This window comes from Sapajus apella, unplaced genomic scaffold (assembly GCF_009761245.1).
Source record: "Sapajus apella isolate SASKATOON/1434 unplaced genomic scaffold, GSC_monkey_1.0 scaffold2, whole genome shotgun sequence".
In the NCBI taxonomy this organism is placed as follows: domain Eukaryota; kingdom Metazoa; phylum Chordata; class Mammalia; order Primates; family Cebidae; genus Sapajus; species Sapajus apella.
The window spans coordinates 1,269,080-1,334,344 of record NW_022436942.1 but is presented as its reverse complement, the minus strand read 5'-3'; the positions used below and the strand labels follow the sequence as shown (position 1 = coordinate 1,334,344).

General features: G+C 39.8%; 1 protein-coding gene across 6 annotated transcripts; it reads right to left on the bottom strand.

The window, feature by feature from the left end:
• Positions 1-8,485: 8,485 nt before the first annotated feature.
• On the bottom strand, positions 8,486-22,927 carry PTHLH (parathyroid hormone like hormone). 6 transcript variants are annotated; one of them, XM_032286982.1, is made up of 7 exons: positions 22,696-22,927; positions 20,226-20,468; positions 19,888-19,920; positions 19,613-19,734; positions 13,495-13,917; positions 10,150-10,193; positions 8,486-8,969 (listed from the first exon to the last, which is right to left on the bottom strand). In XM_032286982.1, exons 4-6 carry the CDS (start codon positions 19,711-19,713, stop codon positions 10,178-10,180), a joined length of 540 nt encoding a protein of 179 aa, XP_032142873.1. In that variant the 5' UTR covers positions 19,714-19,734; positions 19,888-19,920; positions 20,226-20,468; positions 22,696-22,927; the 3' UTR covers positions 8,486-8,969; positions 10,150-10,177. The 6 variants fall into 6 exon arrangements, with proteins under 6 accessions (XP_032142873.1, XP_032142865.1, XP_032142853.1 ...); XM_032286974.1 differs by having other exon boundaries at positions 19,888-20,468; XM_032286962.1 differs by lacking the exon at positions 19,888-19,920 and having other exon boundaries at positions 22,696-22,926.
• Positions 22,928-65,265: the final 42,338 nt, after the last annotated feature.

The window sequence follows — 65,265 nt, the reverse complement described above, 5'->3', positions numbered from 1 at the left end:
GTGTGTGTGTGTGTGTGAGAGAGAGAGAGAGAGAGAGAGAGAGTGTAAGAAAGCATTTTAGAGCTTTGTGGACTCTAAGGTGGCAGTCAGCCTTACAAGAGGCTGGAAGGACAGAAGCTGGTAAAATGATGCCTCCACCAGGAAACAGAGGACTGAAGCAAAACAGGATTGTCTCAGACCTGTGATTGCCTTCAACTTGCTGACAGCAGGACAAAGATAGTTTTGTCTAGAAGATGTTTATTCTAAAGCAAGATTTCCTGCAATATTTGCAAGCTATGGTGTACAAGTGCAAACTCTGAAGTCAGATGGAACTTACTGTGAATCCCATCTCAGCCACTTACAAACTGCCTGGTGTTGGGCAAGCTGTCTAATCTGTCTCTGGCAAGGTTCCATCATCTGTAAAACGTAGACAAAGAATATCTTTCTCACAGGATGCTTGGAAGAATTAAATGAGATAGAGTATAGCATAAATCAGGTTAGAAAACAATAAGTCTTTGCTATATCATTTGTTGGCTAGGCATTATAGTGACTTATTCTTTCTGTCATAATAGTTATTCTCATGTTGTTAAAAGATGTTGTTCTAAAACACAATTTATAATTCTTGAGGAAGATGGCAATGAAGAATTTCTTACTATGTCATACTATGTCATATGAAGAAAATACTATTCTCCCTAAGAAAACCAGCTGGCTCTCAGCTTCTTCCACTCATGAAGAACCATGATACATGGTTTAATATATTCTTTGAATTCTACATTGACTCAAGGGTTCTACTAAAACCCCTGATGAATGGAAGAAAGAGTAATGTGAATATGGGGTTATTAAATTTAATGTGGCCTGGCTTGTTACTGTTTTGCGTTTATTTTGTAGAACATAGAACACATCAGAGCCACTTCCCAGCAGCTTTTCAATGACAACCCAGGGAGCTGTGACCATCAATTACCTTACTCAAATGAAGGATGGGTGGACTATTTTACTTTCAGACCCCAAAGCAATGTAGATTTGGCAGGGAGTAGTCACCATTAAAACAATCCGTTTTTTAAGACGTGACACATTTTGTATTTGTCCCAATTTGTAAATGTCTTCAAGTTTGGAGGAAAATGTAAGGAAACTCTTTGAAAGATGTCTTGAAGCTTAATCAAAATGCAATTTGAAAATGTATCCCTTATGTTTTGCATTTGTAAATATGAGCACATTAGGAACTTACATAGAGATGTGAATGTTCTCATCCTGATGTTGGGTTGGGAACTGTGTACATTAATCTTCTGTCAAAATTGCAGTGTGCCTCTTTTGCACAACTGAGCCCTGTGGGTAACTTCTGTGCTGTGTATTCACAGGAAGAAAACCTGATATTTTAAATTCTCCTCCCTTCCTCTGGGAGGTTGCTGTATACTCAACACAAACCCTTACTTCTTGTAGTTACAGAGCTGGAAAAGTTCCCACTCAACCAGAGGCTGAAAAACAAAGCCACTCTGGTGAACAGTGGATAACTTACAGCAGTTATTCTCTAAGCTTCTTGTTATTGGAGTAAGAGAAGGGCAAAGGGCGTGCCATGGGAATCTGAAATACTCAAAACTTGGATTCATCTTCTATTTCCAGGACTTTTTATGGTATATGTCTACCTTTCAGTTGATTATACAGAAACTGAAAGAACTTTTAAATTTTGTTCAACAAATATTTATTGAGCACCTGCTATGTATTGATGTTGTTAATTCGTTTTGGATGCCATATGTGGAATAAAACAAGGCTCCTGCCCTTAAAAGTTCACAAGATCATTAGGTAATAACATCGACAACTTGGAAAGAATAGCTCTTCTCTTAAAGAGTTAATCCCATGACACATGATAGTATAATTGAAGCAATACCTTTAGTCTTTGTACTGTTAGTAGCTACTGGTGTTTAATACTTTACCTAAAATGTTTAACTGAATCTTTAGGAGTAACTCACCATATGGCAGCATTTTGCTAACTATATATAGAAACTTTCATAATAGTCTAGTACGTAACACCTTCTGGGTTGCGACATGAAGGGAAATGGCAAAGATTTGTGCTTGGAATGTCTTTTGCTCTTTATTTGAGGAAAGTGTGATGGCTCTGCTCTGCTAGGAGCATTTCCTACCTGAAACTCTCAACAAAAGCAAATGCTTTACAGAAAGATGAACACTCTGTGGATGTTGTTTCTGTCTACAACTGTTTCTGTTTTCCGTGGGCTTTGTGGCCAAAGGGGGGCAAATTGCAGTTAAACTGAAAAATACTCTAACATTCAGTTCTAGATTATCCTAAGGTTAATACCCTGTGATGGTGTAAGTATTCCAGAATTTCTTACAAAAGGCCATAACTTGAGTTCTTTAAATACATGGAGGTTATCTATTAAGCCATATTTCAGCATTTATTTGACGAATTGATCATACAATAAAATTTAAGTAATACTTTTTTGTTCTTGTTGGGTTCATTACACAGTATATTAAAGAGAAGATTTTGAATTTTAAAAGATTGATTTGACTCATTTGTCCTTGTACTAACAATAGATGATGAAAAATTAAAACTAAATTGTTAGCCATCATGGTTACGGTTATGGTTATACTTTCTCCCAAGAAAATCTTCAGTTTCTCCATCTTTCTCAGACTGACACTGCCTGCTTTCCAAACTAATTTTTGTAACAAGGAAGAGAGATATCAATATTGACTTTCAATATTTTCAGGACCAATAATGTCAACACTGATTTTGTTTCACAACTTAATGTAGCTCTGAGTATGTTGTATTATAAGCACATGCTTTAAAATGCACTTGTTTGACAATGATGGCTATGAAAATGCAGAGGAAAGAAACAAGACTTTTATGCTTAAGTGTCACTGCCAATCTTTTGGGGGTGACCTCCATAATACCCATAAATACCAAATCTTTATCTGAATAGAATATGAGGAAGATAATGCTATGTTAGCAGATTAAGTTTTGTTTTCTTAATGCCAGAATGCTTAGTCCATTTTGCTTTTGTGTAAATTGTCACTGTTTCATAAACAGTATCTAAGTCAAAGATAAGCTATATTTACCAAAAGTGTAATTTGCTAGGAGTTTCTTTACATTAAAATGCTTATTATCTTAGACTACATATTTCAGTTTTTCTTTCATATAAAATGACTCTTTTCCCCAAATATTTTTGCTTACTTTATCTCCTGACTCCATCCCTTATCCTATGATTTTACTCTTTATTTTTACTACCAGAGGACCTAGGGTATGACTAAGGACAATAATGACATTAATAATCCTTCAGTAATAATTGATAACTATAAATCCCCAAGTTCTCTCTTCCTTCTTTCCTTTTCAGTAACAGGCTACTTGTGAAGTAAAACTTAAAGATGGTAAACACTTAAAGGCAAAGCTGATGCTTTTTTGCCTTAATAACTAATTATTTGCCAAGCTAGTATTTGAAAAACTTATTTTTCATGTACAGTGTCACTTAAGATGTAGTTTCAAAACTGCTTCATAGAGTTTTGCAAAATGTGGTTATGTCTGTTTTTAAGGCACTGCAAACCACTTGCTTTATGGCAGCCTTAGTGTATTGACCTTAAACCTGTAAAGAGTCCTTAGTTGTTAAACCATTTCTAACAAATTTTTAAGTGAAGCTAAGCACAAGTTTCCTTATTTGCCTACTAATGTAGGCTTACATTTTGTTTTTCAATAGCCAAATAAGACCGATTTTGAAGACTATGGGACCTAAGTGAAAGTGTAAATTCAATCTTAGAACAGTCTTCCCAGAAACATAATTCTACTTACACTCAGTTTATCCTAATCTCTCCCTATGTGTTTTTTCCCCTTTTCTAGGTATCCATAGGATTTTTGATCATTTCAGCATTTAGTTGTTTCATTTATATGTGTGGCACAATCTACCCACTGGAGTAAAAGGCTCTTAAAGGCATTTTACTTCTTGTGCACTCCCCAAACACCTAATAGACATCCATCAGGATACTGGGCATTAATAGAATACTTCCTCAATATGCACTTGGTTGATTCATAGTTTTTTTGTTTTGTTTTTCACTGATGTGTCCTAAGCTGCAGACAGTAAAAAAAACAGATCTGTAGAAGGAAATGTGTTCATGTTTTCATCTGAACATAACGGTAGGAACCACTAGGAGGATATTCAAACATCAAAAAATACACATCAATGAGACAGAAAATTAACAAGAATATTCAGAACTTGAACTCAGCTCTGGACCAAGTGGACCTAACTGACATTTACAGAACTCTCTACCCCAAATCAACAGAATATACATTCTTCTTTGCAGCACATCACACTTATTCTAAAATTGATCATATAATTGGAAGTAAAACACTCCTCAGCAAATGCAAAAGAACAGAGATTATAACAGTCTCTCATACCACAGTATAATCGATTGAAACTCAGGATTAAGAAACTCATTCAAAACCACACAACTACATGGAAATTGAACAACCTGCTCCTGAATGACTATTGGGTAAAAAACAAAATTAAGGCAGAAATAAATAAGTTATTTGAAACCAGTGGAACAAAGACACAATGTACCAGAATCTCTGGGACACAGCTAAAACAGTGTTTGCAGGGAAATTTATAGCACTAAATGCCCAAAGGAGAAAGCATGAAGGATCTAAAATCCACACTCTAACATCGCAATTAAAAGAACTAGAGAAGCAAGAGCAAGAAAATTCAAAAGCTAGCAGAAGACAAGAAATAACTAAGATCAGAGCAGAACTGAAGAAGATAGAGACACAAAAAAAAACTCTTCAAAAAAAATCAGTGAATCCAAAAGCTGGTGTTTTGAAAAGATTAACAAAATAGATAGAACTCTAGCCAGACTAATAAAGAAGAAAAGAGAGAAGAATCAAATAGACACAATAAAAAATGATAAAGGGGATATCACCACTGATCCCACAGAAATACAAACTACCATCAGAGAATACTATTAACACCTATACACAAATAAACTAGAAAATCTAGAAGAAATTGATAAATTCCTGGACACATACGCCCCCTCCCCAGACTAAATCAGGAAGAAGTTAAATCCCTGACTAGACCAATAACAAGTTCTGAAATTGAGGCAGTAATTAATAGCCTACCAACCAAAAAAAGCCCAGGACCAGATGGATTTACAACCAAATTCTACCAGAGGTACAAAGATGAGCTGGTACTATGCCTTCTGAAACTATTCCAAAGAATAGAAAAAGAGGTACTCCTCCCTAACTCATTTTATGAGGTCAGCATCATCCAGATGACCAAAATCTGACAGAGACACAACAGAAAAAGAAAATTTCAGGCCAACATCCCTGATGAACATCAATACAAAAATCCTCAATAAAATACTGGCAAACTGAATCCAGCAGTACCTCAAAAACCTATCTGCCACAATCAAATCAGCTTAATCCCTGGGATGCAAAGCTGGTTCAGCACATACAAATCAATAAACATAATCCATTACATAAACAACCAATGAAAAGAACCACATGATTATCTCAATAGATGCAGAAAAGACCTTTGATAAAATTCAACACCCCTTCAGGCTAAAAACTCTCAATAAACTAGGTATTGATGGAACATGTCTCAAAATAATAAGAGCTATTTATGACAAACACTTACAGCCAATATCTTACTGAATGGGCAAAAGCTGGAAGCATTCCTTTTGAAAACCAGCACAAGACAAGGATGCTCTCTCTCACCACTCCTATTCAACATAGTATTGGAAGTTCTAGCCGGGGCAATCAGGTAAGAGAAAGAAATAAAAGGTATTCAAATAGGAAGAGAGGAAGTCAGATTGTTTCTGTTTGCAGATGACATAAATGTATATTTAGAAAACTTCCTTGTCTCAGCCCAAAATTTTCTTAAGCTGATAAACAGCTTCAGCAAAGTCTCAAGATATAAAATCAATGTTCAAAAATCACAAGCATTCCTATATACAACAAAAACAGACAAACAGAGAGCCAAATCATGAGTGATTGGCTCACAATTGCTACAAAGAGCATAAAATACCTAGGAATACAACTTACAAGGGATGTGAAGGACTTCTTCAAGGAGAACTACAAACACTGCTCAAGAAAATAAAAGAGGACACAAAAAAATGGAAAAACATTCCATGTTCATGGATAGGAAGAATCCATATTGTGAAAATGGCCATACCACCCAAAGTAATTTATAGATTCAGTGCTATCCTTTTGTCAGTGCTATCCACCATTGACTTTCTTCACAGAATTAGCAAAAACTTTAAATATCATATGGAACCAAAAAAGAGCCTGTATAGCCAAGACAATCCTAAGCAAAAAGAACAAAGCTGGAGGCATCACGCTACCTGACTTGAAACTATACTATAAGGCTAGAGTAATGAAAACAGCATGATACTGGTACCAAAACAGAGATATAGACCAATGGAACAGAACAGAGGCCTTAGAAATAATGCCACACATCTGCAACCCTTCAATCTTTGATAAACCTGACAAAAACAAGCAATGCAGAAAGGATTCCCTATTTAATAAGTGGTGTTGGGAAAACTGGCTAGCAGAAAACTGAAACTAGACCCCTTCCTTACATCTTATACAAAAAATTAACTCAAGATGGATTAAAGACTTAAACATAAGATCTAAAACCATAAAAACCCTAGAAGAAAACCTAGGCAATACCTTTCAGGACATAGGCACGGGCAAATATTTATGACTAAAACACCAAAAGGAATGACAACAAAAGCCAAAATTGACAAATGGGATCTCATTAAACTTAAGAGCTTCTGCACAGCAAAATAAACTATCATCAGAGTGAACAGGCAACCTACAGAATGGGAGAAAATTTTTACAAGCTATCCATCTGACAAAGGGCTAATATCCAGAATCTACAAAGAACTTTTAAAAAAAGAACCCCATCAAAAAGTGGGTGAAGTATATGAACAGGATATGAAAGGATGAGCTCATGTCCTTTGCTGGGACATGGATGAAGCTAGAAACCGTCATTCTTAGCAAACTAACACAGGAACAGAAAACCAAATGCTGCATGTTCTCACTCATAAATGGGAGTTGAACAGTGAGAACACATGGACACAGGGAGTGGAACATCACACACTGGGGCCCAAGGGGCAGGGGAGCCAGGGAGGGATAACATTAGGAGAAATACAGATGACGTGTTGACAGGTGCAGCAAACCACCATGGCACCTGTAACCCATGTCACAAACCTGCACGTTCTGCCCATGTATCCCAGAACTTAAAGTATAAGAATAAAAAAAAGTAAACAAAAAATAACAGATGCTGGTGAGGTTGTGGAGAAAAAGGATCGCTTATACACTGTTGGTGGGGGTGTAAATTAAATCAGCCATTGTAGAAGACAGTGTGGCAATTCCTTGAAGACCTAAAGATTGAAATACCATTCAACCCAGCAATCCCATTACTGGGTATATACTCAAAGGAATATAAATTGTTCAGTTATAAAGACACATGCAGGCATATGTTCATTGAAGCACTATTGACAATAGCAAAGACATGGAATCAGCCTAAATGCCCACCAACAATAGACAGGATAAAGAAAATGTACACCATAGTATTCCATGGTGTACATATACACCATGGAATACTATGCAGCCATAAAAAAGAATGAGATCATGTCCTTTGCAGGAACATGGATGGGGCTGGAGGCCATTATCCTTAGCAAACTAATAGAGGAACCAAATACCACATGTTCTCACTTACAAGTGGAAGCTAAATGATGAGAACACATGAACACATAAAGGGGAACAACACACACTGAAGCTTATTGGAGAGTGGAGAGTATAACTAATGGATACTAGGCTTAATACCTGGGTGATGAAATACTTGGTACAACAACCCCCGATGACATGTTTACCTCTGTAACATGTTTTCTTGAACTTAAAAGTTAAAAAAAATATACAAAGAGACTTCACATGGCATCACACTCAAGGTGCTTGCAACTAGAATTCCAGCACCTGTGATACCACAGGAAAGCAATGCTCACCTTTGGGAGCTTTTCGAGCAGTTACTTATCTCCCAAATTTGAGCCTTTCTAGAGAGTATTCTCAAGTAGCTATTTTATGCTTAGTATTATTGTTACTAGTAGGAGCAAAATCTCTTAAATTACCCTTTACATTGGCTAAAATTACCCATGATCTTATAGTCCCCGACTGGCTTCTTTCCCTTTTTTCTAGCTCTAGCCAACCTTCTGGACTCAATTTCTTTAATCCTTTCTCTTGATTTCTTCCTGCTTCTTTTCTGCCCACTCCTGTCTGAACTTCAAATTGAATGTACTTTATAAAATTACATGTAGGTAGTTCAGCCATGCTGTTGACTTGAACTGAAATATTGGACAAAATACATTTTAAGTTGTTTTTAACTAAAAGCTAATGTAGAATTATTGGAATGTGGAATGTAAACATATTATGTTAAGACTGTATTCCAATAGCTTTACAAAAAAACCCTATCATGTTCCTTCTACTAGAAATCTTAAAGGATATAATTCACTCTCCGAGTCATGATGCAATTAGATTATATTTTATTAGACATTCTTTACAAATTTAAAATACTGCTATTTTTACATGCACAGAGGAAAATCAATTTGGATAATTATATTTAGGCATTAATTAAAATCAACCACAAAATAGAGACACTTTATTGTGTCATTTATCAACATACTTGATATGTATATCTAAAGTGCATTATGTTACAAAAAATATAGAAATTCAGCAGCACCAAGATACATTTACAAAATAAATACATCAATTGACAAAATAAATTATGGTAAATGTGATAATAATATTGGATTAGCCTTGGCAAAAAAAAAAAATTCACAATGACCAATGTGCAGTTTCATAGAGCAACGGGGGAGACAGTTTTATTCCAATGCATTTACAGTATTTACAGACAATAAATATTTCTAATACTTTCCATATGTTCACTATTACAGAATCCTGCAATATGTCCTTGGAAGGTCTCTGCTGAAAATTTCAATGCCTCCTGCAAAAATAAGGAAGAGAAATAAAAGGGGAAAGGTTAACTTCCTTCACAAATGAAAACATAAAATATAAAGGTTATAAGCTAAGCAACACGGAATCACAATGGAAAAAGATTCAGGGAACTTCTTGTAAATATTTCCTACAGGAGGTGCTTGTAAGATCCACCTGGATCCCTGTAACCTCTGTTACAGGCAGGGTCTTCAACCCAACTTAGTCCATGTGTGCAAAAAGGAAAAGGGCCTGCATTTCCAATCATGCTATCAGAAAAAGGGAACCCTGGAAGAATTTTCCAAGGCTGCCAGATGGCAAGTTTGGGAAGAGAAGGGACAAATTTGAGAACTTGGAAATAAGGTTAGGTTGGACCATCAGATACAATTCACTTGGAAGTTTATTCCCCAGTGACACCTGACTTAGGCAATGCAAAGCTTGTTTATTTGGTTCAGGTGCTCAATTGGTCAGTCTCTCACAACATAGTGGACTGTGGTGAGGGTAGTGGAAGTGTGGGACATTGGTAACGACTGGAAGAATGTGTAGTTAAATAGAATTGTGATGGTGTGATGATACCTGTTTTAGTCGATGAGATGATGATATCTGGCATTTCTTTCATTGTCTTTAAACACTAATGAATTTTATAAACACTAACTGGATTTTATAATAGTTTTCAAAGCCAAAACTGAAATAGAATCATCTGTCTCTCACTCTGTTGGTTTTTTGAATGGATTTTTTGTTAGCATTGGGAAAGTCTACTGTAAATGAGAGAATAAGAATAAATTAATTTAAAAGCATAAAATAGCAGTATTTCATATCACCATGTCTCTTTTATTATTCTGAAGTTACTACCTGAGACTGACACCTTTTCTAATCTATCTAAATACTGTAATGACAGTATTTTAAGATGGGTTAGCAGAGTTTTCTCTACTTTTTTCTCTCTCTTTCCCTCCTCTTTTTATGGTCTGTTCAAGTGACTTTGTATTCATTCCCAAGGAAACAACTATAGAATGGAATTTGATTGGCTATGTCATTGAATTGACAGCCAGAGTTGTGGTAGAGTTTTACATGGCAGACGTGTGGGTGTGAGACCTACACAACAGCATAGTCTTAACCGTCTTGGAGTTTTCTGTGCAGCTTACAAAAAAAGCAAATTGAGCATTTAGAGTGTTTTAATGTCTGAAGTTACTGACCTCTTCACCAATGGTTTTGGTGGGAATGTTAGAGTTGCTCCCAGCTGCAGAGAAAAGAGGGTTTAAGATTAAAAGTCTAATTGGTGGATGGATGCGGATAGATGATATGAATAAAGCCAAAACGATGACCTCAAAGCTCAATAATTGCCATACTCTGCTGATTTTTAAATGTATTTGTGCTAAATGGTATTTTGTGAGTTGGATTTAAGAATAACACAAAGAGGGAATGAAGAGGATTTTGAATAATTATTTCTTCAGAAAGAAAGAAAAAAGAAATAAGTTAAAGGACCAATGAAAAATCTATGTACATCTCACCAGCCCAGATGTTTGTTCCTTTTCCTTCCTTTAGATTTCTCCTTTAACAAAGGCATGTATTGGAATAGCCAAGTAAAACATCTAATATGACCTAAAAGTATATGTGTGTGTTTACTCTATGTGTGTGCATATGACAACATTCTACAGTCTTAGCCCTTTTGACTATGGACTTCCAATATTTTTCTAAATCAGTATTTTCCAAGGCAAAATGATATGATTTCTAACAAATGAGTCCTACTGTATTGGGATATCTTGTTTTTAACAGCGAAAATTCTGAAATAAAATTCCCCCAATTTCAAGCTATGTATTTTCCACTGAATGGTCATGTGAGAGGAAAACAGACAATTTTATCTCAGCAGTTTTTTTCTAAAAAGATACTGTATTATTGGCCGGGTGTGGTGGCACATGTCTGTAATCCCAGCACTTTGGGGAGGGCGGATCTCCTGAGGTCAGGAGTTCAGGACCAGCCTGGACAACATGGTGAAAACCCACCTCTACTAAAAATACAAAACTTAGCCAGGCATGGTGGTGGGTGCCTGTAATCCCAGGTACTCAGGAGGCTGAGGCAGGAGAATCTCTTTAACTTGGGAGGCACAGTTTGTGCTGAGCCGAGATTGCGCCATTGCACTCCAGTCTGGGCAACAGAGTGAGACTCTGTCTCAAAAAAAAAAAAAAAAAAAAAAAAATACTCTATTTTTTTTCAAAATACTGTATGTATTATAATTAACTTCATGCTTGCCATCTCATCAGACCTCTTGGTTCATCATGTAATGCAAAAAAACTAAGGAGGGAGGGGTTGTTAATAAAAGACTTGTCACTTATAATACTTTAAAATAGTTATTCTGAAACTATTTTATTTGGATTATAAAATTTGCATGGCCCCAGACATCCTCATCAATGCACTCCTAAACTTCCTCACTCTTCCCTGCACCTCTGTTGGATTGTGTTGGGGGAGTGCCAACATTTGGCTGCTGAACAGTTCTTTCCATGAATGTCCCTCACAGGGAAGAGAAAGGAAAAGCAGAAACCTCCTATTTCTTTCAGCCCTAAGTCTGGATTTGATTAGGCCACTGCCTAATTTTTACTAGACCTACTTTAACTTAGGGGTAGGTTCAGGCATAAGAATTGATGAGTATTAATTTTCATCAATTCTCCAGATACTTAAAGAGCATTGCAAATTTGAAATGAACAAAATCCATTGAAAGTTATTTATACCTCTGTTTTTATAGCTCATGTGTATAATAAGACAATGGATAAAAATAGGATTTGGCAATAAAGTAGGGTCCTTGCATTAGTTATAAATATATACAGTTAGGATCCTGTCTTAAAATACACTAACTATGTGAAGTAAGCCAGAATTTATAGGGTGTGTTACCCTTTATAGAACCATTAGATGTTTGAGGATAGGTCATTCACTGTGCTGAAGATTTTTCTAGTGCCACTGCCCATTGATTACTGAAGCTGTACTACTTATCCCATATGATTGCTATTTTATGTGCTATTTAATGACGGGTTTGCCAACTTAAAGAGAGAAATAATGGTGAATAGGTTCAAGCTCCCCTTTGAAACATCATCCTATAATTCTATCTGTAGCAGAGTTAAAGGAAATGACTAAAGAAGTAACGGGGAACCCTTTAGATGATGAGATCATTAGTTGCATATGATGTGTTCTGTTGTTTTCCCCCTTTTTTTTCCAAACCCCAAAAAAGTGCTGTACTGAAATAAAAAGGAAAAAAAAAGATCCTGTCAATGGAAATGCATGGATAAAGAAGCAGGGCTAACACGGCAATGGTCTAAGTGTCAGAAAATAGGGAGATCAATCCAGCTCTGGGCCTACCTATTTCAATTCCAAGGATTACACTTTTAGTGGTGGAATGCCTTGGCTTTCTATTTTATATAATGAGATTAATATTTGCCTCAAAGAAATATACCCACCTAGATAGATAGTTGGATAGATATAAATAGATGATAGATAGATAGATGGTACAATCAGAACTAGGTCTAAAAACACCAAAATAATATGTTGTAATTTATTGAGTGTTTACTATATGACAGATAATTAATCCATATATAATTTCATTTAGTCGACACCAAACTCTATGAGGTTGGTACAATTATTATCTTCATTTCATGGAAGTTGTAAGTGAATCTTAGAAACTAGACAGAGTAACTCTCTCTAGGTTGTGAACTTAAATAAATTCAGACCCAAGACTTGAGCCTAAGTTATTTGATCCCAAAGTCTAGGAGTGTCATTATTACCTAGATCTGTGAGCTAAAAATAAACAAGCCACATAAATGTGAAGTTTTATTTTTCCTACTGCATTACCCTAGGAAAACTATTTCATCTTGCCACTGGACAGAGACATACATGAGCAAAACCTATATCCTTGTAAGTTAAACATTTTCAGAAATCATTTAATTGTTCATGAGCTGGTATAAACCAGAGTTAAATTTAATTAAACAAATTTAAAGCATGTGTTTAAAACATAATTTAAGTTCTTTACATTAAAATAAATTTGAGATTTAATTAAATACACTTAAATAAAAAGTGTGAATGGCTCAGAATCGTTTATGACAAGATACTGTTCTGCAGTGTTTGTAGATAATATAAAAAAGCCTTCTGTGTTCTCCCTTGAAGTGAAAGACAAAGAAATGAAAAACACTGAAGAAAGTTTGCCAAGGTGTGAGAGTAAGGGGAAGAAACACACCTCTCCAGCAAATTATGAAGATGGTCACTAGCTTCTGAAGCTTGAATATGAAATTATTTGGTGGAACGGTAAAGGATGGATGTTGGGTGATGATGGAGAAAGAGGAATGGGCTCTAAAGCCTCTCCATGGTGCTGGGGGACAGGAGTGTGTGTGTTGTAGGGGGTACTGCTTTAAGGCAGACAATATTCTGGCTTATTCTCTATCAATTGCTACAAAATTGATAGAGACACAGAAAGGGAGAAAAGTCTAGATTTGTCCGAGCCAAGGCAGAAGGGAGGCTCCAAAACCCAGCTGAGGCTACGGGCCAGAGAAGCCTGTTACCGTGAATGGAGCTCCAGCGACGCTGCGGAGGTGTCAGACACTGGGTCCCCTTCTAGCCTACTCCCAGCCACTCCAGAGTCTAACCGGGCAGAGCGAGTTCGCCGTTTTTTCTTTTCCTGCTCCTTGCGTTTCCCGGGCTTGCTTTTCTTTTTCTTCCCGGGTGTCTTGAGCGGCTGCTCTTTGTACGTCTCCACCTTGTTGGTTTCCTGAGTTAGGTATCTGCCCTCATCGTCAGACCCAAATCGGACGGGGTGGTTCTTTGTGCTGGGAGAGGGCTTGGAGTTAGGGGACACCTCCGAGGTAGCTCTGATTTCAGCTGTGTGGATTTCGGCGATCAGATGGTGGAGGAAGAACCGTCGCCGTAAATCTTGGATGGACTTCCCCTTGTCATGGAGGAGCTGATGTTCAGACACAGCTCTTTTGCTTTGAGAGAAAATATTGGAGGGGAAGAAAACAGTGAAATTTTAGTTGTTGATAGAGACAACAAAGACATGAGTAAGTCTCTAGTTTTCTAGTTGGTCCACCGCAAGACACAAGCTGATGGGTAGCTTATTGTGCAGGGAAGGGTAACCAGTGGGAAGGAAGGAGCTGGCACTTAGGAGGCTCCAGCTCCGGGTCCCAGTTCTGCCACTCACTAGGTTGTGACCTTGGTGGGAACATGAACATTCTTGGGCCTCATGGGCCTCAATTGCATAAAGGGAAGGGGTCAGAGACAGTGATTTCTATTCTCCCTTCCCAATTTAAAATACTATGATTCAGTTATGATCAGAAATAGAAACCATGGAGCATCTCTTCACATTTTTCAGAGTTCTTCTGGGAAAATAAATCTAGAAGTCTCAGCCTGGGAAATAAAAGGCAACAGCTTTTACCTGAGCATTCTCTTTCGTTCTCTCTCTCTCTCTCTCTCTCTCTCTCACACACACACACACACACACTTGCCCCATTAAGAAAATAGTAATATTGAAACTCAAAGAACAGCAACCCATAAGAGTAAAAGCAAACAAACGCTGAAGGATGAAGTGAGCAGTGAAGCTTGTCTAGGAAACCATCTGATTCACAGACTGAACTTGAACATTTTAGACTACCAGCTACCAAGAAGATACATTTGAAGGCCAATAGTCAAAGAGCAAGAGACAGAGAGAGAGAGAGAGAGAGAGAGAGAGAGAGAGAGAGAGAGAGAGAGACAGAGGAGAGAATGTGTATTTTTCTGTAAAGTAGTAGGTGGTCTCCTTAAAATGGGTTTCTTTGTGTGCTTAAATGAGATCATTCTATTTCTTCTGTGCTTCAAGTTTTGTTTTTTTTTTTTTTCCAGTTTAGAACTTCAGAGAGTATGATCCTTACTACTTAATTGAGAAGCTCACTTTTCTACTTGCTCTCTTTGTCTTAAAATTCTCTAGGAAAAAATATAAAGGATTTTTCTATTTAAACGACACTCTAATGAAAGTACTGTGAAAAAGAATAAACTAATTCTCTATCAATCCTTTTAGATAATACCCAAACTCTTGCTTAAATGTTCATCATGTATTCTTTTATTATTTTGTGTATATTATTAACCATATTTAAGGACTGCATCCATTAATCAGTCACATCATGCCTACTTCAACTCTGCATTAACTCCAATTCCTGCCATTGGAATAGTCCTCCAATCTGGCCCATCCTCAAAAGCATCAGAAAGTGTTTCCCAGGGCTATATCCCATGTATTCTTACTTCCTTGACACAGTGGTGTCTGAGTCCTTTGTTGCCTTGGTTGGTGCAATGTCTTTAACTCCTCAGAGAAATATGGCAATAATAAATAGCATTATTACTGCCCCCACTGTATTCATGAGGAAAGTGAGGAGCAGAGAGGTTAAATGACTTGCCCTAGTCTACACAATGGTAAGTGGCAGAGCCAGGGATCCAGAAACTAGGTCTTCTGATTCTGAAGCCAAGATTGCTTTTTTCAATTTCTGCAACCCTTTCTCCTGTCAAAGAGGAAGCTGAAGTTCCTGCCTGTCCCTGTGTTGAGGGAACAAGGTCAGGGGAGTACAGGGTATATGCTTGGGGCATACAGTAACAAGCCACCACAATGATGTGCAGATTGGACAGAAATTTATCAGTTTCCTTGAAGACCAAGCCTACTGCCCCAAAAGCTCATTTTCATCATCAAAATTAGGAACTACAAGTTTGGACTATCACTAGATGAATGTGTCAAAGAAGAGAGTAAGAGATGAAAATATAGTCATCATTTCTCTGGCCCTTCTACCGCCAGCTTCCTTCCAGTATTTTAGTGTGTGGACTAACTTTAAGCCATGTAGCTCATTCAAAAAAGACATGACTTAATGGAAGGAATTTAACAGGAGCCTGGTTTAAATGAGGCATGAAGGAGTCTCTCTTTAGAAAGAGAGAAGGTGCCACATGTGACTAGATTAAAATTCACTTACTGTGTGGCAGTAGTTAGTATTCTGGAAACTTTTAAGAATCTACAAGTTTGAGGCTTTGGAACAAGGTATTTATATCCTTTAATAACATTTTAAAAATAATAGGACAGATATAATTGCATAGTTCATAAGCATTTCAGTTTAATAAGTATCTTTTAGCAAAATGTCACATTAAAAAGTTCTTAACCACTGATAATTTATAGTATTGGGGACTTTTATTTCTTTCTCAGTTCCTGGCAGAAGCACTCCTCTCCTGTATTGCTCTCCAAATGGATAAAGTGTAGCCTATTTTAGTTTCACTTGAGGCCAAAACTTTTAATGGTTGGTCTATTCTAATTGAGCCACCATTGCTCATGCCCCTTCTCATGGGCATATGTGCTTGTCATCTTGGCCAGCCTTTCAAATGTGAGTCACAGTGCCTTTCTAACTCAAGCTGCATTTTCCCAGGATAGTTCTCATGGGAAATGCAGTGATCATTCTATCCTTCTATTTTATAAAAAGCCTACAATATGGCACAACTTTGTCCAATTTAAAATAGTACATCTCTTATGAGGCACAAAGCTTTCCATCTGCCTTTTGGGGGAAACTGTTAGTATTCTAGAAAACACAAATTTTCTTAAATGCTAAATTGGAAAGGCTGTTAGACATTTTACTTAGTATTTCAAACACTTCTGCAATGAAAATATTGTGAAGAATGAATCTCTCACTAGGCAGTTGCATTAGAGGATCAGGAATCTAACAGCATCAGTACAAACTAGATATACATAGGTAGTGAGTAATAAATTCAAATTGAGGAAGTTTTCAATTTCAATAACTCTGAAATATTAAGTTGTAAATATGGCCTCAATAATAGTCTTTTACTCAGTTTCTCTGTAAACATTACATAGCACAATGGTTCACATGGCACTTACATACATAGGCTCCAAAATGGAAAAAACAAGTATGTTATACATCATGATCTCCTTTGATTATTGTAAAAACAATGCAAAAATGTGGGGGAAATGCTTATCATAAATAACTCTAAATTCAGCCCAAATATAGTCCTTCTCCTTAAAAACAAAAAATCACTCTCAAGGGAATTTTTAGAGAAGAAGCTTAAATTTCTAAGGAACTATCAAGGAACAGAGGGCATAAAAACAGTGATGGAAATTCCCTTTCCAGCGCAGGAAGAAACAGCATGCTTGTACCGATGCTAGGCTCCTAAGTAAGGACTCTGTATTTGAGAAGAAAAGTTCTGTGGTACATGCAAGAGACAGGGTTAGGGTGTTAGAGTTAAGATGACTCACCAGAAGGTCCTTCCAACCCAAATGACTCAGTAGAAAGTTATGCTTTTCATTAAGTGGAATAGACCCAGTCTGGCTCCCAAGCAAATCAGCCAATAATGTTTTAGTTTTCTGAATCTGCTGGAGTTCCCTCTCTAACTTAAACATGGAGATAGCCACCTGCCAAAAGCCTTGTTCATCTGCACAAGAACATCTATACACCTCACTTTCTAATATCCAGCTTGATCATGCTCTAGCTCCATTAATTAAAATCCTTGAGATGAACCTGTCCAAAGGACTCACAATTTATTAACTGCCATATTACAATAATAGTAATAACAACAATAATAATAACTACCTCCTTTGCATGGCTTAGGAAGTCTTATTGTTATAGTAATTTCCTCCTCCTTAAAAGTTAGCGTCTAGTTAAAAACAAATGTATACTTCTAAAGCAGTTTCCCTAACACTGGGTGTGAAAACTGGAGAGTAATATGGTTTGATTATATGTTAAAATTTCTTTCAAGAAACTAGCTTGATTTAGCATAATGATATACTTATGTTTTGTCTAGCACACAAAATTTACTGTTACTTGGCAGCAAGGCAAAAATAATGACTTGTTTTTAAAAACTCCATTTGGCTATAATAATTTGATGAAACATCTTCATCTACTGATGATTTCAGCCTCCATGAAAAACCATGCCTGTAATGTGATGATCTATTACCCATTAACTATGAGAATGTTTTGTGGTAGTTTTATAACCATCTGCTGAATGTGAGTGTTTAACTACAATATTTTATTTCACCCACAAACAAAACTATAACAGTTGCTGGCTGCTAAATGGTTTCTGATGTGTGTTTTGTAAGGTGTAACAAAGAAAGAGTTAAAAATAGCCTTTAGGACAACTTAGCAGTATTTTTATGCCATAGTTGTGGATATAATCATGGCTCATTTGCTGTTTCTCAAAAGAGAAAACAGGTATTAAGCAACTTTATAGAAAAAACTGGCTCCATTCCAAGGTAGTATTACTGAGCCAAATAAATACAGTATTTAAGTGTGTTTTTAAAAATTCAGTCTTCATTTCTATTTATATATGAATTGTAAATTATTAAATTTAACACAAGTCTCAAAGTAGGCAAAAAGTCTGAAGACAGTTTTCAGAAATACATTGGTAAAACGTTGATCTGAAGAATACAATGCAGCTTTATCTTCAGTATAATGTTCTACACAATTTGCCTTAGGAGATTCATAATAGATTTTCATTTTGGTGCCAAGGTTCAGACATGTCTAAAGTAATTTCATTTAAGGATTTTCTCCTCTAATAATAATAGACCACGAGCACATATAAAACAGTTGCCTTTTTGTACACCCTCGGGAATTTACAAGGACGCACCATAAACCTGACTGTAAATATTAGATACTGCTATTTTTATTGTTAGGGTAAAAATTCTCCTTAATTCCTTCTCCAGAGTCAAACTCTTCTCAGTTCTCGAACTTTATAGTTTTCCCATTCTGAACACTGAGTCTGCAGTTTAAACATCACCCAAAGATGGTGTTATACATATTAGTGAACTGCTAGGTCCAACAGATGATTAAGATCATGTTACTGTATCACTCTTCCAAGTTTTCAGTCACACGACATAGTGATATTTCTCTGGTGTGCTTGGATGTATGATTATTTCGAAGTCGAAGTTATCATTAAAACAATCACCAAGTGAGAACGCCAAAATACAAGTTTTTAGTCTACAGTGCAAATATTTGACTCCAGAATAAAGAACTGTTAGCAATAATTCTAAGAAAAAAAAGTTTCCACACCTAAAATTCATTTTGGAATCAAGCACTCCAGCGTTCCTGAACTGTATCAATACGAACATTGGAGTCTTGCCACTGCAAAGTTGTTACTACTTTATTATATAATATGCTTCATTATGTAATATGGTCCTATTTTATATGCTTAAAATTATGTCATTCATAGTAAAATTAGGTGTACGGCTTTTGCTTTTTCACACGCAAACCGCCACCCACATTCAGTCTGTATGCAAGCATGCATACCACAGGTCCCCAGGACCGCTCAGCTTCCTCCGAGTTTCAGAAGCTTCCTGGGTCCTGAAAGTACACCTACCCCCCTCCCCGCAACTTTTTTTCCACTAGAGGCAGAGGATCTTTCCCTAGATCCTAGAGGAGATTCTGTGAAACGCTCCCTCTTATGGAAACACACATAAAAATCTGTCTCTTGTCTGTCTCCCCCTGAAGATCAACCAGTTTCCCCGCCGGGTTTGAGGACCGGGCTCAGGCCCCTGCAGGTATCCGGGACGGCCCCTCTCCCTAACCCGTGCGAGGAGCATCGGTGACCGCTGCAAGCCCTCGGCAGCGTCCCAGCTTGGCAGCTTCTCCCCCTGGCCTCCCCAACCTGGCGCCTTGGGGAGGATGGGGCACTTACAGGCGGCGGCTGAGCCCCTCCACCGAGCGCCCGCAGGAGGGCACCGCGTAGCTGAGCAGGAACACCGCGACGCTCCACTGCTGAACCAGTCTCCGCTGCATCGTCTCTCTCGCGCTCGGGATCTGCAAAAGAAGGGAAAGCGACCCGAGTGTCAGTACGGACTCTCCATCTCCCTGTACTACTCCGCTCCCCTTTTTAGCCCGCTCTCAAACAGCCTCTTCAAGGGCATCCCCCAAGTTGCAAAGAAAAATTCTCTGGAGCCTCTCAGCACTTACTTATTTAGCAACCGGCTACTCCAACTGTGCTTTCTCCAAACCACACAGGCAGAAAGAGCAAAAACGGGGAAAAAATAAATTAGAGGCGCCTCCTCTGAAATAATAGCGAAAATGAAATGGTTTTATATATGCATCAATGATAAGTAGTGTGTTTACGCGTCTCCCATAGCAATGTCTAATTAATCTGGCCAGCAGTTCTCCTGGGTTCGTGGAACAGGGCTAACCGCCTCCTAAAAGAATAAAGTTTCCCCCTCTGAAGTCAGCTTCTTTGCGAACCAGGCCCTTGTGTTCCAGGACCATTTGTAGCGAAACCCACATATATATACATAGCTGTCTACCTCCTCTGGTGGGCTGGTTGCTTCCGGAAAGTTGATTCCACACACCCTGAGAACAAGTTTCAAGTGCGTGTGTCGTCGATCAGGAGGGCCAGGTGGCGGCGAGGGCGGGTCGTTAGCGGCAGCCGGAGTGGCAGGGCGGCGGCAGCCCCGCTTCACGGGCGGGGAGACATGCTGGCCGGGCGGCGCAGGTTGGAGGCGAGTTGAAAGCCGAGTGGAGGAATGTTCACACGCTCCGAGACAAACCTGCCGGAGAAGTGAGCGAGTCGCAAAGAGGTGGCGCCCTAGGAACGCGCGCGGGGCGAGCGAGGGCGCGGGCGGGCGCGCCGGGGGCGGGGGCGGCGACGGGCGGCCCGAGCGGGCCCCGCGCAGCCCGAGCGCGTGGAGGGGAGCCCCGAGCCGGGAACGCGCGGCGAGTGGCGGAGCTCCCCCCTCCCGCGCTGCCGCCCCGGAGCGGTCCGGAGCTCTGCCGAGCCACACCCCGGAGCCCGGGCCCCGCTGCGCCATCCCCGGGCCGGGGGCGTGGGCGGATCCGCTTGCTCCCTCCTGGCCCTGCCGGCTCCAGCCCGCGCGCGGATCCGGGAGCCGAGGTCCTTGAGGGCGTGCGGACGGCCCTGGGCAGCCAGCGGTGCCAGGCGCGCAGGGCTGGACGAGCGAGCGCCAAGACCTCCAGGGGCGGACGGACGAGGAGGAGGCCAAGGAGCGGGGCCGGGGACCGCGGGAGCCCAGGAGCCTGGGCGGAGAGGACGCGGGCTGTTGGCCTGTGAATTTAAGGAGCCCGAAGCTCGCCTGGCAGCTCGGGGCGCTGCAAGAGAACCCTCCTCCCTGGCCCATTCCCGGGATGAACTGAGTGGGGAGCGTCGGCTAGAGAGAGGGAGATCTTTTGCTTAGAAGAGCCAAAACGGTTCCAGACTTCAGATCTAAATTGCACTTTTTGCTGTTTCAGAACTGCTGGGGGACATCTGGAGTTGGTCCAAAAAACCCGCACACAGGAGAGATCCCCCTTTTGAATTGCAGAGGAGGACCCACACTCCTGGGGCGCGCACACAGCCCTTTTTACCCACAGTCGGGAGTCTAATCCATCCTTTCTCTAATACCCTAATTGGTTGTCCCCTCCCCCTCAAAAGTCCCAGGTTAAGATACTAGGAAGATTGTATCCGAGTCGCTGCAGACAGCGGACAGATGGAGCGGAACTATCGTTGTGTGCTGCTTTGCCTCGGAGAAGCGACAGGAAAGCGAGGTTCTTTCCAAAGCTAATGGGCGGGGAAGGAAGACTGCTCGGAACTACTGGGTAGTATCATCTAGGAAGGGATTGCAGCGGGAGTGGATACCCGCCCCAGAGCGCCTCTATCTTTCTGAAATGAGCGCTAGTGGCTGGGAACCGCTCAAGGGATGTTTGTCTTCTAGACAATCCTGCTGGTAGGGTTTATTAGTTTCTAGAAGGCTAGTACGATTTAGAGACTTAAGATGATTCAAGGAATGTGACCTTTAGAAAGCCTGGCTTTCCGGGTGATGCTCTACGTGTTTTACCCAGGGTGGGAGAAATAGCGCCCTCTCACCGAGACCCTTGCTCGTCGGGGCTCCCCACTGGTTCATTGCAGCTAGCTAGCAGTCAACGTTTGCTGTTGAGGTTGGGTGGGGGGCACGTTTTCTCAGACTCTCCTGTCTTCCTCAGTTGATTAAGCCTCATACCTTAAAATACTTGGCTGCCTCTCACTAAGAAAACACACACACACACACACACACACACACACACAATCTCTGGGAATTTCCACAAGTTCCCTTGAATGTGTAAGGATTTCTAAATGTTAGACCTGTTTGCATACTATGAAAGGACAAATTATCAGCACTCAGAAATATCAACCTTTGAACCTAGAGCACTTTCTGATTTATAAAAAAAAAAATCCTTCCAAAATGATGCAGGAGCCCTAAAGTAATCGTTAGATCTGAAGGGGAAAATCTGTAAAAAAAAAAAAAAAAAAAAAGAAAAGAAAAAAAAAGTAAATCACAAATGAGCCATTTAATATTTGCAAGTTGTTTAACATTGAAATGATAATATTTGCTTCCACAATAAAAAGTCCAAGGTACCTAGCCAAGTTTCAAACTACTCAGGCTTTAAAAAGTCAACCCTTCTCCCAATAGAAGGTTAAAACAAAAATCAGATTGAAAACATCCAATCACTTATGTTGTAAATAAATACATTTTACTCTCAGAACATTATAAATTAAGGACTGGCATACAGAGACTGCTTTGATTTATATTGTTTTTCTACTAACTAAACAAAATTAACCCCCCCCCACTCCTTCCCTCCTTTCTTTTTCCCCCACACACTTTTCTGGTGTTAATGGCAAAACATCTATCAAATATTTTTAGAATTTCCTCTCCTCCACAAAAAGAGAAAATATAGACAGAGGAAAAATAAATAGTCTTTATATACTCAGAAGACCAGTTCCCTCCTTATTTATTACTTCACCTTTTCCTTGATTTACAATCTTCTTTCTGCTTTTCTGGCTGACAGAGGGAAATCTTCTCAGCAGTCTTTTCCAGAAATACTTTTTTGGTGTTCTTCAAAAAACATAAAATTAAGTCTTAAAATGAATTAAAAGCTTCTTGTAAGGAGACTTCTGTTCCCACTAAAGGCAATTATTAGAAAGCAGGTACCTCTTCCAGGCAGGTACCTCTTCCAAGCTGCCCCGTTTATTACTTTCAGTAGAAATTCTCCTCAGTATATATACCAGGGACCCTGACTTTTTGCCTGTTTTGGAAAGGATATTTTCTGACATCATAATCTAGCTCCTAACATAACTGAGTAATCTCCATCATAATAATGTAGAGGTTGCATGACGGCAAATGAGACACTGTGGGAGCACCCTCTAACCCCTCCTCCTGCCACACACACCTTTTTTCTAAGGCTTAGAAATAGAAAAACTGCCAATAGAAGCTAAACGTTTGCTTGGGCCTTGCTGTCCTGTAAGTGCACCTTAGCAAATGGGAAGGCCTGCCTCTAATCTGAAGCATTTCCATGTTTAGCATGTAAGATCTACACCTACACAAATGCCTAGCCCATGAGCTCCAGGCTTCCATCTTCCCATCCCCAGTGGCAGTTTATTACAGTATATCCAATTTTAAAAGAGGTTTAAAAAATGTTTAATGTATTACTCTTAAATTCAGTTGAATATCCAGTAATATGTCTCTCCAGGGATATTTCCTATCATAGCTTAGAAAAAAATAAACTAGCATGTACACTTAGCTTTTTCATCCTTCTTTTTTCTTTCCTCCTTAGCCCAAATGACAAACAGATAAACATTATAAACCACATATGAATCTATAGCTCTTTAAACTATTGCTTGGGAATGCTCTTATTACCAATAAGCATCAAGATTTAACATTTAGATAACATTTAACAAACAGATAAATATTAAAATCCAAATATGAATCTATAGCTTTTTAAATCTATAGCTTGGGAATGCTCTTATTACCATTCAGCATCAAGATTTAACATTTGCCAATTTGTAGCTCCAAGCTATATCTCTAAAATCCCCTGAAGCCGAGCAACTAAACTCATCTCTTCTCATCTCCAAACTTTTTCAATGTTTACAAAGAGAAGTTGCATAATCAGCTCAAGTAATGTTGTTATTTGATTCCATTAGAATGTGGAATTCCATCACTTGCCTGGACCGGGACTTGAGAGGAGGCTGTTGCCAGCTGACCTCAAGGTAGCAAAAAAGAAAAAGAGATGTAATGCCTTTAAACCCCAAGTAACAATAGGAAAGGGTGTGTTTCTTTATTAAATCTTTTTGTAGTTAGATGAGGATAAGACTCAAACAGGGGCTGTCTGATCCAGGAACTGGGCTGGCTGCGGCCATCTGGAGGAACTGCCCCAGGAAGGAGCGTGTAGATATGCATCAGGCTGATGGGATCCTCCCATGGGAAAAGTGGGCCTCACACCATTTCTCATCCTTTCCTACTTGTTGGGCAGTGTTCAGCTTCCCCCCAAACTAGAGTAGAAGTCCCAGAGGAGAGGCAGTTTCCCAGGAGGAGCCCAAACCAACGTGAGAAGAGAAGGTCTCTAGGAAATGGGCATCCCAGAGGACCTGTTCTTCAAGGTCAAGTACTTGAGCACCTCACAAACTCATGACAATCGAAACATATCTGAAGAGTTTTCTTCAGAGATGTGTGTGTGTGGGGGGGGAGAGAAACAGAGAGAGGAGAGAGAGAAAGAAGAGAAAAGAGAGAGAGAGGGGGAGAGAGAGGGGGGGAGAGAGAGAAGAGGGGGAGAGAGAGAGAGAGAAATGAGAATATGAATGTGCAGTGTCGGAGTCCTGATCTCCTGGACTAGTGCCAGCCAGCCAGATGCCTGCCCTTGGCTGACCAAATTTCTGGCTCCTGAAAATAGGCAGCTCTGGACTTGTGCGAGACCAAAGAGAGAGTTCCAAGCCCCACCTGGCTCAAGCGACAACCTCTCAACCTGAAGCCAATCTCCGGTGGTGCCACAGAGCCCTCCTGGCGGCAGCCCAGCTCCCCACTTGAACCGAATGGTCCTTTCTTAAATTTTGAGACGGGGTTGCCTAAAAGGCGCTGTCCCCGGGAGCATTTTACCTCCCTGACACCATTCTCTGCCCGTGCCACGCTGGCCAGTTCGAAGTCCCTCCCCAGGACAGCACCCGGACTGAGATGACTAAAGTCTTGGGCAGGAAGGATACCTACCCAGACACCCACACTGGATGTCCTATTTGGCTTTGAGCTGGACATTACGGCGTCTCTGGACTGGCCTACCTTTTCAGTATTTTTTTTTAAAATCAGAAATAAGACTTCAGGAGAGCAAACGTTGAGGGTTATGCTCTCCTTCTCAGGAGTCTCCTGGCCTCGTCTTTGCGCTCCCACTGGAGCAAGGCGAGGCCTGAGTCTCTTAGGGCAGGGTCTTGGAAGAGGCCTTAGGGCAACGGGATTATCTTTTTCAGCCTCCCCTTCCCATCTCCCACCCAGCGTCCTCATCTCCACCGCCTGCGATAGACTTGGGTCTCCCATTTCAAAGCTGATCCACAGGGACGGGGCGGGCTTGGCTCCCGGGGATCTTAGGCTCGATGGGAACTTCAGGGTCCTCGGATCCCGTCGGCGGGTCTAGCTACCACTTTCCCTAGGTTCTCCTCGGGCTTCTGTCCTTAAGAAGCTGGACTACAGATTGTCGCACAGAATCCTTCTTGCCCGGAGCGATGTTAGTGTGCCCTTTGCGTTCTGCCCCGCCCTGTCCCGCCGACTTGAGTGCTTGGTTTCTAACCCGAGTATACTTGGAGCCTCCTGTCCTGCGAGCCCCCCTCCCCCTGGGAGAGCCCCGCATCTGGCTGCGGGGAGGGAAAGCTTCGGGAGCCGCGACACCCAAGGACAGGGTTGGAGGGCGCGCGCGAACTTCCTCTGAGTGGGGCTCTCCCTCCCCTCTCTTCTCCCTCCAGGTCAATTTATGACTCAAACATGAGATAAGCCCTAGGCAGACGGTGACGCTGATTTCCCGATGGGGATGCGGGGAGAGAAGGGTGAGGCAGACGTACCCCCTCCCTGGCCGGGCCACGTCCGGGGCCGCGTCGGGGTGTGGAGGGGCGACTCCCTTCCTCCGGGAGCCTGGACTCGCCCTCCCCCAGCGCGCCTCCCCTGCGCCGGGAAAGCTCGGCGCAGCCGGAGCCCCGGGACCCAACTGTTTTATTTCATTTAACACGATCTGCAAAGCCAAGGCCGGGTTAGGGGCGGCGCGGGAGAGGAGATGACATGAAGGAACGTGGAACCAAGTTCTGTCTGCCAACTCTCTCCGATTCTTGGAATCCGGTGGCACCTTTAAAGGACGGAATTGAGGGCAAGGAGGAGGTTATTAATCCCCGGAGCCTGCTCTATGTATAACTGCTCAGTGATTACAGTTGGCGATCGCGGGGCGGGGGGCGGGGGTGTAGACCGTGGGCGGTGGAACACATGGCATCCCTCCAGGGCATAAAAATCAACCTAGCTGTTGGCTCCTATGGCGTTTGCAAATCGCGCGGAGCCGGCTGGGGGAAGCCAGTGAGCTGTCCATGGTGGTTAAGGCTAGTTGATGTGCTTGCGCTGTCCGGGCGATGCACAGACCCCCCCACTCCAGGGGCCGCAACGCCCAGAAGCCCAAGCCTGCCCGCGACCCCGCGGATGTGCGCCCGGCCCGAGGCTGGACGTGTCCGTTTGCACAGCTTCGGGACGCGCTCTTGCACAGAGGCCGAATTCCAGAGATAGGCAGAAAAACCTCCCGAGCCCAAATTGTGGGTTTCCTTTTAATTCCTTCTTGAACGTGTCTGTCCCCACTCAGGCAACGTTTCACATGCTTGAAGAAACGCCCATCCATTTTATTAGCCTCTCTCCTTTTCCCTTTCTAAGGCTCTGTTCTCTAAAGAGAGTGAAACAAGTTGATGATCTTGTTAGGCTTCTCCTGCTTGTTAAAAGCATCCACCTGCTGAAGGCTGCATTTGCACCATGTGGTACGTCCCCAACACCTGCTTTTATTTAATGAGGAAACTGCTGCCAGGAGATTGGCCGGTATCTCAGGAAAATTGGGCAGTTCTTTCCCTAGAGGAGGTGAAGCCCTTAGTAGCATACTGTTCAGAAGGGGCGACTCCTTCATTAATCACCATTGTACTGAGCAGCGTGTCTGATTGCCACTCTTACCAAAGGAGAAAACAAATTGCCACAGGAGTTTCCTTGTAGGTACAGTTTTGTCCAGTTCTTGTGACATATTCTTATGAAAAACGTTTGCAAAAGTAAGTTTCTATACATGTTTAAGGCAAAGGATACTTTGCCTTTTAAATTATCACCATATTTTACCTTTTTGTCTTTTAATTTATCCTGGCAATTTTCTCCTTACTTAACTCGGTTAGTGATCTCATCTTCATCTGAATAACGAATTACCTCATATACTACAAAAGACTGCAAAATATTATACACATTTATAACTCATTTGTATTACATGCCTTTAATTATTGGAATATATTTAATTAACATCCAGTACATAAGAGAATCTTTCACTTATTTCTGTACAAGATATCAGATTGCTGCTTTTACTCTTCTTTCTAATTATGGTGTGGCAAATTAACAAAAGGGTGTGTGTGGGCATACTTATAAACAACTCTTAGAATATTTGATATTCAATAGAAAGTATTATGATTCAATAATTTTTAATAGCTTTTTTCTCTCTTAGTTTTTGGGGCTAACTATAAACATAGCCAGTAGGAAAAATGAAATATTTCAATAAATTCTTCTGAATATTTTCCCAAGTCAATAAAATTGATATAAAGTATTTTACTTTTCTTCTAGTTACAAAAATTAAGGAAATAAGGCTTGAATGTGTACCCAGTTTTTGAAAAGAAATAAACCATCATCATCATATTTTATTATTATTATCATTTTGAAATGTGGAAGTTCAGTTTTGTTCTGTAAATCTTTGGTAGCCTTCTCCTCTGCATCTCTTCAACCTCCTTTCTATGAAAGAAAAAATATATAATAATATAAATAGATTTCATTCTCTTATACTTTATCTGCTTATACAAGTTAGGGTGCTTTTCATTTTGTTTTTACCCTCTCTGTAGCTTCATATTTTCCTGTCCCCCATAGTGATACTGATTGAGAGTTTCCCTTTAAAGTTCAATCTAAGTTTCTTTAGTTTTCTTATTTTTCTAAAGAAAGTTTTCTCCAACCGCTTCTTATTAGATTTTAAAGATCTCATTATTTGATCCATTAAATTAATCACATTGTTAGGGAGAATGTATTCTACCAGTAACTCTGTTAAAGCTGCTAGACCTTTTCTTCCCCTTGCTTTTAAGAGGAAAGCATTCAATTGGTAGAATTGATCATGAGCTAAAAAACAAACAAATAAGCACCTTATTAGTCTCTTGCTTGTGTTTTGATCACTTTCTCAATGTGCCCAACACTGTTGTGAGCCCAGAGTAGGTCCTGTGAAGAGATCTGTAGAATCAAATTGAATTGCAGTTCTCCTCACTTTTGAGAGATAAAAGTATATTTTTAATTATTTTGGACGTCTTTTCCAAAATCCATATACAAAGCTTTTTGATCTGTTGCTGGAAAACTTTTCTAAAGCATACTTAAAAAAAAAAAAAAAAAAAAACCATGGTAGATGTGGGGGGGCATCCTGGGTCCCTTTCAGCCTCAAAAATGTCTCCCTGTGCTGAATGCATGGTATTATAAGCTCTCCTGAAGCTATTTCTCCCTTCACTTCATTTGTGCTTCTCTTCCCAGGGACTGGTAAATAAGGGGGTGGGGGGAATGAATGTGGACTCTTGCTGCATCATGATATATTGAGATCAGTTATTCTGTGGGAGTACTTATGCTTTAAAAAATTTGAACTGACCTTAACACAATCCTGTTGCACTTTGCTCTTTTACTTTCCATTCTGCTAAGCTGTTAATTACACAGAGAATTGCCAAGGTACTTTTAATAGTTAAAAAAAGGAATCCGCTTTTTGTGGAAAGGATAAAAAAAGGTTTTTGTCCTGTAAACACAGGTCACATTCTTTGTAAAGCTGTTCTTAATAGGCAAAAATGTACATGTCTGTAACAGTTAAATTACTCTTAAAAAGTGCCTTAAATGGAGCAGGAACTCCAGTGTGGTTGATATGGTTCCAAAAAACCCACGTCTTAAAAAGAGTTTCATTGTCGAGGTGCACCAGGGTGTACTTTCAGGTCTATAATACACAGTCTGCCCATCACAACCGCATTATTTCCCTCATCTCATTCCAACCCTGGTGTGGTAAAACCAGAGAGACACAGGATCAAGGAAAGTTTGAGGATTTTCAGGGAAAGGGCTGTGTAAGTACAGTGAGTACAAATTTTTAAGATCTTCTCCAGACTTCTAAACAGTTGAGAAGGTAGCTTGTTTGCTAAGTAATGCAAAGTGTCTCCAGGTCTATCGCTGGAACTGCTGACATAATTAATGATTTCATTCGGAGCCTGAAAGAAGGTACTTGTATTCCCTCTGGCATGGGCAGGCCAAGTTCATGTCCAAACTGTAATGCCTTGGGTTGATTTTAGCTAACAAGACTGTTGGTCCTCTTGTTGCACACCCAGAACATGAAAGCCAAATATTATATTAGGTCTTGATACTTCCCAGCCTTGAGGAGGCTGACACATCCTAAATATACAAACAGCCACCATTATCTAAAGATGGATTATGTTTGGCTGGGAGAGTCATTACTCCTAGGTCAAACTGGGAAAACTAAAAACCATAGAACACCCTACCCCACCAAACACATAGCAAACTACTTAAAAGTCATTATTTTCCACTCAAACCTTACATGCAAACACTTTCTTGTCCCATCTCATATTATGAAGTTAATGGCAATCCTTGAAAATTAATTATGTACTGAAAAGACTTCAATAACATTTCTGCTAAAAATAAACTGGAGGCAGAGTAGTGCCCTGGATTCATGAGTGCTTACATCTGGTTTCTATTTCTGTGAGTTTCATCTGGTTCTCAGAGAGTTCATTCACAGTCATCACAGGTCAAGTTTCCTGTTCTCCAATGGGAGAGCTTGTCTTGATGATCCACATATTTTTTCATCTGAATGCTGCACTTTTTTACATTAGGAGATGTGGAAAGGGAGAATGAAAAATACATCAGGTCTAATCCAACCTAACTAAAACCTGAACAACATTCCAGCACCTGGCTTATCTATAATCCAGCGGCAAATAACAATGAAGAAATCACTCCATGTTAGACCCTTATAAAATGAGGTAGGAAAGAAAAGAGAAAATAGGAAGAAGTAGAGGAAGGGAAGATGGAAGGAAGGGAGGGAAGGGAAAGAATGGAAGAAGGAATGAATTAAAGGAAGGGCTTCTTGCTGAGAAGAACCCCCAAATGTGCCCCATCATATTTCCTATTATCCAGAAGACATGGGCAAGTGTTCTTTCTTACCATGATAACATTAAGACTTTTCTCAAAAAAGAAATTGAGTTATATTGGCTGCTGGTTGAAAACAATCTCTTGAACTTCTTCAGACACTTAGGGTTGAAGGGGCAGAATGTCATACAAGCCTCACTTAGTCCCTGCTGATCTGGGCTTATATAGACCAGTGTGACTGGCTTATAAGCCATCCTATGTAACATCATTTTTCACCATCTAGAACTTCTCAATTGTTCTCCTCTGTGTAAGTAACACCTTACCCGCTTTTGAGATAACCAGTCTATCTAGATGGTACTTCAAATCTCATGTAGCCTGTTTTTTACCTCATCATATGATTTACCTATATTTCCTTCCTGCTGATAGCTCAGAAACCAAGTCTCCAAGTTATCCCAGATGTTATCTACATTCAATAGCAATAGTTCCAAATATTATTGAGCTCATGTACCTGGCACTGTGATGACTTAAAAATAGTATTATTTCATTTACAACATACTGCTGCCTTGATCATTTCTAACCAGGTTAAATAATTACTAGAACTGAGACTGGGATTCAGTTTTGTCTGACACTACACTGCCTCTTTAAGTATGATGCACATCCATGGATCTGTTAACCTTGATTTGGCTGATGTGACTGGCTAGGCAACTGGTATCTTCTCTCACCCACCCGTGTGGATTCCTGAAAGCTATCCACTCAGCCGAAGAGATTGAGAAGGGCCATTATTTCATCAAGGGCTATTGAAATGCTGAACTCCTCTGCTGGAAAGCACATCATGGAATGCTTTAACTCTACAGAGCAAAATAAAAACTACATCCTTTCTTCTGCTAATTACATGGTCTTACTACCATGCTATAGAAATAGTCTAAGAATCAACTTTATCTGAGGGTATTATGTCAACATTTATTCAGAGTCTACTTTATACTAAGTTCTATTCTTGGAACTTTAAAGAAAGCCACATCCATTGGACCATTATTACTCTAGTGCCCATAGAAGTACTTTATTGGGTCAGTTTTTTTTTTTTTTTTTTTTTTTTTTTTTACTTTTCTTTTAAAATCACATTTGGAACTGCCCACTTCAGCAACAGCTGAGGGATATGGTTAAGGGATATAGCATACTTGTTAAAAAGTCATGTGAAAATATATACACATCTTTTGATAAACTGTTATCAAATCAACTTTCACTTAAGCTATTGATTACCTACTATGTTTAAGTCCTGCATTAAAATACAAAAGAAAAGCCATAGGCCAGGACTATATTTCTTCTTTTATTTCTTGGGCCACATTCTTTACCTTTTATTTGTAAATTACTTCAAATCTGTTTTGAAAGTAAGCAAGTACAAAAAGAAAACGTGGCATGGAATTTAGATACACTATCAGGACTGTTTATAGAGACCATAATCTGTGTTCATTAGTTCATTCAGTCATTCAATAAATATTTTTTTGAAATATTTGAATGAATATGAGCCCAGCACTGTATTAGGTTCTGGGGTTACAATGATACAAAATTTGTGTGCGGTCTATTCAGAACTGTGAATTTTAAAATTCTTATTTACTAAATATGTGACCATTTTTTTATTAGAAATCTTGGACTTTTGTCATACTAAGTATTTCACTTTGTTGTCTGTCTCTTCCCATTGGAATAAATACTAATTTTATGCAGGTTAAGACTTTTCTCTGTTTTATCTCCAGCACTTAGAACAATGCTTGGCACATGGTAGGATATATTTCAAAGAATAAAAGAATGAATGAAGGTTAAAAGGTACAAATATTTTTCCTCTATATACATATCTTGGCGCATTAACATATATACATATTTCTTTGATAAGACAGATTTCTACCCTGGATTGGCAATTTTCTTCATGATTACTACATTCTTGTTTTATATCAATACACTACAGGATTACTGGTATATGAAACTGGTAATGTCGGGTCAAACATGACTACCTTTTAAAAATCCCATGTGATAAGCTAGACTTGCCCAGAAATAAATTGTTTTTAACCATAATAATATTTTTACTATAAAGGCAAGTCTTATTTTCATTCCTGTGTTCATTTGTTTTACCTCCCAAACTATAACACAATTAAAATAGTCTCTAAGATCAGATTATGTAGCCAAAGTGAAGAATGTTATTTTACCACACCCAAGTAAAGATTGCTGCTAATAGGAAAGAGTGGTTATTGTCCTGTAGGTGGTATCATCATAGCTGAATCATTAATCAACAAAAGTTTTTGTATGTTGAATTTGTATTTTTTTCCTACATTAAGTGAAATACATTTTCTTGTCATGGCAGATGAGTTGGGCAGAATAGTATCTTACCTGAGTCAGTTCCCCACTCCCTTTCCTGACTGCCACATTCAACTCTATAATAAAGCCTAATAATGCCCATTGACCAACAAGTGAATAAAGAAAACGTGGTATACATAAAACATGGAATACTACTCAGCCATAAAAAAGATGAAATCATGTCTTTTGTAGCAACTTGGTTGGAGCTGGAGGCCATTATTCTAAGTGAAGTAACTGAGGAAGGCAAAACCAAATATCGTAGGTTTTCACTTATAAGTGGGAGCTAAGCTATGAGGACATAAAGGCAAAGAATGATATAATGGACTTTGGGGACTTGGGAGGAAAGGATGGAAGAGGGATGAGGGAAAAAAGACTACATGTTGGGTACAGTATACCCTGCTTGGGTGATAGGTGCACTCAAATCTGAGAAATTGCTGGTAAGGAACATATGGAAGTAACAAAAAACCACCTATACCCCCACATTATGGAAATTTAAGAAATTACTCACTTTTTTTTTTTTTTTGAGACGGAGTTTCACTCACGTTACCCAGGCTGGAGTGCAATGGCGCGATCTCGGCTCACCGCAACCTCCGCCTCCTGGGTTCAGGCAATTCTCCTGCCTCAGCCTCCTGAGTAGCTGGGATTACAGGCACGCACCACCATGCCCAGCTAATTTTTTGTAGTTTTAGTAGAGACGGGGTTTCACCATGTTGACCAGGATGGTCTCGATCTCTTGACCTCGTGATCCACCCGCCTCAGCCTCCCAAAGTGCTGGGATTACAGGCTTGAGCCACCGCGCCCGGCGAAATTACTCACTTTTTAGACATTCAGATTAGCATTTCATAACACATTGGGACAATTAGACAATGCAAATGACCTTAAGACTGAAGATTTTTGTCTGGTTTTTACTCTCAATATTTTCCTTCTTTTACCTGAAAAATGTTGGTATTGTGTAAGTCGGTTCAGGAAATACCATCCCACCTGATTCCCAGTATGAGAACCATATTGAATATCTTTTAATAAAGGGTAGCTAATTGATTTGTAATACGGTTTTGAAAATAGCTGCTATTATCTAGGCATCTTTGTTTGAACAGCAATTTTAGCTGTGGCTATTACAATCCCTGTGGCATCCCATGAGTCAGCAATGTTCAGTTTTGGGGCGAGTCAGTTTGACCCTTTGGGTAATCATGGTATCTAAGGACTTCTCAGACATAACAACAAACTTCGAGGGTGGGATCAGAATAGAGAGAGAAGAATTAGCAGTGGAGGAATCAGAACCAAAGGGCATGAGTCAGGATATTCAGCAAATACACTGTGTCATAGGAAACGGGGAAAATCCAAAGCTCTTAACTGGGGAGATTAAGGTATCAGGATAGCAAAAAGAAAGAGGAGAAATATGAAATCATATAGAGACTTTCATTTAAAGTAACTATTTGTGTACATCTGTCTGAACATATCGAAGTTTTTACATACCCTACCAAGGGATTTTTCAACCACTAACTAATTCTTAGAAATGAGGTCCCGTTTAGATGGGAAAAGCTGAAAGGACATGGACTGGTAAGATCTGATCAAGGTCTGAATTTTTCCAAATAATGTTTGTTTGACTTAGGGACTGTAATTTTTTTTCCCACTCTAGCCAACTGCATGGCCATAAACAGCATAAATTCCATCCTGAAAGTCCCTGCATCTGGGTGACATTTGGAATTAGAATTGTGGAGAGGGGAGTATCTTAAAGGCTAAGAATCTTCGCTAATGCATGCAGGCTGAATGTGAGCTGCACTTAGCTTGGAGCCTTAATTCTCACTGTTGTGAAGATTTATGTTAGGCTTGGAAAGAATTAATGAGACTAATAATTTAGCTTATCATTTATTTATTGAAATGAATTCTATAGATTATATAAATATGAAAAAGACTTTCTTTCCCTTGAGGGGTTTACAGACTTGTGCGTGTGGGGATTAGGCTTATAGAAAATAATGATGCCCTCCATTTTTACTCCTCAGAGTGAAATGAAATATTTATGGGAGGACTAAACTGAATACAAAATGCAATCATATTCATTGTTGTATCTCCAATAAGAAAGAGAAGACATGTAAAACCTTCAGCTCCTTTTAATGGCACAGGGCTTCCAAAAGAGAAGCAAAGAGCCAATGTGCCACAGCACACTAATGCTTATTTCTACAGAGGGGCATAACTATGTTAATATGAGTATTCTTTTATCAATAATGATTAGAATGTACCATTCCTAAGAGAGGTTCATGTTTTAGAGGAATTATTACTTAGCAGATACCATTGGTTACCGCACATCTTTTCTCGCATATCTTTCATCTTTCGTAATAGGACCCTGATTTTGCTCAGGCATTCCCCACTTCTCCAAATGACCATATTCTTCGGGTTGGGCAGGCCCCAGCTCCAACTTTCAGCCCTGGCAATTTCCAAGTCCTGGCTTGTCCAATCCAATTATGGTGGTCTATCCGCTTACCAGTGATTGGTTAAGCATGGGTAAGTGATCCCATTCTGTTCAATAAAGTCTTGCCAGGAGACATGCTGGGAGATTCTGGGAAGAGTTTCTTTGCTACTGAGAGAGAGATGGAGCATCCTTTCTTCCTCCTGTAATCACTGTTGTACCAGATATGATCCCTGGATCTGTGGCTGCCATCTTGCTCTCTGCCTGAGTATGAAACTCACATTCAGAGGAGGGATGACCCTGGAAGGTCTTAGAGAAGCAGAGTTTTGACTTCACTTGCATGACACCTGGTGATTGACCTACCTATGAAATTTTGTCATGAGAGATAATAAATGTTATGACTACTAAGCCACTTTGAGTTGAGTTTTGTTATTTGTGGCTAAAAAGTTTCTAACAGATAGTTACTAGTGAGGGAACTAGAGAATCCGTAGCTGTCACTGGTGTTCTGTAGTTGGAGTTCAGTTGAAGAACCCATCTTCATCCTTGCTCATACCTGAAGCCCATCTTTCACCCAGAGGTCATGAGATTGGGCAGAGGTAAATGTCAAAGGTGATCTAATTGAAATCTAGGATATGCCTTGAGTTGGAGAATTTCAACTATCATACTTTATCCAAATATCACACTTTATCCCATAGAAGTAGTGACATTTTCTTGGCGAAAGACTTGGAGTTGGTTGGTCTGGGAGGCTTGAGAAGGTTGATGTATGCAGAAATCCACATTTTAAAATTCCTTCCTTACTGTGATACAGTGAAAGTCCAAATTGGCCAAAATTTTGTTTTTTAATCCTCCTCTTTGATAATGCTTGTTATAATGCCTAAGTAAAGTACTTTGAATATATATTCTAGTCTTGTGTGTTAGGCTGGTAAAAATTGTAGGACAGTGGGCTAGGAGTCGATGTTTTTTCTCAGTTTCATAGTCTTTTAGGCACTACTAACCATTTTTTTCATGGGATGGACTATGCCATATCATAGCAATGAAAGTGACCCACAACCTTGGAGTCACCAGGGAAGACAGAGCATATTTCATTTTTTTCTAGGATGCCTTCCCCCCCTAGTATATTTAGCTTTTTAAAATTAGGCCTCATCTCACAATTGCTGTTGGCCAAGTGGCAGTCACAAGGGAGCTATAATTGCCTATTCACATGCACCAAAACTCATCAAATTGGCTCTAGTGGCTTGGAAGAAATTCCTAAAGATTACAGTGGAGCACTTGTAAGAAATGCTGTATCACTAACTGTCTCTATGGCCCAATGGATGATATTGCATGTGGAGACATGGACATGGTTGATTCTGAATCTGAAAGTCATTCAGAAAAGCCAGACTCTGAATGTGAATAACTTAACTAATACATTTTATGATGAAAACTTATGTCTATATGTTTAATAGCGTTTTTCCATAAGTAAAAAAATAAAAATTCTAAGTTATAAGAACACACTGGGCCAGGCGTGGTTGCTCATGCCTATAATCTCAGACTTTGGGAGGCTGAGGCAGGAGGACTGCTTGGGCCCAAAAGTTTGAGACCATCCTGGGAAACACAGCAGGACTCCACATCTACAAAAAACTTTAAACTTAGCCAAGTGTGGTGGCGCATGCCTGTAGTCTCAGCTGCTTAAGAGGCTGAGGCCAGAGGATCCCTTGAGTCTAAGAGGTCGAGGCTGCAATGAGCTATGATTGTGTCACTGCACTCCAGCCTAGGTGTTAGAGCAAGACTTTGTCTCAAACAAAACAAACAAAACAACCAACCAAATGAAAAAAATCCACATTGCATCATAGCTCTATTGGCTTCATTAAAAAATTATTTTAGAGGTATGTGAAATAATGGTGCTTCTAGGCCGGGCACAGTGGCTCATGTCTGTAATCCCAGTATTTTGGGAGGCCAAGGCAGGAAGGTCATGAGGTCAAGAGATTGAGATCATCCTGGCCAACATGGTGAAACCTCATCTCTACTAAAAATACAAAAAATAGCTGGGTGTGGTGGTGGGCGCCTGTAGTCCAGATACTCGGGAAGCTGAGGCAGGAGAATTGCTTGAATCCAGGAGGTAGAGGTTGCAGTGAGCCGAGATTGTGCCACTGCACTCCAGCCTGGTGACAGAGTGAGACTCCATCTCAAAATAAATAAATAAATAAATAAAATAATAATAATGATGCATCTATAGTTGCTAACATCTTAGATTCAATGAAGGATGGTGACTAGAAGCTCAGACCCCATTGTCAAGCAAGAACTAGATTCTTCTTTTTTTTTTGAGAGTGAGTTTTGCCCTTGTCGACCAGCTAGAGTGCAATGGCATGGTCTCGGCTCACCATAACCTCTGCTTCCTAGGTTCAAGCAATTCTCCTGCCTGAGCTTCCCAAGTAGCTGGGATTACAGGTGCCTGCCATCATGCCTGGCTAATTTTTTGTATTTTTGGTACAGACAGGGTTTCACCATGTTGGCCAGGCTGGTCTCGAACTCCTGACCTCAAGTGATCCACCTGCCTCAGTCTCCCAAAGTGCTGGGATTACAGGCATGAGCCACCATGGCTGGCAACCAGATGCTTCTTATGCCATCCTTACCAGGAGATTCTTTCCTCTGAGCATAGTTAACTCTCTGTCCCTCTTTTTTGAATCAGTATCTTAAGTGGCTACTCCTGACTGACTAGACTCAGTCACATGACTGCTTCCTAGCTATAAAGGAATCTGGGGATGTGATTTGTAATTTCTGTGGTGGGGAGATGAGATTCATGACATGAGACTATCTCAAATTGTAGAAAACTAGGCATGCTTGAATAAAGAAATAACATGTGACATGGGTTTCAAAAGTTAGGTGCCATTTTTAATAGTAGAGATGAGTAGGGAAGAACAGCATGAAGTCAGGAAAATATTCCCTATGTTTGAGGATAAGAAAGGAGTGTGACATGCTAATGGGAATTGTAGGAAAGGTTTGCTGGAGCCAGATGATGGCAGGGTTTCAGGCTTAGCAATTTGTGTATTTCAGGGGCCATATGGAACCATTAGGCATGGGGAGTAGAAGATTTTGTGGTTGCTTTAGTCTTAGATAATCCATGGACTCCAGCATACAATTGACAGGATTGGTTCAATGATACTCTTGGAACTTAGAAGGGATCTGCCTTTAAAATGAGTTTTTCTTTGCAAATATTTCTTTTTTTTTTATTCTAACAATACTTTCACATACTTTAATTCAATCTCCACATTAAAGGTAGGCTGGGCGGGAAATACTGTCTTCATCCTAAACATACAGAAACTCATGCTCAGTGGTGGCAGCTGACTTGCTTTGAATCTATCAAGTGGGCCTGGAGAGTGCTTTGACTTCTCCTGGCCCAGGTTCTCTTCATGGTCCCTGCCACCTTACTTATCTGTAATCAGGATCACCAGGAACAGCTGGGCAGGTTTTGCCAGGTAGAGGTCCCAAAAATCTCAGCGAATGCTGTATGGACCAAGCCCCATCAGAAGTGGCTGTGGGTTTGCGGGCCCCTGCCACATGTGCTCTGTTTGCAGGCTGAGGAGGACCTCAAGAATACCCTCAGGCTCCAGGACCTGGTGGACAAGCTGTAATCCCAGCACTTTGGAAGGCCAAGGTGAGCAGATCACTTGAGCCCAGGAGTTCAAAACCAGCCTGGGCAACACATTGAAACCCCATCTCTTTCTACTCTTCCATTCTCAGTGTTTTGGCTTTTCTTCCACATGCTTGCAGCATCATCGTCACAGGGTGACTGCTGTACCTTTAGACGTCACTCTGCATTCCCAATGTGGAACAGGAGGGATGCAAATATATTTTCTGAGGTACTAAAAATTATATACTTAATTAGATACCTCAGCTCCTTTTTAATGAAATGCTCACACTGTGTGATTATTTTCTAAAACAGTCATTGTAGGATTTGGTATGGATGTGGGCTGTATCCTTTATGCATTTCCCTACCCTTTTTTCCACCTTCTAGCAAGAGAATTTGAGGTGGTTTGAGGTTTGGAAGAAAGGTTGGAAGGCACATGCTCAAGCATGTCAGTCTTCACTAATTGAGTGAGTGATGATACAACAGTTTCTTCCTTTTCCCTTTGTTCTTTCCTCCTCTTTGCCTTCAAACCATAATTCTTATTTTATAAGTGTAAAATCTGTAAGTGAAGTTCCACTGTGATGGGAAATGGATATAGGCAAGGGGTTATATCTAAACTTGAAAGAGCTAAATCCAGTTACTTCAATAAGGCAGAAGAGCTGCCTCCTCTACTCATTACCAGCTTAGCTCTCTACAAAGGCTGCACCAGGAGAGGGAGTGAATCACAAGGTTTTTGTTATCAATAAATCAAGTGGTTGATGTTGCTATAGCTTTGAGATCTTTTTTTCTGTTAGTACTTTCAAAACACAAGCCACTGTACATAAAATTTATTATGTGCATTTTCTTCTTCTTTTTTTTTTTTTTTGAGACGTAGTTTCGCTCTTGTTACCCAGGCTGGAGTGCAATGGCGCAATCTCGGCTCACCGCAACCTCCACCTCCTGGGTTCAGGCAATTCTCCTGCCTCAGCCTCCTGAGTAGCTGGGACTACAGACACGCGCCACCATGCCCAGCTAATTTTTTGTAGTTTTAGTAGAGACGGGGTTTCACCATGTTGACCAGGATGGTCTCGATCTCTTGACCTCATGATCCACCCGCCTCAGCCTCCCAAAGTGCTGGGATTACAGGCTTGAGCCACCGCGCCCGGCCGCATTTTCTTCTTTTTAAAGCATACTGTTGATAGCAACTACCAACTCTGAGCCTATGACATAAAAAACTGGTGTGATTAGCAGTCTCTAGCCACGCACAGTGTCTTTTCGTTCGTTAGTGTTGCTGCAACTTGCAGTGGCTGTTGCTATTTGTAAATTGCATCCTAGCTTTATGATCTACCCGATTCTTTTGCTTCCAAAGTCACTTATTGCATCAGTTAGCTTTCTCAGTAGACAAAGCGTCCAAAAAACAGGAGTTTAATACTGCAACCACTTATGATTGCTCATGAACTACAAGTCAGTTTGGCACTTCTGCTGATCTAAGGCAGACACACAAGTAGCTAGGCTCACTCACGTGCCTGTGGTCAGCTGGTGACTTAGCTGTGGACTGTGTGTGACCGAGGATGTCTGGGGGTTGTCTTACTGTTCACTGAGAAGATGGAGGTGACTGGGCCACATGTCTCTTGCCATCCAACAGTTTGAAAGCTATCAGGCTCGTGAAGGCCCAGGTGCAGAACTCTCACGCTGCAACCTTCTCTACATGCTGTTGGTCTCTGTAAGTCATATGACCAGCCCACATTCAAGAGGGAAGGAAATAGACTCCACCTCTTGATGGAGGAGCTGCAAAGTATCGTGGCTGTTTTCTCAATCAATCACAATCACTTTCTCTCAAGGCAGAGTGACTGACTGGTATGCTTTTCTCTATAGTTTCCCAGTTGCAAAAATCTATGCTATGCAAAGTTGTTTCTCCTCAGTTCACTTTGTTTATGCCAGATTCTCTCTGGTTATAGATGGAAAATTTTGTTCTCTTTCTCTTTAAATGCTCAGTGGCCCAGCTAGTTTGGGTAGTTAAAAGAGCACTAAAGTTTTGGTTTTATTTTGACATATAAAGAAGCACTGAGAGAGTTCAAATTTCATAGACTGAAAATTGAAAGGAAAAAAATCTTTTAATTTAAATCTTTTCGTGAAGATTTTCGTGAAGATGATAAAAATTTTCAGCCAGGCACAGTGGTTCACGCCTGTAATCCCAGCACTTTGGGAGGCAGAGGCGGGCAGATCACTTGAGGTCAGAAGTTCAAGACCAGCCTGGCCAACATGGTGAAACCCCGTTTCTACTAAAAATACAGAAAAATTGCCCAAGTGTGGTGGTGTGCACCTGTAATCCCAGCTACTCAGGAGACTGAGGCAAGAGATTTGCTTGAATCCAGGAGGCAGTGAGCAGAGATTGCTCCACTGCACTCCAGCCTGGGTGACAGAGGGAGATGCTGTCTCAAAAAAAAAAAAATATTCTTTTTCAACAAACTAAGTATAGAAGAAATTTAACTCAACATCATAAAGGCCATAGGTGAAAACTCACAGCTAGCATTATACTCAAGGATGAAAAACTGAAAGCTTTTCTGCTAAGATCAGGAGCTAGGCAAGGATGCCCATTTTTGCAACTTCTATTCAACATGCAACTGGAACTCCTAGCCAGAGCATTTAGGCTGGAAAAATAAATGAAAGGCATCCAAATCAGAACAAAAGATGTAAAATTGTATGTTTGCAGACGACATGATCTTACAAGTAGAAAAAGACTCCACAAAACAACCCTTTTAGAACTAATAAACACATTTAGCAAAGCTGCAGGATACAAAACCAACATACAAAAATCAGTTGTGTTTCTACACACTAACAACAAACTGAAAAGAAAAATTTTAAAAATCTCATTTGCAATAGCTTCAAAAATAGTAAAATATTTAACAATAAACTTAACCAAGGAGGTAAAAGACTTGTATGCTGAACTAGAAGATACTGATGAAAGAAATTGAAGACAACACAAATAAACGGAAAGACATCTCATGTGCATGAATTGGAAGGCTTAATGTAGTTTAAATGTTCATACCCAAAGTGATCTGTAGATCCAGTACAATCCCTATCAAAAATTCCAATGGCACCTTTTTACAGAAATAGAAAAAACAACGCTACAATTCATATAAAACCACAAAAGATCCTGAGTAGCCAAAGCAATCTTAAGAAAGGAGAACAAAGATGGAGGCATCACAATTCCTGATTTTAAAATATATTATATCACAAAGCTATGGTAATTAAAACATTTTGGTACCAGCATAAAGACAGATATGTATATCAATCAAACAGATTAAGGAACTCAGAAATAAGCCCATGTATACCCAGTCAACTGATCTTTGACAAGGGTTCCAAGAATACACGATGGGGAAAGGATAGTATCTTCAACAAGTGTTGTTGGGAAAACTGGATATCCATGTGCAAAAGAATGAAATTGGCACCTCACACAATACACAAAAAACACCACACAAAAAAAATCAACTAAAAATGAATTAAATATTTAAAAGTGAGACCTAAAACTACTGAATAACTCCTAGAAAAAAATGTAGGAGAAAAGCTTCATGACATCAGGCTCAGCAATATTTCTTGGGTATGGCACCAAAAAGCACAAGCAATAAAAGCAAAAACAGACAAGTGGCATTCTGTCAAACTAGAAATCATCTGTATTGCAAAGGAAACAATCAACAGAGTGAAAAGGCAACCTACGGAATGAGAAAATATATTTGCAAACTATATATCTGTTAAAGGGTTAATATCCAAAACATATAAGGACCTCCTACAATTCAATAGCAAACTACAAATAACCTTGTGTTAATAATGGGCAGTGGATTTGAATAGACATTTCTCCACAGAAGACAGACGAGTGGCCAAGAAATATATGTCAAGACACTCAGCATCACTAATCATCAGGTAAATGCAAATCAAAACCACAGTGAGATACCATCTCACACCTGTTAGGATGACTATTATAAAAATAAAAAAAGATAACAAATGTTGGTGAGGATGTGGGGAAATTGGAACTCTCATGCAATATTGATGGGAATGTAAAATGGGGTTCAGCCTCAATGAAAAACTGTATACAGTTTCCTCAAAAAGATTATAAATAGGACTACCATGAGATCCAGGAATTCCATTTCTGGGTATATATGCAAAAGAATTGAAATAAGAATCTCTTTATTTTTAATTTTTTTTTTGAAATGGGGTCTCACTCTGACACCCAGGCTGTAGTGCAGTGGCACAATCAGAGCTCACTGCAGCCTTGAACTACTGGGTTCAAGTGATCCTCCTGCTTCAGCCTCCTGAGTAGCTGGGACTACAGACACTCACCACCACACCCAGTTAACTTAAAAAAATTTTTTTTCTGGAGACAAGATCTCATTATGTTTCCCGGCTGGTTTGAACTCTTGGGCTGAAGCAATTCTCCCTCCTCAGCCTCTCAAAGTGCTGGGATTACAGGCATGAGACACTATGCCTGGCTGAAATCAGGATCTCAAAGAGATATCTGCACCCCCATGTTCACTGCAGCATTTTTCACAATAGCCAAGATATGGAAACAACCTAAATGTCCAGTGATGGATGAATGAATAAAGAAAATGTGGCATACATTCAAAATGGATACTATTTAGCCATAAAAAAGAAGGAAAACCTGCCATATGTGATGACATGGATATACCTGGAGGATGTTATGCTTTATGAAATAAGCCGGTCACTGGCCGGGTGTGGTGGCTCACACCTGTCATCCCAGCACTTTGGGAGGTTGAAGCGGGAGGATGGCTTGCGCCCAGGAGTTCAAGACCAGCCTGGGAAACTTAGTAATATCCCATCTCTTAAAAAAAAAAAATGGCATAGGCAAGGACTTCATGACTAAAACACCAAAAGCATTGGCAACCAAAGCTAAAATAGACAAATGGGATCTAATTAAACTCCAGAGCTTCTATACAGCAAAAGAAACAATCATTAGAGTGAACTGGCAACCAAGAGAATGGGAACAAATTTTTGCAATCTACCCATCTGACAAAGGACTAATATCACACACTGGGGTCTGCTGTAGGGGAATAGGGAAGGGACAGCTGGGGGTAGGGAGGTTGGGGAGGGATAACATGGGGAGAAATGCCAGATATAGGTGACGGGGGATGGAGGCAGCAAATCACATTGCCATGTATGTACCTATACAACAAACAGTCCTGCATGATCTGCACATGTACCCCAGAACCTAAAGTGCAATTAAAAAAAAAAAAAACAAAAACACAACCCAGCCACAAGTCGACAATACTGCATGATTTCTCTTGTACAAGGTATCTAAAATAGTTAAATTTATAGAAACAGAGAGTAGAATGGTGGTTGCCAGGGACTTGGAGGGAAAGAAAAATAGAGTTGTTGTTCAACCAGGTATATAGTTATGAAAGATGAGTAAGTTTAGAGATCTTCTGTAAAGTTTGGTGCTTATAGTTTACAATATTGTATTGTGCACTTAAAAATTTGCCAAGAGGGATCTCATGTGAAGTGTTTTTATCACAATAAGAAAAATACCCAAACTTTGCCCCTGCCTTTTTCATAAGGTTGTGATGGGGGATCCAGTGATGGTTTAATTCTCCTGAAATTTTTGAAAAACTATAAAGTACAATAAAACTACTTGGTTTCTATTTTTATTGCTATTTTAACACTGTTTAATACTGATGGAAAGCTTATAATTCAGAATCTTCTGTTTGATTACTGCACCTTTGCCTTTTTAAGGATCACTCATGGTAACTGACGGACCTATTCAGGAAAACAGTATAACGTATTTATTGCCATCAGTTAATCAAACAACTATTTGCTAAGCTTCTATTGTGTATCCAGTAATGTTCTAGACACTGTGGGAAATGAAAACACTGTACTAAATAGACATCATTCTTGTCTTGAAGCAGTTGAACAGTCTATTTAGGGAAATGAAGCTAGCATATAGAAGATAATTAGCAAGCAATGAAATAGTAATGAATCAGTAATAAGCAGGCTCAGAGACCAGCTGGAGTTTGGAGAAGAGAAAGACCTTGGAGGTGTGAGTGTTTCATAAAATCTTCCTGGAAAAAGTGGGACCTTGAAGAGTTAAGAAGTGTTGGCTAACCAGAGAGGAGAAAGGTGATTCCTATTGCTGTGGGTACTCTATGGTAGTTGGTACTATCCTGCTTTTTAGACTTTCCAAAACAATAAGGGCTTTCTTGATTTAGTTGTCAATTATTAGAAAGTATGTGGCTTAAAAGCAGAATTCCTTCTCTATCCTGGAAGGTAATTTCTCCCAACCTGTAAGGTTTCCTTGGTACAGGCTTATTCATGACCTTGGCCCCTTTAAGAGTGCAGGATGTTTTACAGGATCTTTGAAGGCAGCATTTTTTCTGACAGGAGTTTATCTCTGATCCAGACGATGATCACCAGAAATTGACATTGTTGTATGTTTTCAGAAGATGTGCAGTTATTAAGTAGATTTACCTAGAGATACGCATCAATCAACAACTAAATTAATTGGCATTCTTTTCTCATAGCGTTTTTTGCTTTTTTCCTTCAACAGTTCCTTAATGCAGTGTTTCTCAGTGTGGTCTTTGGGCCACCTGCACCAGAATCCACTACATGTGCTGGTTAAAAATGTACAGGTTCTTGAATCCCATCCCATCCTCCTGAATCAATTCTTGGAAGAGGGCTCAAGAATAGGCAATCATGCAAGCCTTCTAGATGAGGTTTTGCACACTAATGCTTAAGAATCATGCCTTAGTGCTTGGTGAGTTTATAAATATTCTGATACCTGCTGTTCCCCTCCCAAATCCCTCAATGAAATAGAATCTCTGAGGTTGGGACTCAGGCAACACTGTTTTTAAGCCTCTCAGGTGATTGCCATGTGCAGCTAAGGTTGACGACCACCAGCATACAGGAGTTCTTTTCAACCTTTAATGTATATACGAACCATCCAGGGATCTTATTAAAATATTATTCTGATTTAGGAAGTTTGAACTAAGGTTTTAAATTTTCCATTTTTAATTACTTCTTAGATGATTCGGATGCTGCCAGTCCATGAACTACAATTTGAGTAGCAAGGACTTAGGGAAAAATACACTTAATTGTTTAATTGCCCCATTCTCGATTGTCACATCTTCTGCATGACTTACAGATGATTGAATCTAATACCACATTAACTAATTTATGACATAGAGAAAGCTCCATCCCAAAGGATCATAGTTTCATTGACCCATTGTGAAGAGAGAAGTGTTTTTGAAAGTTAAGGTTTAAATGAAAAAGTCTTCCCCAAACTGTCAGTGAACCAATAGGGACAGGAAGTCAAGCAGGAAGACAGATTGGAGCAATTGGACAGGGTAGTTGAAAAGAAACACAGCCTGCATAGACAGGTGAAAAGCAGCCAGGGTGACTGACCACAAGGACATCTTCCAGCAAAGGACATGTTAAGTGAGCCAGGCAGGAATGAGGTCATACCTGCTGCTCTATACATCCAAAGTTATGAATGGATGGATGGGTAGTGAGAGGCGCATCACTTCTAATACACACATACACACACACGCACACACATTCACACACACACTGTGATAGTGTGATAATTTTCTGGGTCAACTTGGTTAAGCTACGGTGCCCAGTTGTTTGGTCAAACGCCAGCCAGAATGTTGCTGTGGAAGTAACTTTAGATCAGTAGCCATGGAGTAAAGCAGACATCCCTCCACGATACAATGGGCCTCTCCAATTAGTTACAGGCCTAACAAGGCAGAACTGAGATTTCTTGAAAAAAGAAGCAATCCTGACTCAAGACTGCAGCATAGAAACCCTGCCTGAGTTTCCAGCCTGCAGATTTTTGACTCGGGACTGCAACATCAACTCTTCTTTGAATTTTCGGCCTGCCGTATGCACCATAAATTTCAGACTTGCCAGCTTCCAAAATCGTGTGATCAATTCCTTAAAATAAATCTCTCTCTCTCTTTCTCTGCCTCTGTTTGTCTCTGTCTCTATCTCTGTCTTTCCCTCCTCTATTGGTTCCATTCCTCTGCACAGCCCTGACTAATACACCCTCCCACAACAAACACATACATACACACACACACACACACACACACACACACCTCTCCCTACTCTTCCTTCTTGCTTAAAGCCTTTTTCTAGCTTCCCCTAAAATTAGAGTTTCTTTTAAACTTCTTATTGTGGCCAAGGATACCCAAATCTGCAATCTGAACTCATCTCTTTTCACTATAAACTGGCTTTCTCTATGTACCTCAAGCATGCCAGCTCATTCCTGCTTAAGGCCTTTGCCTTGTGGTTTCTTGTGAGGCACTTCTCCTAGTTCATGGCAAAAGGGCCCTCTCCTTTCTTCCAGAACTGAGCTTAGATGCCATCTCTTTAGTGGAGACTTCTCTGATTGGTTTCTTCCATCCCATCCCAAGCAATGCATTCTCTATTACAACATTATATCATGTTTTGTTGTCTTTATAGAACTTACTATCTGGAATTCCTACTGATTTATTTCTTTACTTTTTAATTTGTATGTCTTGCCTCTCACCTCCCATGTAGGCCACATGAGTGTAAAGGTCTGGGCTATCTTCATAGCTGGAAGCCCAGTACCTAGAATAGCGCCTGATATATGTTGGTTGATCCGCCAGTGTTCTTGAAGGATTGAATGGCAGTCTGTAAATCATCCGGAGGCAAGGACTCAGAGTCTGTTGGGGTGGTTATTTAAAATGTGAATTCCTGTGTTCCAACCTCAAAATCTGTGTTGATAGTTTTAGATTGAGAAACAAAGTCCTAAAATGTGTATTCCTTTCTTTATTGAATTATCTTGGATAACAGCTATGGGTTGAGAACTTCTTTTAGAAAGATACTCTTTTACAAAAATAGAATATATTTCCTTTGGCTTTTGAGTGAAAGTGCATCTTGAGGTATCTCTCAAACCATGACACCACCTCAGATCACACTTCTGACCTACTGAAGCAATATTTCTGGGTATTAATTCCAGTAATCTCTATTTCTTACAAGATCTCCAGGTGTTGCTGGTGAGTATCCAATTTTGTGCAGCTCCAGAGTATGAAGGACTCATGATTAAAACTGATGGGACACAAAGCAATCATTGATGTGACTTCCCCACATGCAGATAGATAAAAGCTTGTGAATAACATGCCATATCTGATAGATGTATTTTTGGGGCAAGCAACAACAACAAAAACAAAATCTGATTAACAGTAGATTAAACAATAGGTGCTATTTTTGCCTCTCATTACAGGAAATCTTGAGTTAGGTGTTTGCTGGCATTGGTTCAGTAGCTCTGCAGAGCCATGAAGGATCCAGGTGATCTCTCCCTTTATCTTTCACCATCCTCACATGCTTGCTTTCTTCCTCATGCTTATAACTCCATGTTTGCATAAAGTCAACACAGCTTCAGGCATCACATTCACATGCAAGGCAAGATGAAGTGTCAAGGGTTCCTCTCTTTATCTAGAAAGAAAAATCTCAGGAGCTCCCTCAGAATACTTTTTGTTTTTCCTTGGCCAGACTTGGCATTTTACACTAGAGGCAAGAAAGTCTGGGGACAAGAGTAGGTAGCTCTCCCTCTGCAGACTCCATAATGGGAGGTGTACAGTGAGAAGAGGATTGGAAATGATTTTTCAGTGGCCAAGGAAGAGTATCTACCACATGTATCTGTGGTGGGAACGTTGCGTAGCCCAGATAATGTCCAAGAGGGAGACATTACCCTCTTTTTTTAAATTTTAAATTTTAATTTTTAATTTTTATGTTATTTTACTTTAGGTACATACTGTATCTGTCATTTCTCCCCATGTTATCCCTCCCCTGCCGCTGTCTCTCCCCTACCCAACCCCAACTGCCCCCAGTATGTGATGCTCCTCTCTCTACGCTCTTTTGTTCCATTCAGTCTTTGCTTTTTTAGGATTTTTTTCTTCTTCACCTAGAGAATTTTCCCCAAGTGACTGATTCTTACTTCCAAATTCTTCATTTACTTTTGTTGGTAACAACAATTTACTATGTGCCAGACATTATCTATAAGATGTGTGGGCTCTGTGTGTCTGTGTGTGTGTTTGTATAATCTAAGTGAAACATGACCCATATGTCCCTTAAGCTACTTAAACCTTCCTTAGATGATCAAATGGCCTTTTCCTTTGATTTAATACATGTAGTTCAACTTGGCCTGTGTCTGGAGAATGAATCCTGTTTCTGGTCATTGTTGAGGGTAAGGATATTGAGTATACCATGACTAAAAGATATGAGTGTCTACTAATAATTTAGAATTTTGAACCATCAGAGAATAAAGAAAATAAAAAAGTGGATAAAGAATAAAAACTTTCAGGCCAGGTGTGGTGGTGCACGCTTGGAATCCCAGCACTTTGGGAGGCCGAAGTGGGTGGATCATTTGAGGTCAGGAGTGCAAGACCAGCCTGGCCAACACGATGAAAACCCAGTTCTACTAAAAATACAAAAAAAAAAAAAAAAAAAAAAAAAAAAAATAGCCAGGCATGGTGCCTGTAGTCCCAGCTACTCAGGAAGCTCAGGAGGAGAATTTCTTGAACCTGGGAGGTGGAGGTTGCAGTGAGCTGAGACTGCACCACAGTACTCCAGCCTGGGTGGCAGAGTGAGACTCTGTCTCAAGAAAAAAAAAAATGAAAAATTAAAGACGCATGGGACCATCAGTGGCTTTGGGCATCTAGGAGTCTTGGGCATAAGCCATTTATCTCACATTATCTTCTGCTTCTGGACCAAAACACTCAGTCATAGGCAAATGTCCAAGTGATGAAGACAATGGTATCTGATATGGTTTGGCTCTGTGTCCCCGCCCTAATTTCATGTTGAATTGTAATCCCTACATGTCAGGGGTGGGAGGTGTTTGTGTCATGAGGGCAGATTTCCCTTCATCCTGTTCTCGTGATAGTGAGTGAGTTCTCATGAGAGCTGATGGCTTAAAGCATATCTGATATGGTTTGGCTCTGTGTCCCCACCCTAATTTCATGTTGAATTGTAATCAACATGTGTTGATTACACGTGTCAGATGTGGGAGGTGATTGTATCATGAGGGCAGATTTCCCTCATCCTGTTCTCATGACAGTAAGTTCTCATGAGATCTGATGGTTTAAAAGCATGGCGCTTCCTGCTCACTCTCTTTCTCTTGTTCTGCCATGGTAAGATGTGCTTGCTTCTCCTTTGCCTTCTGCCATGATTGTAAGTTTCCTGAGACCTCCAAGTCATGCTTCCTGTTAAGCTTGTGGAACTGTGAATCAATTAAACCTCTTTTCTTCAGAAATTACCCAGTCTCAGGTAGTTCTTTATAGCAGTGTGAAAATGGATGAATGCAGTATCCATACATTTATTCTCTTTAGTATCAATGGTCCTTTACTGAGATTCTTTGGCTATTTTCTTTTAGAAAACTCATTTTCTCAGTATCTCAGTCAGTACTCTTAAAGATGGATGTTTTGGCCACAAGAGAGGCAAACTCCATCAAAAGTACCAAGAAACAGTTCTGAGCTCATGTTCTGTGTACTTAAGGTCAGAACTACATCAGAGCAAACACATGCTGCCTATTTGAATACACAACATAAAAGAAGGGCAATCCATAATTCATTAATATCCCCCCAAACACACTTACACCTGCAGACTTCCTGGAGGTTCGTTTCCTTCCCTTCCTCAGGGGGAGTGTCTTGAAGTACCAGGACTCTCAAGCACCTGGAGGCCAACAACTGCAGATGTCTGCCTGAAGGCAAAGATTTGATCGTGTTTATGAAATCAGCATGGTATGTCCTAAAAAAACAATGATCTACAGAGACTATAAAGCTAAAAGTGTTTTTAATTCTAAAGATATGCAAACTGCATGCCTACAAAAGATTTGGGAGATTCTGCAACAACAGTATACACTGATTTTCAAATGCATCCTATCAAGAAGTAGAATTTTGGTTGACATCAAGGGTTTTGTTATATGCACATTAATTTTATGTTGTGTGAATATAGTAAGAGAATCTATAATGATTGCAAATGTGTCTTCAGTAGAGAAGAAAAGAAGGCTCTTTATTGCCATACGTTCAGAATCTGTATTATTGTTAATAGCCCCAAATTGGACTCTGAATGTTCCTCAGAATTTAAACTATTAGGTTTTTAAAATAAAATTTTATATTATTTAATAACGTCTCTAAAAATGTCTTTGCTACCTAAAATACATCAATATGTAGACTAAGTAGAACTATTAAGTGAATTTCCTTTGATTAATGAGTTGTTTTTCCATTTAAAACAAAAGAGGAAAGCACAACTGTTTTCTTAGAATTAGAATCAGCCAAGATGTTTGTCTTAAAACCTGTTGGGTTTGCCTATCCCTAATTGTTTCTTTCTGATTCACCTATACTATTGCTAACAAACCTGACCATTTTGCCCAATTACTACAGTTGTACTGCTCCAAGTTAGATTCTATGGTATTGTGTAAAAATTAAGCATTTAGCAGACTTAGTCACACTACATAATTGCAAAAGTTCTTAAGTCTAGGTCAACTTGAACAAGTTTGTTCTTGATTTATGTGCTACCTCCAAAAATATGTCAAGGTATTTATTTGCTTTCAGAATAGCTTGCATCTCTCTTTCAGAGGTGAGGTGAGGCAAACATAGGTTGTGATGACGGGTGATTGCCCACACACATGCAACTATGAGAACTGATTTTTTGGATTTGGGTAACACCAATTTAAAATTTTTAACCCTTGTGATCACTTATTGCTTACCAATACCATCTTCTTGGCTTTATTTGAAATTATTTTCTTTATTTTCTTAAGGCCAAGAGCCAGGAGGTCAAACCCTCTGCCCCTCTGACCAGCTGCATGCAGGTAATTAAACAGCAGTGCCCCTTTTAAACACAGGTTTGAGCACAGTGTAATTCTCAGACTTATCTGGATCTGAGGGTTATCCTCAAGAATCTCTTGATTCATACCATAAGATTCTCAGAAATATTTACTGGAAAAAAACTCCAAATTCGGAGCAGCTATCACATAATCTCTTTCACCTGTTAAAACCACCATGTTTTTCACAGAGGTAGGGAGACACAGCAGAGGACTGATCCATTGTTATTTACGTTGTTCACCTTCAGGAGAACTAAGAGGCATCGCACAATGGAGCAGTCCAATTCTATTCTTACTGAATTCTGAACACTGCTTCAGCCAGGTTTTGTTTTTTTTTTTTGTTTGTTTTGTTTTTTTCCTACGGCTGTTGATAGTGCTTTCACTATTAACTATAGTTAATTTAGGAGAATGAATGAATATATATCTATCCAACCAATAAAGCAACATATTCAGAAAGGATCCTATTTTTTTTAATGACTTCTATATTATTTCAGATTTATCCATACACTTATTATAGGACCTGGAAACACAGGCAAAGATGCAAATTGAGATGATTAAAAAATGTTTTCAGGCTTTCTTTCCTCCTCTCACTGGACTTGTCAGCTGCTCTTGCTCTGTGGGTTAGTAGAGCTGACATTCGCTCCTGCATTGTGCCTTCCGTTGGGGAGAGCTGAGACTGGGGTGTGGGGAGCAGTGGGGATGAGCTGATTGGACCACTTTTAGACGAGATAAGAGAGAACACATATACCTGTGTTACAGGAAAGGGGTCCGATCCATACCCCAAGAGAGGGTTCTTGGATCTCTCACAAGAAAGAATTCAGGGTGGGTCCAAAGTGCAAAACAAAAGCAAGTTTATTAGGGAAGTAGAGGAATGAAAGAATCGCCACTCCATAGACAGGGAAACCCTGAAGGCTGCTGGTTGCTCATTTTTATGGTTATTTCTCAATGATACGCTAAAGAAGGGGTGAATTATTTATGCCTCCCCTTTTTAGACCACATGGGGTAACTTCCTGACCTTGCCATGGCATTTGTGAAAAGTCATTGCTCTGGTGGGAGTATAGCAGTGAGGACGACCAGAGGTCACTCTCGTGGCCATCTTTGTTTTAGTAGGTTTTGGCCGGCTTCTTTACTGCAGCCTGTTTTATCAGCAAGGTCTTTACGACCTATAACCTGTGCTGACCTCCTATCTTATCTGCGGCTTAGAACGCCTTCACCACCCAGGAATGCAGCCCAGTAGGTCTCAGCTTCATTTTACCCAGCTCCTATTCAAAATGGAGTTGCTCTGGTTCAGACACCTCTAACACTTGTTCGCCTCCAGAGAGGATGTTGAGGAATAAGTTTCATATACAACTCGCCCTTATTCAGAGCTCTTTCACATCAATCCTGGAAGTGGAATTTAGAAAATTTAAGAGGGAACTGCCTATGTCCAGTTCATGCCATAAGTGGATTGAGTGCTCTCTAAGAATAGACTAAGGCTTTTCCCCCCCCGCCTTGAACAATTGATTACTGAGCAACCAGAAATAAAATGTTGTTAAGCTAGCCTTGAATAGAAAACTAGAGAAGTTCTAACCAGGATTTCAGAAAAAATGTCTTTTTAAGTGTGAGCAACAGCGAGACCAAGTGGCTTTGTTATGGACTCAGCCACTCCCAAAGTCACATGGATCTATAGATAACAATCCAATCCTTCATGTCCCAGCCCACCAGCATCTAGTCTCCCCACTTTCGTTTAACCTCTGTTTTTCTGCCAGTTATCTTTCTAAAATTCCAGTCGAGCCGTGTTATTTTTCTACTTATAAGTATTTGATGGGTGTCCATTCACATAGAAGAAAAAGTCAATCCCTTCAGTTTGGCATTCCAGGTCTTTCCTTATCTGAATCTAGTTGAAGTTTCCGGGCTCTTGTCTCCTGACACAGCTTGCCCTCAGCCACATGATGCTTTTCACTATCTCCTGAGCAGGCCCACTCTTGTGTGTGGTCCTCTCCATGTGGAATGCCCTTTGTCTACCAAGGTTTACATATCTCACACAGCTCTTCTAGGGAGTTTTCCCCTTGTCTAAGTTCCTCCCATTTCTACTCACAAAGAAAAAAACCAATGCCCCTATCCTGAACTTGCTGCAATCTGATAGTTAGTCATGTTCTCACCAGTCCGTGCTACCAAGCTGTGAACTGAGTTCATTGATGGAAAAGATAATGTATTATTCAACTCTATCCCCACAATTTCTGGTGCAGATGTGGCATATAACACACAGTTAATAATTATTGACTTTTGTTGAATTGTTGGAAACAGTAGGTTTGGGCAGGATATAATGCAGATGTTGAGTGATAAGAGTTTTAAAATATTTATTTGTTTTTGGTTCCCATTACTTATTCTGCTAGAATAGCACTGTCCAATAGAAACATAATGTAAGCCACAGATGCAAGTCACATATATGATTTAAAATTTTCTAGTAGTCAATCTTTACTTTTATTTCATCCCATAATCTCTCCAATTTTCTATTTTGACGATTTTTTGGTGTTTTAAGCTGTTTATTATATTTTATTAATTATTTCAAATATACTTATTTTATAGTATCATCTGCTAGAGTTACTTGTTGAAATTCTTCATTGTCTACTTCTGCTGCCATGATGCCTGCAGACTTTTGCCTACAGTGTTTCAGAATTTGAGGATTGTGAGCTTCTTTTCAGCATGCCATTAGCTGTGAGAATCCTGTGAAGTTTTGGGGAGGATTTGATTTACTTCTACCAGGAACCCATTTTATTGTTAACTTCTTAGCTTGCAGTGGACTCACTTAAAAATAATGTGACTTTATTTTTAAATCTATTGTATGTCAGGGTAGATCCATGACTAAACATTTTCTTTACCCTATAGTCAGTGGTTTGCAGTAAATTAGCCTGTTAGGGTTTTTTAACAGGCTAAATAAACTAAAAATTATGTACTGCTGTTTTTTTCTTTCTTTTTTTAAAATAGGTTGGTTACTTACGAATTCTGGATGATAACAGAAAATAAGATTTATAAAGATTAAAGTACTATAAATGTATTAATAAAAATTTTTGTTACATTAAAATAGAAAAAAAAAGTAAAATTAATTTTAATAATATAGTTCATTTAACACAATATGCCCTGAATATTATTATTTCAACATGGCCTTAACATAAAGGGATATTTCACTTTTTTTTTCTTTTACAGTTGTTGAAATCTGGAGTGTATCCTTCACATCTCAGTTCAGACAAGCCACATACAAAGCACTCAGCAGCCTCATGTGGCTCATAGCTAGAGCTGTGGACAGTATCGCTCTGGAGATTTTTACCTCCATTCGGGACATTGCTGGGTGCTCTATAATAACTGCTTCAAGGGACAGGTGACAAACCAGAGAGGACCAAGGCTTTTTTCCTGGTTTTTGATTTCCAAAATCCCAGGGCCTCCGGCGGGGAAAGAAAGCCTCATTCAGAGGAAACAGACTTGGTAGAAACCTTATGATGGAAAAAGAAGGCTTCCTGTGGCATCTTCTCACCCCGCTCTGCCCCTAAATGAACACAACTAAGTGCCTCCACTGATGCATACAAGTGCACAAGAACATGCAAGCAAAGATCCCCTAAAGCAGGGAGTGGGGAGCATTTAAGGGGAAGCAGGAGGTGAACAAACAATGTGGTCCTGGAGAAAGAAGGACTCATGCCTCTCTCTCTCTGTCTCTCCCTCTCTCAGGTTCAGAGTAGGGAACAACTGAAATCCAAGCTGGCTTTTGATTTGAGGATTTGAGAGCAATGAAGTCCTGGGTCCCCTTTCCCAGGAAGAGCTTAAGGAATGGGCAAGTGGAAGGCTCTGTGAACTATGTCCATGATGATGGACTTGAGATGGCCTCACAGAATTCCCACAAGTCCTGGAGCCTTATAGTTACTCATATATACCCAGACGGCATGTTGGTGGTCTCATTAGGTTTCCCTTTATTTTTTAAGAGAAGCAAAAGGATCCCATGTGCCAGCAGAGACAGAAAAGTACAGATAAACACATAGAGACAGACAGGCAGGTAAATGGACAGATGAAATACACAGACATGGAGAGGCTGTGGTGGACAGTGACTTATATTGACATGGGGTCAGAGATGAGATAGAAGCAAGACAGCTGGATACGTGTCACCATGGATAGGTGACAACTGTAAGAAGATATCCTTCTCAGGCTCTGGCACCACATAAACTCCCCTGGAAATTATACACAACTCCAGGGAGAGGGGGGGTGACAGGGATAAACTGATTGGGCTTAACTTTTTTCTACCTGAAGCATGAGAACTTATATAACAAAAATTAAGTTCTGGCTGGATATGGTGGCTCATGCCTATAATCCCAGCACTTTGGGAGGCTTAGGCAGGCAGATCACTTGAGATCAAGAGTTTGAGACCAGCCCGGGCAACATGGTGACACCTTGTCTCTACAAAAATACAAAAATTAGCTGGGCATGGTGGTTCATGCCTGTAGTCCCAGCCACTTGGGAGGCTGAGGTGGGAGGAGCCCTTGAGCCCAGGAGGTTAAGGCTGCAGTGAGCTGAGATCTCACCACTGCACTCCAGCCTGGGCAACAGAGTAAGACCATATCTGAAAAAAAATTAAGTTCAATTATAGAAAAATAAAGGAAGTGACATCTCTTACACAGCTGAGTTTGTGGACTGAGATTCCACTATCCAAAGAATATTTTGGGCTCCCAGTGACTGCAATGTTTATGATTAATAGTACTTAGAAAATAGTCTTACTGTCAACCTTAAATTTATTTTATTGAGGAAGGCACTAAAGTCACAGAAAGAATTTGAAAATATTTCAATTGTACATTATAATCTTACTAGATTAAGATAATCTAAAAATTCTAAGACATAGACTTCTATATGTAGTCAAGGAATGAATGGAAACTGAAAAAAAGATGGTGCTAATTGTTGAGAAATGTAGGGTCAGTGAATTTAAGACTTGCCTGTTTCTAGCAACCTAGAGAAGTGACAGTCATGAGCAGACACCATCTTTCTACATGGGATCAGTGTGCCCTGTTACTCTTGCTACTTTGCTGTAGGAGTTATCACAAAGAGAAGAGAGTAAAATCTAACCTGTATAAAGATGTGGACTCTGGCAGATTTCTTAAAAGGAAGGAATTAGAGATCATAGGGACTAAATTCAGGTGAAATAGGTGGGTGCCCTTTGCCTATTCAACGAAAAAGGATTCTGTCATTTGTCTAACCATTGTGGGTGGCTGGAAGTTATGGGGCTAGAGAGGATTGCAGGTAAACTAAGTCTAGATTGAGGACAGAATATATTTAAGAACCAAGATTTGATGAGGCGAGACACAAACACAAAAGTTACTTAACTGTTGGCCTCAAAGAGATTTGCGTCATATATATTTGACTCCTCTCCTCTTGTAAAACTAAGAGGAGAAATAGTGAAAAGCTCACTGGTTACAGAATCAAGATCTTTAACCCACTACCTCTGGAAAAACCTCAGTTCTAGTCATGCTAGGAGTCTGTTTGACCCCATTAGTCAAGAGAAAATAGATTCAAAACTCTCCAAGCCGCTCAGAGAAGTACAAGGGAATCAGCAGGGAGGTGATAAATTGAGAACATTCTCAGAAAATTTACCTCAAATGACATGACTTCTCTGCAAGTTAAATATATTGAAATTTTTAAAAAGAGCTAGGAAAAAAAAAAGAGAGAGAGAGAGACCCAATTACCAAGAAAAGAGTTGTCCCTAAATAATGGGGGTGTGCATTGCCTCCCAGGGCTACTTGCTCATTTCTACCATCTCCCCAAGGGAAGCTATGTTCCCCCACTCCATAACACCATCAGGGTCTTGTGAAAGCCTCCTTTTTCACTTCTCTTTAGATGAGATAAAGGAGACAGAACGTAAATATTCACTTGTGGGATGGGACACAGGAGTGCTGAATAGTAGGCAGGTATTTTCACTTTCCTGTGGGAAATCTTTCAGGAGATCTGGTTTTCAAGATTACTGCTTGTGTGGGAATTGTAATTGCTCTTTGTTGTCTCTTGTGTCTTAAAAGGTGAAACAATAACTTATCTCAGAGGTCTTTTAAGAGCTAGCAGAAAAAGTTTGGGAGCTAAAATCAACATGAACACAGAACATCCCAGAAGACACGACCATGTCAACATCTCCTTGGAATCCAGTTGATTTTTATATTAGCTGTAGCAGCAGTGGTATTAGTATTGTTTGCAGTAGTAATAAGTGAAGTATTGAATCTTTGTTAAGACTTTGTTATGTGTCAGGAATTGTAGCAAGCACTTTTATTGTATACTGACAAACTATAGGTGTATATACAATTTATATCAATTAGATATATAATTGTATATATAAGCGATGTTATAATTTTTGAATACAATGTGACATGATTAAATCAAGATAATTAAGCTTTCTATGACCTCAAACATTTGACCTTTTTTGTGATGAGATTTGAGATTTACTCTTAGTGATATTGAAATATACAGTACCCAATTATTAGTTATATTCACTATGCTGTGCAATAGTTCTCAAAAAAATTGAACTTATTCCTCCTATCTTAAGGCTTTATACCCTTTGGTTATTATCTCCCATTCTCTGCACCCTCGGGTTCTGGAAACTGCCATTCTATTCTCTGCTTGTGTGGGTTGTTTTAGATTCCATACATAAGTGAGAACAGGTGGTATTTGCCTGTCTTTGTCTGGCTTATTTCACTTAGCATATTGCAATAACATGGATGGAATTGTAGCAAGCACCTAACGTGGAGTTTCTAATTAAATTTTCATTATAACTATTATTTTTGTTATCATTCCAATTTTAGAGATGAGAGACTGAGGCTTCAGGAGGTTAAATAACTTTGCCAAGGTCACATAGAGAGCAAGTGGCAGAGCCAAGAGTCAGGCCTTGAGCTCTGTTGTCATTTATCCTAACATGCAATTTTATTTGAATACTCAGGGTCTACTACAGCCAGGACTGGATATCTAATTTGCAAAGCCTGCTGCAAAATAAAATTGTGGAATATGGAATAGTAGGCAGGCATTTTTACTTTCCTGTGGGAAATATTTCAAGAGATCTAGTTTTCATGATTACTGCTTGTATGATAAGTGCAAATGTTCTTTGTTCTCTTTGCTTCTTAAAAGGTGGGAAAAATGATTAAGAAAGTCATGATGGTGGTAGCAGAGCATTAAACCAAAGGTGGAGCCCCACATGGCTGGTAGTGTGGGTCACATGCCCATGAAGCTAGCCCTAGCTACATAAGGGGCCATTTGTATTCTCTAACTTTTGGGGATATAAATTTCAATGATATATAGTTCGTGTCCTTAAGGTCCTACAGTCTGATCAGGAAAGGAGACTTATAACCAGGACGTTTCTGTGTGAAGTAGTAAGATAAGGCCACCGAAGTCAGAGACGGAGCAACTGCCACCCAGCCTGGGGTTTCTGGAAATGCTTAGTAATTCTGAATGGAATAATAGAATGACTCCTTTAGTGAGTCCTTTTCCCCCCTACTCTTTTCTTTCTTTCTCTGCTTAAAGAAAGCATGACAAAGGAGACTGAGAGATGAGATAAATCCAGCCTCACTCCTGACAAGCTGCTGGAAGAATGTGGCTTCAGATATGTGGCTAAATGGGCTTGCTCCCACCCCTGAATGAGACAGCTGGCTGCCTAGCCCCAAGTGCTGTGGGACAGTGTGGAAGCCTGTAGGCTGCCAGTGTAGGGGGACCTGATCCACTTAGCCACTGCACAATGAAGAGCAGAATGGATCCTCTCTGTAGGTGGCAGATCCAACAGGAGAAGCTTGCAGGGTTTGAGAGCAGAAGTGTGGGTGAGCAGGGAACCTCTTTGGAGTGGTGTCCAGTGAGGGACCTCTACATGGAATCACTAGGAGGGCAAACAAAGGTCTTACTCCTGCTTACTCTGCATCTGCCTGCTCTGAACCCTCCATCCCAAGCAACTTCCTTTCTTCCCCCTTTCCCTCCTTCTCTAGATTTGCTCTATCTTTTCAGGGATATAAGGAAACAGTACCATAGACTGAAGGCATCTCCTTTGCTCCTGGTGTGACTCAGGAAACCCTAAAAGGAATCTAATATCTGGATCCACACTAGATTTTCCTGAGTTGTCCCCATCCCAGTGTCCCTAGAAACCACCTTATTATTCAGTTCTTTCTCTCAATGCCTGCCTCACCTGAATTCTATTTCTCCCTCTAGTTCTAGAGATATGTATATTTGGGGGATAGAGTGGAGAAGGAAAAAAGGTCAGGGGACAGTGAGACATGGACAGTATGCCTTTCAGTACAGAGAAACCTGTATGTTGAGATTTGACCCTTCCCAGTGAATCATTCTGGCTGCCGGGATGCTGTGGTCAGCGGCGGTTCTGGCTTTAGGCAGGTTTTTAATGTAAGAGAAGTTTGTTTGTGTATCCCCGACATGGCTCCACACACCCATCTCTCTCCAGGGTTCTCTGTATTCTGTGGTGTCTTTTTCTTCTGACAGGCTAAAAGATCACACAGAACAACACAATGGCATTTACCTTGGGCTCTGTAGTCTTTGCGTTTTCCCAACTTGAATATTTCTCCTCGATGGCAGCAGTTGGATCCTACATTGTCCTACAACGCTTAGAACATATACCACAAACCAATTGTAAAGTTTGGTAAGAGCTCAGCAAACATTTATTCATAGAGGAAAAAGGTTTTTTTTTTTTTTTTCCTAGAAAAAAAAACCAACCCAGGGTATAAAATCTCTCATGGTGAAATTCCAGTTACTTTGACATGATGATGCAAGATATCTTGGAAAAAAACAGTTTTTTTTTTAATACTTCCAGTCATATCTGTGGTGTTCTTATAGAGTGCAGACTGCCAGAAGCTTCTCAGAACTACATACAAGGATGTCTTCTGGGGTTCTGAAACCTCAACCCTTCTTATTGCAATGGTAGTAGCTAATATGAAGCCTAAATATTGGGTGACAAATATGGAGGGCTTCAGGTCTTCTAAAGGTATCCAAATTTCTTCTTTCATCTTCAAAATAAATACCTTCCCACCATTCATAAACAAACAATTCTCTCCGAATCAGGAAGTTTATGAATAGTTGTATCCTTATCCATGTAGGCTTCTGAAAAGGAGCAGAAATGTGATTCCTGTTTAATAGACCTACACACCCCATTGTCTAATTATGTGCATTAATACTTCTTGGAAAAATGTGGTCTTTCATAACTGTTTTAATACCAGATTCTAAATATTTGTTGAACTGTCAAAGTTTCTTAATCCTAATTAGTATAATTAGCAAATTTTTCCATTGTTGAGATATTATTTTTATTGCCAGCTAAAATTACTATTTTCATTTGTGTCACAAAACTCTTAAGTGGTTTGGTAAAATATGAAAACATCACCAAACTTCCCTTGAGATGCACTGGATACATACTGAAATGATTTTTAAAGATGAGGAACTTGGCTGTTCTGTTAATTCTTACCTCAGCAGATTTTGTTGGACAAGGATAATTACCATAACAGAAATTATTTTCCTTATTCTACAAGGGGGCAGGTTCTAGTACAGAGTTCATTCCAGAGATATTTCTGCTTTACAAAATGCATAGGAAATAGAGCCAGAGATCCCTGCAGATTCTAATACAGTACAGTAGCTAAAGAAAATGGTGATAATTATTTTTTTCAATAATTTTTGCAGTCTTATTTGTCATTGTCTGAGGAAATGCTAATTAAAAGCTGAAATGGTTGAATATATTATAGTTTCCTTGTAGGTGAACAATGTTTATTTAAAAATGGAAAATACTTCTAAATTTTTAATTATTTTCATGGTTTCTAGGTTAAACTTCTAATTATAAGAAGTTCCTCTTTTGATTTATAGCTCTTCCTTGAAACTAAAACATGTTTCAATTAGAAAGAAAAAATTGGTCAAGTTAGTTAACTAAGGATCAGTAATGCCTAATTGAAAGCCTTGAGGCCAATGTATCCCTCTGTGCCTCTTACCCCTATCACCCTTGTCCAGGACTCAACTGCATCGCTTTTGATTATCCATCTCTTTGATGCCCATCCTGATATTGCAGTACACTTCCTCCCCCTGCTCTAGTTTCTTTCCACGGTATTTTCCTGAAACCCATTTCAATGTATACCAAGATATAGAAATCTTTGTTTCTTCCTCTTAGCAATATCCCATGAGGTGCTTGCTTTGTTGTGTGAATGCCTTGGTGATTCCACTTAGAGGCTGGGCTTCCAGGGCCTGTGGGTACATGGATGCCCAGAGAGAACCGACACAGAGCTAAATTGATCTGGACAAGAAAAAAGGCAGAATGTGTTTAAGGGCCTGCAAGGGAAGTGTCTCAAAAGAGAGAATGAAACTCAATAGCTGGCGACCCAATGAGTGACTTGGAAAGACTTATCTAATGGGGATCTTTGGAAAGAAATGCTGTGTACTGAGTGATGTAACATCCATGCTCAGTCTTCTTAAATTCTTAAGCACATTTTATTTGTTTAGCTGATGCTTTGTGTAGTAGTTTTTCTCTGGGAGAAAAGAAAATGTGAATAAGCGCAGAATCTTACTTTAAGTCTGGCATGAGACAAGAAAATGTGAATAAGCGCAGACTCTGACTTCAAGTCTGGCATGAGACATAGTGTCTCACTATGTCTCTCCTTTTGATCCCAGAAAATTTTTCAAAATAACAATCCACTGACTGTCTCTACTTCTCACCTCTAGTTTAGTTGGTATATTCTCCCTGTCAGTTTAATCCTTGCCTGTGGCTTAAACTACTACTACTAGGTGTAGATGATTCTCAAGGATGCCATCTAGTCCAATCTGCTCTCCAGAACCTCAAGCTTGAGTGTCCATTTCTACCTAGATGTTACAGAGTCCTAAACTTTATATTGAAACTTCTAGGTTCCTTATCAAAGTCAGTATGTCAAATCTGCACTACTCATCTCCCTCTCCCTCCTCCTAAACCTACTCCTCTTCAGGCTTTCTCTATCTTAATGTTACCAGTAGCTATCAAGCATTCTGAAGTAGACATGCTAGACTCCTTCGATCATCCCACTCAGTCATCAAACCCTACTGAATTTACCCTCAATACCATAATTTAGCCCCTTATAATTTCTCACTTAGAAACACCACACAAAACATCACTCCATTTCTTAAAGAATGACTTTTGTGTTTGTATTCCTCACCAGTCTGTTAGTTTTCTGATAGTGAAGACGGTCTTATTCACCTCTTTCTTTAGCTCTCTCTCTCTAGAGACTAGCACTTAACATATTTGATCAGTTGTCTACTGGTACCTAAAAAGCCACCCCAAAATGTGAAGGCTACAAATAGTGCTTTATTTGCTCATGATTCTGGGTAAACAAAATGTGCAGGGCTCATCTGATGGCTAGTCTCTGAACTACATGGTATTGACTGAGCTCACTCATGCATCTGTGGTCAGTTGGCACACTGACTAGGGACTGGGCTGGTCTTATTTGGCCTCATGTACATGTCTGGCAGTTTCTGGGGCTGTTGGCTGGGGTATCTTGGTTCTCTGCCACATGGCTTCTCAGCGTTAAGGGTGCTTGCTCTGGCCTCTTGGCATAGCAGTCCCCAAGCAGCAAGGGGAGCAGAGCAGAAGCTTCAAGGTCTCTTGAGATCTAGACTCAGAAATTGTATAATACCACTTCCACTGCATTTTAAAAGTCAAAACAAGTGGATAAGTCAGTCCAGATTCAATGGGTGGGGAAGTAAACTCTACCACCTGACTAGAGGAACAGAAAAGTCATACTGCAAAGGAGTGTACACATAGGGAGGAATGATTCACTAGGGCCCCACATTGTTTTTGGCACGAAGTTAAGTTTCATAAATGCCTGTAGAATAGACTGAATGGATGGCTGGGTGGATGGACAGATGGAAGGATGGATGAGAGGCAGTATGGCATGGTTACTAGAACACTGGATTAGAAATTCTAGTCCTGAGGCTGATTACCACAAATCGTTTGACCCTGGGCAACCCACTGTATCTTTTACCCAAGTTTCCTTACCTATAAAGTAAAAGTAGAAGATTGGATGTATTTACTTTATAGCTAATGCTGTCCTTGAGCTATATTTTATGATTCTATAGCTATTAATCATATCATTATGTCACAGGTAACAAAAATTGCTTTCTTGACATGACTTGATTCATCTATTTCTACACATTGTTAAGGAAAAATCATGTTGGTGCTCATTTCATAGGAACATCCCAAATGATGTTTCTATTGTTAGCCAGCCAGCAAGAAGCAAGCACATGCCCATAACAGGCATTCTCTCCACTTTTTTTTTTTTTTTTTTTTTTGGTATCAATGGTGCGTTTGAAATGAACTATCAGCACTTTCTATTTAACACCACTAAAAATGTAATTCCTGTCCTGAAATACAATGTAGAATGTATAGGCTTCCTCTCTGTTTATCCCCCTTAATGGAGAAGGTTTGGGAAATACGGTTGTGTGCTTAGAAAAGATTAGGTTTGCTTAGGATTATACTTTACTTTGCAAAATATATTCTTTTAACTCTTTCCAACTTGGTCTCTGTTAGGTATAAACAGAACCTTTCAGCCTGTGAGTTTGCAAAGGCTTAATTGCCAGGTATTAAGTAAGTTATTTCCTTTGCACACTGAAAATAATATTTAATCTTTCAAACCCCTGTAAGGTCTTCAAATTACACAGTAAGATAGAGCTGGGCTATATAAATATTGTTTGGGTTTTATTTGCCAATTCCTTCTTTATTACGAAATGGTATAAAGTGCAATTTTTTTTTCAATTTTCTGTTCAATACCAATTTCATACCAATTGTGGTAGGATGGTTGGGGAGGATAGAAGGCAGGGTTGATAATGGTCGTAGGAGTTCAAAGTCATTGTATCTGATTTAGTAAATGCGGACAATTAGTCTTTTGATATCCTACCTGAACTAGTCTCTTCCTATACAATTTAAGCCTGGTTTTATTTAGATAGCATGTCTTTTAAAAGAGCCTACATGGAAAATGGTGCTAATAAACCTTAAGAGAGAACCAGATACAACTAGTTCTCATGTATTCTTACGTTGGTTAACTCCAAGGGCTGTGTTACAATGAGCAATTTTGTTCTGTGAATGGAATTGCTTATAAAATGAACAACTGAGTTATGTGACTCTTGCTTTTAGTAAATGACGAAACAGCTAAAAATACAAAGCATTACAATAGAGTGAGAAGGATTAAAGTACAGATCACATCCTGAAAGAAAAAGAGCTTGTGGGGGAGGAGGAGGGTGGTGGCCTGGAAGGCAACAGAGGGGTGATGACCCACTGGGAGCTGATGATGCCATATAGTTCAGCAGCCCATTAATACTAAGAGCACAGCCTGTGCCGAGGTAGTCACTGCTGGTACAAATTTAAAATAAAAAGATGTCATGGATAAGTAACGCAGTAGAGTTTTGTGTAATGGTGTTAGTTCTTTTGGGGAGAAGGGGAGATGAAGGTTGGAAGTGTAAAGGAGTTAGCTTTTATTAGCGTTTAGTTGGTTTTCTAGACATCTAATGGCATCTGCTTAATTCCTTGAAAAATGTCTTAGTATTATGTATAGCTTATTCATTACATGGCAATCTTTATTGTTACTGATTTATAAACCTTCTACTTCCACAAATAATTTGAAGCAGCGTAAAAAGCACAGATATAAACTCCTCAAATCACTTAGAGAAGAATAAAAGTAAGAACTAAGTATTAATAGAGATCCAGGTGGGGGAAAATAATTATATCAGAAACAAACAGCTAAGGAAAGTTATAGTAGCTCTGAACTTCTTAATGGTCAGGACAGAAGTTTTGATAACAAAATGCTTTTTCTTGGCCTCCAAATGGTTAAAGAAAACCTCATCCCACCACTCTAAGATAACTGTTAACTTTTACTTTATTTGTTATTTTATAATTTTGGAGATGGCTGGAGTGCAGTGGTTCCATCTTGGCTCACTGCAGCCTCAATCTCCCTGGCTCAAGGCATCCTCCTGCCTCAGCCTCCCAAGTAGCTGGGACCACAGGCATGTGCCACGA

Bases quoted from the DNA above. Each gene is read 5' to 3' on its own strand.
- PTHLH (XM_032286974.1), bottom strand. From the start codon at position 19,713: ATGCAGCGGAGACTGGTTCAGCAGTGGAGCGTCGCGGTGTTCCTGCTC. The intron at 13,918-19,612 runs GTAAGTGCCCCA...TTTCTCTCAAAG, and splicing joins GAGGGGCTCAGCCGCCGCCT to CAAAAGAGCTGTGTCTGAAC.